The sequence below is a fragment of the Rosa chinensis genome, chromosome 6 (genome assembly GCF_002994745.2).
Source record: "Rosa chinensis cultivar Old Blush chromosome 6, RchiOBHm-V2, whole genome shotgun sequence".
Taxonomy (NCBI): domain Eukaryota; kingdom Viridiplantae; phylum Streptophyta; class Magnoliopsida; order Rosales; family Rosaceae; genus Rosa; species Rosa chinensis.
The window spans coordinates 12,444,358-12,512,891 of record NC_037093.1 but is presented as its reverse complement, the minus strand read 5'-3'; the positions used below and the strand labels follow the sequence as shown (position 1 = coordinate 12,512,891).

General features: G+C 39.0%; 2 protein-coding genes, 1 long non-coding RNA gene and 1 pseudogene across 3 annotated transcripts in view; 3 read left to right on the top strand and 1 right to left on the bottom strand.

The window, feature by feature from the left end:
* The window catches only part of LOC121050135, a 1,914-nt gene extending 943 nt beyond the window's left edge, over positions 1-971 (top strand). The window contains exon 2 of the long non-coding RNA XR_005802059.1: positions 785-971. This is a non-coding gene — a long non-coding RNA (uncharacterized LOC121050135). The remainder of the gene's footprint in view (positions 1-784) is intronic.
* Positions 972-11,084: 10,113 nt separating this feature from the next.
* Positions 11,085-27,048, bottom strand: LOC112170832 (receptor-like protein 33). Its single transcript, XM_024308121.2, has 3 exons — positions 26,714-27,048; positions 14,989-15,163; positions 11,085-14,561 (listed from the first exon to the last, which is right to left on the bottom strand). The coding sequence occupies exons 1-3, from the start codon at positions 27,046-27,048 to the stop codon at positions 12,186-12,188; spliced, it is 2,886 nt and encodes a 961-aa protein (XP_024163889.1). The 3' UTR covers positions 11,085-12,185.
* Positions 27,049-28,128: 1,080 nt separating this feature from the next.
* Positions 28,129-41,671, top strand: LOC112170831 (annotated as a pseudogene).
* Positions 41,672-60,875: 19,204 nt separating this feature from the next.
* LOC112168758 (ethylene-responsive transcription factor ERF109) lies at positions 60,876-61,951 on the top strand. The gene has a single exon (XM_024305668.2). The coding sequence runs from the start codon at positions 60,963-60,965 to the stop codon at positions 61,767-61,769; it is 807 nt and encodes a 268-aa protein (XP_024161436.1). The 5' UTR covers positions 60,876-60,962; the 3' UTR covers positions 61,770-61,951.
* Positions 61,952-68,534: the final 6,583 nt, after the last annotated feature.

Genomic DNA, 68,534 nt, shown 5'->3' with positions numbered 1-68,534 from the left:
GTTTTGTTATGTTGATCTTATGACTGTCCCAGTGGTTTTGTGTGGTCATGGGCTAAGATCCGACCGTTGGATCTTCGTATAATTGTAAAAAAAGTGGATTCGGAAGGCGATATGTGAGAATCCGACCGTCGGATTTTCTTATAAATTTGTGAAGATGTTAGTAAGGACGATTCAGGAAGATCCAACCGTTGGATCTTCGTAATCATTTTTAGAGGATGATCCTAAAGGCGATCCGTGAGGATCCGACCATTGGATCATCATTTAATTTCGATCCAACCGTTGGATTGTCGTTTGAGTATGTTTTTGAGTTATTGGCTAAGTTAAGGTCATGTTTGATTAGGTGATTAACGGTCTTCCTTGGGTGAGTAGTTTCGGTGTGTATTGTGTTAAATTGAAGACGCAGCGGGAATTTAGAGGTGAGTAAACCGCACGTGGTTCATATTACGAACCGAGTACATTTAATTACTTTATTTTGTCGTAATTGTGTGAAAATATTTATGGAATAAATATTTGTTTTAAATCATATGGACTTGATCAACTACGGTCCATAGGTAAGTAAAATGATTTTAATTATACAAAATGAATTTCACGATTTTATGCTTGTTGTTTCCCGTAAGTTGGTTGACGTTTGCATTGTGGTTGTTGAGATTGTTGATTGTTACTTGAGTTAAAGGAATTGAAATTTAATAAATCAACAGTTCATTCTTGTTTAATCATACGAGCTGTCAAAAGCTTACCGGGTTTGGTGTTGTTGCAATCCCGGTACACTATTCAAATTGTGTAGTGGGTAATCCTGCAGGTCAGGAGAATCAGGGCGGTGATCGTGCGGGTTAGAGTATTTGTTATAGATTTACAGAAATTGTAATAGTGAGGTGAGTTAAGCTCATTTGAGCCTTACAATTTGATTGGTGAGAGTGTGCTGTAATAAATAACTTGAGGATTTGGTTTATTGTATTATTGAGAGGTGTGAAGTGCGGTTGTTTGTGAGAAAAGATTTCAGGACGTTATTTGTAATTGTTATTATTCATGTTTCGGACTTGAATTGATTATTCAAAATTCGGGGCGTGACACCAAACTAATTCCAAAGTAAGTGCTTTTATAAAGCCCTAGTGTGTATACATGTTCACTTTTTTTTTTCCTTCCCCATTATAGAAGCTCACAGTATACCAAAAAAAAAGAAAAAAAAATTGGCCACCTAGAATTTGCTCTGGGCACCAGATGGGTGATTGGCGCGACCGGGACTTGTGGTCGGCAGAGACAAAGAAGGAGAGTGCCGGAAATCCGACTTGAAATCTAACTATTCAAACGGTCTTGTGACTCGGCATCTGGCAGTCCGGCTGGAGAGAGAGAGAGAGAGAGAGAGAGAGCAAAAACAGTATAGATCGGAGAGAGAATTCTGATTCCTCACCGTGCCAGAATCGAGAATGACATTGAGTAGGGGCTGGAGGTGGAGATTGATAGCAGGGCTGATCAAGGTTTGCGTTGGCGTCGAGCATCTGTCAGATCGTGCTAGAGTGGAGCAAAAACATATTTTCCGATGGTCTGGGTTGTAGTCTGGTGAGCTGGAGGCGTCGATTTCTGGTCTGGAGTCTGATTTCCGTTGTAATTCCAGCGACGGTGGAGAGGGCGTTGATTTCTGGTCTGGAGTCGGATTAGAGAGAGAGAAAGATTGAGGGGAATGAGGGCAATATTGTCAATAGATGTTAGATTTGGTAAATGGGAGTAAAAACTCTTAGTGGAGTAAGTGGGCAATTTTTAGACTAAAATTGGGTAAGTGGTCACGGCCCCTTATGATAAAGCCTGTATAATACTAGGTAAGATTATGGTATGTTAATATTATCATACATCTGTTGGCTCAAAAATTGTCTCGGTCACGTGTCACTAGGCCTAGGTCTTCTTGGTTGCACGCGTCCTTCTAGCTTGGTAGTAGTTATGGCCGTCAGCGGTTCCGCCTCTATCTACTTACTGTTGTAGTCAATGGCGACGATGATGTACTTGAACTGGCCCTTAGCGGTTGGGAATTTCCCAAGCAAGTCCAGGCCCCACGTGGAGTGGATCCATGGGCCAATGATGATCGATAGGCACTTCGCCGGGGCATGGGGAAGGTCAGCATATTGTTGACACTTGTGGCAAGACCTGGAGACCTTCATGGCATCATCGCCGAGCGTGGGCCAAAAGTAGACCTGTCGCATTGTGCGATTGGCCAGAGACCTGGCACCGGGGTGGTTTCCATATTCCCTGGCGTGTATCATTGGAAGAACGACCTTTCCCTCCTCTGGGGTCAGACATCGGAGGTTTGGATGGGAGAATCCCTGGCGGTAGAGTTTACCATTCTGGATATTATAGCGGGTTGCCCTCTGCTTAAGTTGCCTTGCTTCGATCTTGTCATCGGGTAGGGTTCCATTGCGCTTGTACTCTATGATTTCATCCATCCAGCTGGGATTGACCTCAATGTTGAAGATCTCCGCCAGGGTTTTGGTCATGCTTGGCTTGTCAAGGCATTCCACCCTTATGTCCGCTGGACTTTGGTGTGGTTGGGCGGTTGCTAGTCTTGCCAGTGAGTCTTTTCCTTAGGGATTTGGGCATTCCACCCTTGAGCGTTCTTTTCCCTAGGGATTTGGGTGATAGTGTGAAATTTGAATTTTTTGAGGAGTGCCCTGACATACCCCAAGTAGGCCGCTAACTGCTGGTCCTTGGCCTGGAAGCTATCGTTGACCTGGTTAATGACTAGCTGGGAATCGCTAAATATGTGGACACTGTCAGGCCCTAAGTCGATGGTGAGGAGTAAGCCGGCAATGAGCGCTTCATACTCCATCATGTTGTTTGAGGCTTTGAAATTGAACTTTAACGCGTATTCCACGTTTAGTCCCCCTGGTCCTGTCAAGATAACTCCGGCGCCACAGGCCTTGGCGCAAGCGGAGCCGTCGATGTGGAGGTTCCAGTCTAACTGTTGTTGGGGGGCTGGTTCCTAAGCGATTATCATTTCTGTGTTGGCCTCTTATGCCGCTTGGTTGGGTTCATCCCGACGCTCGGTGAGCTCAGAGATGAAATCTGCCACCGCCTGGCCTTTCATGGCGGTCCGTGGCTTGTAATCAATATCGAGCTCACCCACTTGCTGAGGTGCCCAAAGTGCTCAAGGTTTTGCATTACCTGCTTCAGTGGTTGGTTTGTCAAGACATGGATGGTGTGAGCCTGGAAGTACTGGCTGAGGCGTCTAGTGGAGACAATGAGTGCAAGAGCAAGCTGCTCTAGGGGGGATATCTTGTCTCTGCCCCATTCATACCTCTGCTTGCGTAGAATACTAGGAGTTCCTCCTGGCCCTCTCACCGTACAATAGCGCAGCTTACCGCTGATGGTGATACCGCCAAGTAGACGTACAGTATCTCCCCTTGCACGGGAATGGAAAGAAATGGGACTGCCGCCAAGTACTCTTTCAAGCTTTGGAAAGCCGCCTCACAGTCTAGGGTCCAGTCAATTTCCTTCTTGTGGGTCCTCTTTAGAACCTTGAAAAATGGGAGGCACCTGTCGGTGGGTCTGGAAATGAACCAAGAGAGAGCAGGTAGATTACCTTGGAGGCTTTGAACATGCACCTTCCATTCCGGAGCCTTCATGTTGACGATGGCTTGCACTTTGTCAGGATTGGCCTCTATGCCCCATTCACTGACGATGTAGCCCAGAAATTTGCTAGCGGTGACGCCAAAGAAACATTTTTCTGGGTTGAAGCGCATACCATAAGCCAAGAGAATGCCGAATATGATTATGAGGTTTGCCACTTGTCCTCTGGCCTTGATGCTTTTGACTAACATGTCATCCACGTATACCTCTATGATTTTGCCGAGATGCTCAGCGAACATGGCGTTCATCAACCGCTAATAGGTTGCACAGGCATTCTTTAAACCGAAAGGGCATGACATTGTAACAGCATAGGCCTTTGTCGGTGGTGAAGGTGGTGCATTCCTGGTCGCCGGGGAGCATCCTGATCTGATTCTAGCCGGAGAAGGCGTCCATCATGCTGAGCAACTCGTGTCCAACAGTTACGTTGACCAGTTGATCAATGCGAGGTAGCAGAAAGCTATCCTTGGGACATGCCTTGTTAAGACCCTTGAAGTGGACACACATCCGCCATTTTCCGCTAGGCTTCTTGACCATGACCAAGTTGGAAATTGTAGATATCTCTACTAGCAAGCTAGTTTGCTATATCACCAAGCATAAGTAACACCCTCTTTGGGGCCCACAAGCCATGGTGGGACCCAACTGCGACTTGCATCTTGTAGCCTGATGTTCAAGCTACGCCACGGTAGTCGGAAGCGGCCAATACCTCACCGGGAAGCCACATTCCCGGTCTTGCCAAGTTGCCTCCATAATAGGCCTTTCTACACTAGAATAGTGGGTTTGCATCCCACATTGAAGAACATGTAAGTGAGAGGGGTTCCCTTACCTATAAAAGGGACCCCTCCTCACACTTAGAAGCCATCCCATTACATCTCATGTAATCCTCTTGGGCCGTATGGCCCAACACACATAGTTAAGATTTCAAGTGGATCTTAGCGGGAGACGAACCACTATACTCTTTATGTGTGTGTGTGTGTGTGTCTCTCTCTCTCTATCTCTTTATTTATCGTTGATTAGACCTCTCGGTCACATACATTAACATTGGCGCCGTCTGTGGGAAGCCAACACAAAGGCTTCGTCACCTACCACAAAATTTCACCAGTGAGCGTCTAGTCAACGGTCGGTCAACATCAAATCAGGGCTGGTCAACGCCCATTGAGGCCTATTAACGCCGGTCAAGGCTAGTCAACGCCCATAGTAGTGGTCAACGCTGCACTTACCAAAAAAAAAATATTCTTGTGTCAATTTACTTTGGACACCCAGAGTATTATTGTGGACACTCAGAGTTTCATAGTCTGCCTTCTTCCATAGAGTCAAAGTCCAGCAAGGTTGTTGTCGCGTCAAGGCCAATCCTAACCAATGCTTCTGCTAAGCTTCATCAGTGGCTACTCATCACCCACCGCTAGCGAGGCTAGCGAACAGCGCCAGCAAGCACCCCTCCTAGCAAGCCCAATGACAGCGGGCACGAGCGCCAGAAATAGCCAGGGCGCTAGTAAGGCTAGCAGCCCACGACTAACAGCACCAGCGCTAGTGCTAGCGATAGCCAGCGGCCAACCCCGCCGCTAGCAAGGCTAACCCAGCTCTAGCGTTAAGCAGCAAGCCAAGCAGGACCACCGCGCAAGCTTATGCTGCTAGGCTAACTACATCAGCGGTATCACCGAAAAGAGCTACCGCTGACCAAGACCAATGGCTAAACCTCCGCAAATCATACTAGACAAACCTGGCACCCCCGCAAAGCGGCACTATCGCCAACCGCTAGGTAGCGCTCCACCACCGCTAGCCTGCATCAGCTGGACAATCTCCGCAGGACAACCGCTAGCCTGCATCAGCTGGACAATCTCCGCAGGACAACCGCTAGCCTGCATCCGCCGGCCAAAAAGCATCAAAATTGTAATTGATCCCGAATCGGCGATCACCTTTTTTATCAACATCAGTTCCCCAGCGGAGCTTCAATCCCTAGACGAGCTTCAATTTCAAGACGGAACATCAGTCTACCAGTCACCCAGAAATATACTATGGACACCCAAACTTAGCGGTAACCTCACTCTGGATGCTCAGCGCTGTGATACTCAATTCACTCACTGCCGCCACCATACACATCAAGCTAACCCACTGCAAGAGAATACCTCAACAGCCCGATCACTCACTCTGCACACCGGATTCAAATTCTTAGTATGTATGTATGTGTGTGTGTGTGTGTATACCCAAGAGCTCCAAATCGTGCGCGTACCCATGATTCTCTTCATTGAGTCTCCACTGCTGTGCTGGCATACAAGACTCTTTCGCAATTCTACTTCTGTGCTCAACCGGCAAGAATAATCAACGGGTGGTCGACCAACCCAAAGTCTAGTACCAGTCATCTCTGAAATGGTGCAGCACCTTCAAAGTTGACTTCAACACTAAATGCCATTGGGCAGCACAAAGATAAGCTCCTTTATTTATGTCGTTATTCTCCAGATGCTACTAAACTACACATGCCGCGAATTATGTCCATTACACATGCCTACAACCTGCATATATGGCCACATGATTTGTTATAACATGCTCTGCCATATGGCCCATATCTCATTTTCTATGCTTAACGAACAAGTGCCACGCACTAACAGCATGAACACTTGTCTACCTATACATGTACAACGTACATCTACCCAGTTTCTTGTCACATGCATCTTAATTTTTATTCAAATCATGTTTATGCTAAACACTCATTTATTTGTCTTCATTGGAGGATCAGTTAGCATTTACCGCTGCTTGTCAATGATGCTAAACACTCCTAACATAAGAATATATCCCATCATACATGTTTGTTGATTAGCCACATGTAGTCAACATTATCATGCATGCTAATTATGCTAAGCACTTCCAATATAAGAATGTATCCTGCCAATCATCATTGCATTATACAGTGGGTCATGTGCCAATTATCATATATAAGACAATTATAACGACATGATATATTGGTGGTCCTGGAACATATTTGCTATTTATGTTTTCAGTATGCACACAAGAACCGACAAAGGGCTCATGCTTCTGACATGGTTTATGGGCAGGAACTCATACAAATATATAGGCTATTGCATGTATACATCAAAGTGATTTTCTCACTTGTGCCATATGACTAATGCATTCACATATAAATGATGCCGTCAAGGCTATGTTCAATCATTACACATAAGGAATTCCGTTCCTCACAAATTTAACACTCAAAATGGATATATATATATATATATATATATAATGCAACTTATTTGTCATCAACTACTACATTTGCTTATACAGTTTGCTTACAATTTTATCAAAGTTCATGCAATTAGCAATATTTACATATACACTATATGCAAATATGATTATCTACCTTTCGGGCACCATACTTTGCCAAAACTCTCCCCACGGAAAGGAGACATAAACGGGTCTTGACTCCACGAGTCTATGGTCTATGACCAACCGCCAAGTGGTAAGGCAACGCCTCATAATGACAATGACTGCTATGCGGCATTGCAGCCAAGCTTTGCTCCTTTAAGAAAGAGTAAAGGGACCGGTTAACGTAGCCTACGGCAGCCATTGATCCGGCAGTTAACTCTCGACGCTTTGGTATCAAAGATTCGGTTCGCTACCTAACGCCCACTGCTCATAAGCAGCTCCCCTCATCAACCAATTTTCCGACCATATAGAGGTCTATATCCAGGAGTAGGGGACTCCTTGGAGGGTCTAGCAGGGGCCCACCCGAAAGGGCATAAGCGTTTGCTCTGACCAATTCTAGATGAACGACACACTTGCACTAATTATACTCGCAATACGGCACAAAGCCACACTTTGGTATCAACCCCGCTGAAAACCCTCCTTGATCAGGGACTTGTACATACAACCCAGCATAACTAGCAATGGTTACACTCATGCCTCAGGGCATCACCTTCGAGCTACCCGTTAATGCCTCATGGCAACACCCCGAGCTTCCGCTCATGAGCTCTAACGCTCACGCCTTCCCGGCAACCACGAGCTTCTGCTCAAGCCTTCCCGGCACCCATCGAGCATCCCGCTCATGCCTTCCAGGCAACCACGAGCTTCCGCTCTCGCCTTCGCGGCAACCCCTAGCTTCCCGCTCACGAGCTTCCACTCATGCCTCAGTGGTAACCCCCGAGCTTCCCTCTCATGCCTCCGCGGCACTACGGAGCTCCACGCTCATGAGCTTTCCGCTCATGCCTTCCCGGCAACCAAGAGTTTCCACTCGCCTTCCCGGCACCCATCGAGCATCCCGCTCATGCCTTCCTAGCAACCACGAGCTTCCGCTCACGACTTTGAGGCAACCCCGAGCTTCCGCTCATGCCTTAGCGGCAACCCCCGAGCTTCTCACTCACAAGCTTCCGCTCACGCCTCCGAGGCATCACCGAGCTCCGCACTCACGAGCTTTCTGCTCATGCCTTCCCGGCAACCACAAGCTTTCGCTCACACCTTCCCGCACCCATCGAGCATCCCGCTCATGCCTTCCCGACAACCACGAGCTTCTGCTTATGCATTCGCGGCAACCCCGAGCTTCTCGTTCACGAGCTTCCGCTCACGCCTTCGCAGTACCCCCGAGCTTCCCACTCACGAGTTTCAGCACAAGCCTTCCCGGCACCCCTGAGCTTTCCTCTCACGCCTTCCCAGGCACCCCCGAGCTTCCCGCTCACGCCTTCCAGGCACCCCCGAGCTTTCACACTCACGCCTTTACAGCACCCCAAGCTTTCACACTCACGCCTTCATGGCACCCCTGAGCTTCCCGCTCGCGCCTTCCCGGCATTCTCGAGCTTTACACCCATATCCCCTCGAAATAGTACACGTTAATGGAATATTGAATTCTTCTACCATTTGTCGTTTGCCTTCACGGCACTCATGCAACTTACACCGAGCGTAACCTTGTCTACTCTACCTCGTTCGTTTTCTTGCAAGCACCATGCGCATTCATATGCAATTCATATGCTTATTCGTGATATGTTCATGCAACCATGCGCGTTCTCGAGTTTATACACCATAATCGATCGTACATAGCGCCATTCACATATATACATCAATATGTATCATGCACCTCATACATTAATATATGCCAATGCATATCAATGCAACTCACATACGTTGCTCAATACAACAAGTATTCTCCATATTCATGTTTTTGTCTTTGTTGTGCAGGTTAACGAGTCTCTTCTTGCTTAAGGAGTTTGGGGACTTGAAAGGACTCCGTGCCGCCTGGTTGCTTATGCTTGATGACTTCATGATTATAACTCCCCAACCAAGAAGCTCCTCTTACTTGGGGACTTAGTGGACTTGTAGATACCTCTACTAGCAAATTAGTTTGCTATATCACCAAGCATAAGTAACACCCTCTTTGGGGGCCCACAAGCCATGGTGGGACCCAACCACGACTTGCATCTTGTAGCCCGATGTTCAGGCTACGCCACGGTAGTCGGAAGCGGCCAATACCTCGCCGGGAAGCCACTTTCTCGGCCTTGCCAAGTTGCCTCCATAATAGGCCTTTCTACACTAGAATAGTAGGTTTGCATCCCACATTGAAGAACATGTAAGTGAGAGGGAACCTTACCTATAAAAGGGACCCCTCCTCACACTTAGAAGCCATCCCATTACATCTTATGTAATCCTCTTGGGCCGCAAGGCCCAACACACATAGTTAAGCTTTCAAGTGGATGTAGTCTCCCGCTAAGGCGGGAGACGAACCACTATACTCCTTGTGTGTGTGTGTGTGTGTGTCTCTCTCTCTATCTCTTTATTTATCGTTGATTAGACCCCTCGGTCACAAACATTAACAGAAATCCACTGAGAGTAGTTGACTTGGCGGATGAACCCAATGCTCTGAAGCTTGGCAACTTCTTTCCCTATTGCACGATATTTCTCTTCGTCGAATGCTCTTCTCCGCTGTTTGACCGGATAGAAGGATGGTTTTATGCTCAACTTGTGCGTGATGATTTCAGAGGAGATGCCTGGCATATCAGCATAGGACCATGCAAAGACGGCGGCGTTGTCACGTAGGAACTGAGTGAGTTCAACCACTACCTCTGGGGCTAGATGAGCGCCTATGCGGACTGTCTGCTCAGGGTGATCGTCGGAAATGCTTATAACCTTCAATGATGTTTCTGGGTTGACAGGCTCCTTTTTTACATATTTTTTCTCCTCATCCCTAGGGTCCTCAAAAATGTTTTGTGGCGGTGCATGGTTTCCTACTGTTAGGATTTCATGGTGGCGCGTCAACCGTGCCACCATTGTTGAATAACATTCCCATGCCTAATTTTGGTTAACGCAGGTCCGATAGGCGGACCGCTACTTGCAATGTTCTCAAAGCTTCCACTATCTGTCAAATAAAATACAAAGTGGCGTCAAAGGGAGACCGCGCTTGGCGGTCTTCTCTTCTCCGATGCTTAAGTCAGTCAATGTATTTGTGTTGATAGAATAACAGTAGGTAAGTAGTAAATATGTAATTAATGAGGAGAGAGGAGAGAACCTTTTATAGGTGGGGAAGAGGCTGATCTCTTACATGTTTTCGATGTGGGACTGATATGCTTCAGTTCCTAGCTTCTAGAGCTTCTAATGCCATCTTGACGTGACGGGTCGGAGGTGATCTGAGGGTGAGCCGGGGCTCAGGCGGTAGCCTGCTTGGCTGTGCTTCCGTGGGTCACTCCTCTAGTGGGAGTTGGTACCGCTGGCTAGCATGAGCGTGGCTTATTATAGCTAATTATGTTTGGCAAATGCTCATGTAAGTACAATACCAGTAAGTAAAATGACCTGAGAGATATTGTAAATTGATAGAGTGCAGAGATACGATTAGAGAATTTGAGAATGTTGAAATTGTATTCAGCTGTTTTGTTTTTGGTCGTGGATCTCTAACAATGATGTCTACAGCCCCTTTTATAGTACATAATAAAGATAATAAAACAAATACAATCTCAGCTTTAATTGTTAAGACTAGATTGATTACAAATTAAATTCTAAGAATAAAATTCTTTTGATGTGCATAACTGGAGATCAACCATCATGACTCTTCAATGCTTATTTTTGTAATGGCCACAATTAGTGCTATAACGTCTCTGAACCTAGAATTTGGCATTTAGTAGCTTTTATCTTCTCATAATGTCCTACCATCAGCGTCCCTGACCAATTGAAACGAGCATTGGATAGGACATTCTCAGCCACAAGTAAACGATACCTCGACTCAAGTGAGTCGGGCCTCGGCTGAGGTGAAGTGAGCTGGGCCTCGGCTGAGGTGAAGTGAACCAGGCCTTGGTTGAGGTGAAGTGAGTCGGACCTTGGTTGAAGCGAAGTGAGTCTGAGCCAGGCCTCGGCTGAGGTGAAGTGAGCAGGCCTCAGCTGAAGTGAAGTGAGCCAGACCTCGGCTAAATACTTATTATATCACCGCCCATCATGACCCAGTCCTACCTCTTGTGGGCCCTAGCTTAATTTTCTGCTATGTGGGCCTTGCCAAATTTAGGTTCAAACAACATCAACTATGTGTATCACTTTGAGGACTCATTTTACCACTTTAAGGTAATTATATGCATGTCATACATTTAACACATTGTAGAATTTTCCTAAAATACTAAGTTACACATTTGAGGAAACTATGCACCAAAATACTCAAAAGTTTCTCCTCTAATAACTTTATTACAGTTTTGATTCTTAAATTAGGAAATAGAATAAGTACAAAAATAATTTACACAGACGAAGATTTTGACCATGAAAAGTGAGAATTGGAAGAAATAGAGGAAATGATTGATATTGGATAAACATAAGAAGATTGCTGCTGTAAATGGAATTAGTTGTTTGATAAGAACAGAGAAAACAGAGCAATAAGACCAAACACTTTTCTTGTTTTTTACTGTGGTTTTTCCTCTCCCATCCTCGAACATTCAGCACACATAAGAAAAAAATTATTGAATACAAGTTACCACAGGAAACAGTACTCAAGTGTAAGAAAGAAAACTGTAAGAAACAAAAATGCGGAAAATATAATCACAAAGTAGATGATGTTTATCAGTTCTCGAGGTTCCCGGTTAGAAATGCTAATGTTGAATTTCTGGGTCACAGGTAAAACTCGATCTAAAGCTTAAGTATAATAGCCCTTGCAAGCGATGTTGCTAAATTACCAATAATTAACACCACCTTATCCCCCATCACAACTTGTTAGTTGCAATTTTGTTCATTGTCTTATGGGACTCTTTAATGCAGATTTGAAATGATTATTCAAAGTTTGGAGTTCGGTACATTTCAGTACGACCACAAAAATACGAAGGAAATTAGCTGCAATTACCACCCTTAATAGTATTACAAAAATGTTACCATGGCAATTGATGAGAACAAACGTGACAACTAGAACACATTTCTTCACATATCAAATTCACATGCACATATATAGAAAGCCAGCCCAACATATTGCACATAATTTCTTCCCTAGAACACATTTCTGCACACATTACAAGTTGAACAAGCCAGCCCAACATACATGAAAGATACAGATCACAAAGCACAAAAAAGCACATACCTTATTCCTTATAAGCAAGCCAGAGTCAGGTGCATTGTTTTTCACGACCATTTCATCGCCTCCAGTACCTTTGACTTAAGCAAACATGTCTTCTGTGATCACCAAATCTTTCTTCCAGCTGTGGAAATATCTTTAGAAGGATATTATACATAGCTCTGTAATACCATTTCCTCCATTTCTTGCAAAACAAAAGTGAGCCAATGGCAATTCCGAACCCACATGTGAATCCAACCTCAACTGTAATCAGATTCCAATCAATCTCATCTCTATGGCTTTTTATCGATGCTGGTGGTGAAAACCGTGTTGTGTTATCTTCAGTCAAAGGAGGTCCGAATAAATCTTTGTTACCTTCAAAGGAAGATTTTGGAAATGTTGAAAATTGATTGCTGCTTGGAATCCTGCCGACCATTTGATTGTATGAGAGATTCAAGAATGAAAGGAAAGTGAGTTTTGTAAGCTGTGGTGGAATTTGACCGCTCAGGGTGTTTTGTGAGAGGTCTAAAGACTCTAGCTCACTCAAGTTACTCATTGATGGTGGAATTGCACCTGTGAAAGCATTATTTGACAAGTTGAGGACTAGTAGTGATTTGAGTTCTCCAATTTCCTCAGGTATTGATCCGGTAAACTTGTTGCATGAGAAGTCAATCGAGGTGAAGACTGTTAAAATCTTTACCAGCTCCATCTCTATACCTTTGTTGGTAACTGTAATTGTATCCTGATAATAAATGCCACCAGTTCCATTGTCCTGAAATTGAAGGTGATTGAGCTCTGATGAGGCAACATCTTCATTAGTCATCATTCCCTGCCAAGTTGTCAAATCTCTCCCTGGTACATTTCCACTAAAATTGTTGTGAGCTAGGTCTATAATTTGAAGCATCGGCCAAGTGCCTTTAATCTTGGGACATCCAATGCCTCCATAGAGTTTGTTGGATCGCAAGACAAGGACACGCAGGGTAGATGTGTTCTTCAAAAAGCATGGAAATGGACCTGTTATTTGATTCTTTCCAAGGTTCAAAACCTCTAATTGAGGGCAGTTTACGAGTGATTTTGGAAGCTGACCTTGTATATGATTTTCACTGATGTCTAGAGTTCGCAAACTGCAATTGTGAGACAACCTGTCTACATTTGTAAGATTGTTTCTTCTTAAATTAAGTACTGAAAGAGTGCTCAATGTAGTCAAGCAGTGAGGAACCGTGCCACTCAAGGAATTATTGGACAGATCAAGAACCTCAAGGTTATGTGAATTGCATATTGATCCTGGAATGATCCCCTGAAGGTTGTTGCTTGAAATAGAGAAGAATCGAGTGTTAGGCAGCAGATCAGCAATGGAAGTCGGTATGGTAGAGCTGAAGTTATTCCTAGAGTAATCTAGATAATACATGTTAGGTGATGATGAAATTGGGATTTTCCCATGAAGCTGGTTAGAATGAAGGTCAAGGAATGCCATAGAAGTGAGATTGATTGTAGGACCTTCTAGAGTTTCTAGAGAGTTGCATGAAAGGTTTAGGTCAAACAGATTATTGAACCTCCAAATCCAATTGGGTATCTTGCCCTGTATCTGGTTATCTGAAAGATACAAAACCTCTAATTTGAATTGATTTCTCAAGAAATCAGGGAATGTTCTCAACTTTCCCGAAGCCAACCTCAAGTCTTGAAATTGAGGAAAGGAAGAATATGAGTAATTGGTAGCACCATGGCTAAGAAACAAGCTATTGTGTGAAAGATCAAGAAAATAAAGATTTCTCAGATGTTGAAGACTATCCAGAGAAAATGAGCCACTGAAATTGTTTGAAGAAAGATCAAGAGTTCTAAGACCTTGTAAATTAAAGATAGACATAGGTATTGGCCCTTCCAGATTGTTTATACTCAAATCAAGATCTTTGATGAAGTAGGATGAAAGATTAGAAGTTTCAGGAAATTGACCAAAGAACTGGTTCCAGGAAAGATCTAGATTTCTCAGCAACGGAAGAGAAAGCAAAGACGATGGAATATTCCCATTGAGCATATTGTCTCCCAAGGCAATATAGCTGAGTTTAGTAAGGTTTCCCCAGTAGGTGCAATTAATATTACCTGTTAGACCATTTGAAGAGAGATCTATTCCTTCTAGATTCTTGGCCCCACTGAATGACGGAATTGAACCTTCAAAGTTGTTTACATACATCTCCAAAAAACGCAAATGCGTAAGGTTTGTCATTGAAATGGGGATTGATCCAGTAAAATTGTTGTCATGGATGTATATGGTTGACAACATTTTGAGGTTGCCAATAGAGTCTGGTAATGATCCTGAAAAACTTGTCACACTTAAATCCAAGTTCTGAAGAGATCCATTGTTTGGAAATTCTGGCAAGGAACCATGAAGTCCTTCATTATGCGAAAGATCAATACTTTGAAGAGAAGATAGCTGAAAGACCTCTTTAGGAAATGTTCCCTGCAAATTACAATCTTTGAGAATCAAGGATGTCAAGTTTGAAAAGTTGGCAAAGAATCTTGGAACTGGCGCAGAGATATTGTTGAAACTCAATTGAATCACTAATAAAGACTGAAGCTTAGCAAGGGATTCGTGAAAAAGGCCTGAAAGATTACAATGGGACAAGCTCAACACCCTGAGGTTGGGAAGGGAAGATGATATGGCTTGGCACCACTCACTTCCATGTGCTGATATTTGGACATCATCAAGATATAACTTTGTAAGCTGTGTGAGGTTCTCTACCAGCATGTGTAAATTTGGGATCTCAAGTTTTAACTGAGCGTCCAAAAAAAATCTTCCAGAAATATCAAGAACTACCAACCTCGTCAAACGTGAAATCTCAATTGGAATTTTCCCTGAATAAGCATTTTCAGATAAATTTAGATACCTCAAATTCATGAGCTGCCCCGACTGCAGATGGAATTGATAAGCCGTTGCCAAGTTCGTTGTCCGCCAAATTGAGGCTTTGTAGATGCTGAAGATGGAAGAGACTGCTGGAATTGTCAATCCCACCTGAGATTGATTCGCTGCTGATGTCAAGACCCAGAACACTGCCATTGGTGCTGCAAGTAACGCCGACCCAAGAACAGCAATCGGTACTTGAATTCCAGGTAATAAGCTTGGAAGAAAGAGAGGATTTGAATAAAAGGCTGCTCTTGAAATGAAGCAATGATAGTTGCTGTTCTGGATTACACTTGCTATGAACTAGTGGGATGATGATGCTACTAACACAGAGTGTGACTAAGGAAAGGAAGAAACGTAGCCAAGTTTTCACTTTGGATTAGCCTTTCGGAGACGTCTTGGTTAAGTCAAGAACTAGCTCTTAATGGTTTTGATGGCTATTGTAAGGTGGAATCGGAAAACTCCACGAGATTACTAACCACAGAAAAACAAAATTTTATATGTATGATTGAATGCAAAAGACTTTGGCCCGACAATGACCATGAGAGTCGCAGTCACACTACTGGACTGTAGGTTCAATTATTAATGTTGAATTTCTGGGTTGGAAGTTTTTTTTTTTTTTTTTTTTTTTCCCTTAAAGGCTGTTGGTGTGGCTACCCTCAAGCCTTGTTTAATGAACCTCCAGAATATAAAAAGGGGGGACATAGAGTCTGAACCCCAAATTCTATGTAGTCTAACATGCCCAATTAGCAAAGAGTGCTCAACTGGCTACTCCATTGGGTTTGACATAATTGTGACATACTGGAAATATAACTCTATCACGAAGAAACATCATTTAAATAGCTCATCTTTTCTGGGTTGGAAGGTGTTGAAAATTCTAATATTTAGATAGCTAGTTCATGGAACTAAGTTAGACCCTACATATATTTTGATGGTTGAAATTGCTTCTTTTTCTAGTAATTTTTTTTTTGGCAAGGTAGATGCATTAGAATGAGCTGAGATAAGTTATGGGGTTAGTAAAACTGTCAGATATCATTTGATTTCTGATGGTCTGTAATTTGAGTTACGTCATCCTTTTAAAAAAGATGAGGTGATTTTTGGATACCCCTTCTTATACGCTAATAGAGGTGATGGTATTATGGTAACGGACATGGTGGCTTCAGTGGTACCGTGGAATAAGGGTTCCATGAGATCTGTACAGGCCCGTCCCTAGCCCAGGGCAGGCAGGGTGATGGCCCAGGGCCCAATGTAGATGGATAAAAAAAAAATGTTGTTTGAGAGGCTACAGTACATCAAAAATGCAAAAGTTGTCCAAAAAAGGCCCAACACTATGAGAGACAAAGTCATGAGAGAGAGAGAGAGAGGGATGTGTCATCATGGGCCCAATTTTTTCATTAATATGAAATATTTTTGAATTTTTTTTTATATAAAGGGCCCAATATTATTCTTCGCCCCAGGCCTTGAATTTCCCAAGGCCGGGCCTGGATCTGTAGTTGCTTGACTATCAAGTCTTCTCCATTTGTAAAGGTTATTTTATTCAATGTCGGTTTCCTAGTACTTTACTCAATTGATGTAAGTGTTGATATGGAATATCAAAATACTTCATCAAACCTCCAAGACATTTGTGTGAAATACAGGAGAAATTTTTAGGTGCTACCGTCAAACCAGCTGGGATTGCCAGCTGATCTGACGCCCCACTAATATTTTGACACGTGGTCTCAATAAATATTTAATTAACTTATAATATTTGTAGAAAGACAGTTTTAGACTCTCCCTCTCTGCTTTGTTCATCGTCATCTTCCAACTTCCAGATCTTTATTCCCTTTTCAACATCAGGTCGCAATCAATATTTAGTTCTCCTCAAAATCATCTTGAAACAGTCATACATTTAGCAATGGTTGTTGTGACCAACAGCACCAAAATCTATTCTTTACGGGATTTGTACCAATACATCGCTTGAGATCAACGATAAATTGTCAAATATATATAACTCCAGAAGTTGGTCCAATATAGAAATTAACAATAGGGATATACGAGTAGTGTTGATTGTTATTTGATAAACAAACAATAATCCAATCAATAAGAATTAAATTCATTCACCTGTAGATGTAGAGTTTCACCAAATCCAGTTTCATTATATTGTTTAAAGCCTTAACTGCAAAGCTGTGCCTCCAATTCCAATTGGTCAAAGAACCAGATTCCAATTGCTTCCACCAAATTTGCAAAAGAAACCTCAATTAATGGATAAGCAAGATGAGGATATGCATCACAGTAGCCATTGACAAAAAACCCAGATCGATGATAACAAAGACCCAAAAGGGTCCTTTCACAAAAGAACTGAAAAACTGACTTTTATTTGTGTTATGCAAAAATCCACGTGTCAAAACATTACTCAGCGTCAAACCAACTAGCAATCCCAGCTGGTTTGACAGTAGCACCTAAAAATTTCTCGAAATACAGAACAAAAATAAATAGATTAAACCATACCTTCTACTAATGACACGATTGACACCAGTTATAACAATATGTTTAAACTTGGAAGTTCAACCCCAAAAAATCGACCTCATACACATCTTGAATCACAACACCTAAAAAGCCTTCCCGAGATTCTATTTCAATCGCAATAATTAGTTGCAGCTAACACACTTCATGCTGAGGGTTTCTCTGTGTAGTGCAAAAGAAAAAAAAATCATGCAATTTCCTTCTTCAGTTTGCATATTAACCAAAGAAACTCTAATTAAGTTGCATGTGCAAGGGGCTTAGTTTTTGAGTCAGAGTCAAATAGTAGTTGTAACTCGAATAAAGTAATATCTCTTTCATTAAAACATATAACTATAGAATTACTTCATGATTAATCAGGGAACTTTTGCATTCAGTATGCCTCTTTAGAAAGGCTAAGGAATTCTGAGATTCTAGTGATAGATATCGTGGAAAAAGCCTCCATGAGATTGCTCGACTTTCAAGTCTTTTCCAATCTGTCCATAACCAACTAGTGGGAAAGAGACTAATGTGCATAAATTAAGAGAAGACTGGAGAGAGCGTGAAATTTCAGTGGCCATTCAGTAATGGAATTAAGAGCCAAGTAGATCGAGAACACCGGAGGGAACATGAATTTCGGCTTACAAACGATGATGACAACGATGAGTCACACTCACAACACCTTGCTCTATGGATTTCCATGAATAAAGGTTCACTCGTATTATAGACTTTTTGGATCATTTTGCATGTATGTTTTAATCAAGGGTTAAAGTATTGGTTTTTACATATCTAACGGAACTCTGAAAAAAGGAGATATTGAAAATATCGGGGATATATCAGATAGAGATACTCTGAAAAATATATTTGTTTTGAAATAGTCTAAATAGTCAATATATTGAATTTACATATAAATAGATATGTCAACTTCATCTACATCCAAAAAGAGACTCTAAGTGGTTCCACCAAGTTTTTGAACTACAATGAGTTACTTTTTGAAACATGGCTCCATCAAGTTTGTTTTCTTTTGCTGAAATTGCTCCGTCATGAATTCTCCTCACTTAGATTCTTCTTAAGGGAATTTCTCCTCACCTAGATTTCACTCCTCACTCGAACTTCCTCGAAGGGAATTCTCCTCACCTAAATTTGCTTTGAGGAGATTTCTCCTCACCTATATTTTCCTTAACGAGATATCTCCTCAAAGATTTACATTTAGGTAATTATCTCTCACCTAGATTCTCCTTAAGAGGGTTTCTCCTCATCCAGATTCGCCTTGTGGGAAGTTCTCTTCACCCAAACTTGCATTCAGAGGTTTCACTTTGAGGTATTTTTCCCAAATAGTTTAATTTGCCTCTTTATTAGGCCATATCATGAATCCTCATGACTAGAAACCGTGGTTAAAATGACCTCCATATTCCATAATGCATGTTTACTGTGAATAACTGAGTTTTTTTTTTTTTTTCCCAATCAGATTTTATAGATATTTCATCATTTTATCGGGATATATTCTAAATATCTTATAGCACTAAATTCAGTTTGCCCCCTCAAACTTTAGGGCAAACATTAATTTAGTCATTGATATTTTTTTTAGTCTGATCATCCCTGCACTTCCAAATTACTTCACCCGAGTCCAAATCTCAAAAATATCTCCATTTGTGACGTCATACCGCTAACAATTGGCACCGACATGAGAGCCAATTTTTCAGATTTTGACCCTTAATTTAGACGAGTGTCCAAACTACCCCTCAAAACCCTCTCTCCTTAAGCCTCTCTCTCCCTTCGGCGAATACGACTTTCCCATTTTCTTTCTTCCAGTTCTCCACCACCAAATTCTCTTCGATTCCACCATAAATCCATCCTCAATTCCAAAATGGTTTGAAACAAATGGGCATGAGATTTGGTGGCCGGATCTGATCGATGGGGCAGAAGTCCGCAACAGATTTAGGGATGGAATTGGGGTTGTATTTCAGGCTCTGATTGACTGGGTATGTGCGTGCTCCGGAGTAGGTGTACAGTGGCTGGAGCTATGTCTGGCGGGCTTAGGCTTGGCGCAGGCTAGGGACAAGGGATACAGGCAAGGGCGCATTGGTGATTGTCAATGCAGCAGCGAAGGGCTGACTCGACTGGTAGCCGCTGCCCACGATCCAGTCACCACCCTGCTGGCGCCGTTCCACCTCAGGAATCACTGCCAGGAGAATCTTTTCTCCAATAGTGCTGGTCGATAATGTCTATTGAGTGGAGGAGAACAAGATAAAGCTGGACCCGGCGATTGGACTGAGATGCGCTGCCGAGCCGGAGAAGTTGATGGCGACAGAGTTAAGGGTTTTGAGGAGGGTGAGAGAGCAATTTGTGGTTTATGGTGATGAGAGGGTTTGGGAATGTGAGGGATGTGTATGAATGAAAATGGCTGAAATTGGAGGTGGATGAGATTGAGTGCGATAGTCTTGATCCTGATGGAGCTAAGGAGAATATTGAGGAGTTCTTAAAGGAAAATGGGGTGAAGTATTTGTACTCCGAAGTGACGAAGTTTGCGATTGTTTAAGCTGGATGTTGCCTTCTTCATTCAATGTGGTGAATTTTCTGATATTGGATTGAGGAGGAGAAGCTGGGCTAGGATCTCGGCTTCCATCTGAAACCACATAGAGAGAGAGAGAGAGAGAGAGAGGTCTTGGAAGAGAGAAGGTTTTAAGGGTAGTTTGGACATTTCATCTAAATTTAGGGTCAAAATCTGAAAAGTAAGCCCACATGTCGGTGCCAAGTCAGCATGTGACATCACAAATGGAGATATTTTTGAGTTTTAGACTTGAGAGATGTAATTTGAAAGTGTAAGGATGATCGTGATTAAAAAAAATATCATGGTCCAAACTATTGTTTACCCTAAAGTTTGAGGGCAAACTGAATTTAGTCATATCTTAGATATCGAGGATATTTGATGATATCGGAGAAATCTCGCAGAAATGGTGGACGATAAGATATTTTCCCCCTATGATTTATCAATCCCTTCAAAAAGGGAGATATCGAGAGACATAGCGCAATATTTCAATCCTTAGTTTTAATCTTATGGATATAGCTTTATCAAGGCCACTACTAATCTTGACAAAGTATCATACAAGTTGACATTTGTGACCACCAGAACAAGTTAAGGACATATAATGATGGGATTTTGCCTGCCGAAACATTACTGGACAAGTTGAGGACATATAGTGATTTAATTTGCCTGACATACCTTCTACTAATGACCCAAGTAATAGCAATATGTTTAAACTTGAAGTTCAACCCGAGAAAATCGACCTCATACGCATCTCGAATCACAACACCTGAAAAGCCTTCCGTGGGATTCTATTTTGATCGCTATGATTAGTTGCAGCTAGCACACTTCATGCTGAGGGTTTCTCTGTGTAGTGCAAAAGGAAAAAAAAAATCATGCAATTTCCTTCTTTATTTTGCATATTGACCAAAGAAACTCTAATTAAGTTGCATGTACAAGAGCCTCAGTTTTTGAGTCATGTTAGAAAGAGCATAATTCCTTCAGCTCATTAGAGTCAAATAGTTGTTGTAACAAGTGCCTGCCTAATTGGGAGATAAGAAAAGAGATGAGCAATTTTGGGTTTGAATCTTCTTCGATCTGGTTCGACCTCCAAACTCTAAAGTCAGTCTGCAATTTGCAAACCAGTGATATTATAGACCTTGAGGACTTTTTGTCTAGTTCTCTGTCGCTTATTAGTCTCTCATCTTCAATCACACGCATATGTCAATGTTGTGTGGTCCTTAAGGCCTTCATCCACAGGCATCTCTATCACCTTTTTGGGCAAAACGTCCTTTCATTCTCAAACATATATATGATCACTTAGAACAAAAATATGTGAATGCTCGTAGGCCCTGAGTTGATGATGGCAGATACATTGAACACCATATAATTAAGGGTTAATAAGCTTTGCCTTTTTGGTTGATGAAAAGAGATAAAGGGTTCGATAACCCTTTCATTAAGACATATAATTACTGTGGAATTACTTCAGGATTAATCTAACAACTTTTGCGTTAATTCAGTATGCCCATTTACAGACCCTAAGGAATTCTTAGATTCTAGTGATAGATATCGTGGGAAAAGCCTCCATGAGATTGCTTGACTTTCAAGTCTTTCCCGATCTATCCATAACCAACTGGAAGGAAAGAGACTAATGTGCAGAAGTGAAGAGAAGACTGGAGAGAGCGTGAAATTTTAGTGGCCATTCAGTAGTGGAATTAAGAGCCAAGTAGAGAAAACTAGAGAGAACATGAATTTCGACTTACAAACAATGACGGCAACAATGAGTCACACTCTTCTTCTTTTTTTTTTTGGTCTAAGATGAATCACACTCACAACACCGTGCTCTACAGGTTTCCATGAATAAATGTTCACTCATATTCAAGAATTTTTGAATCATTTTGCATGTATGTCTTAATTAAGAATTAAAATATTGGTTTTACATATCTATCAGAACTTTGTAAAAATGAGATATCAGAAATATCAGGGATATTCTGAATAATATATCTTTTCTGAAAGAGTCAATTTATTGAATTTACATATAAATGGATATGAATGTCAACTTCATTTACATCCAAAAAGAGACTCTAAGTGGTTCTACCAAGTTTTTGAACTACAGTGAGTTACTTTTTGAAACATGGCTCCATCAAGTTTGTTTTCTTTTGTTGAAATTGCTCCATCATGAATTCTCCTCACTTAGATTCGTCTTGAGCGAATTTCTCCTCACTTGGATTCCACTCCTCACTCAGATTTTCCTCGAAGAAAATACTCCTCACCCAAATTTGCTTTGAGGAGATTTATCCTCACTCATACTTGCCTTAACGAGATCTCTCCTTACATAAATTTGCATTTAGGGAATTACTTCACCTAGATTCGCTTGAGAGGATTTCTCCTCATCCTGATTCACCTTGTGGGGAGTTCTCTTCACCCAAATCTACATTCAGAGGTTTCACTTCGAGATACTTTTCCCAAATAGTTTAATTTGCCTCTTTATTAGGCAATATCTTGAGTCCTAGATCATGACTAGAAACAATGGTTAAAAGGACCTCCATATTCCATAATGTATGTTTACTGTGAATAACAAAATTTCTTAAAATAAATTATAACCTAAAGCCCCTACTATAACCAGAACTAAACTGATCAAAATTAAAAGCAGACAAAGCTGAGAATGGCAACTTTTTGGACCAAGTGATAGCAGATAAAGAAACTGTTATTGAAAGGTAATGAGTAAAAAAATTTAATTAATATTTCTCTTGGCATCATGCAGTGTGCTTTATATATTACTCCCAAACCAGGCTTTTCGTGGGAGAAACCTCCATGAGATTTGGGCATATATGGCTGGCTTGACTTGCAAGTCTTTCCCATCTATATTTATGTAAAGGCTATTTTTATTCAAGTTTGTTACCTGAACTTATCATCTATTTTATCGATGGTACATGAACTTCAATTTTGATCACAACCAATACCTGAACTTTTCCATTTTATTTCAAATTGTACTTATCACTAATTTTCGTTAATGTTCCGTTAAAAACTGACATGTGTCAAACATGTGACTCATTTTTCAAGGATAAATTTGTAAAATTACCTTCTTTTTTTCTTTGTGATATCACTTATTTTCACTTATATTGTGGCTATAAAAAATGAGACTATCAAAAGGAAAAACTTTCAACTTCAATAAAAATATGAATGATAGAAAAAAAAAAAAAATTATGAAAGCTTTTATAAGTTTTTTGCTTTAAATGTTTTATAGTTTGTCCAAAAAAAAAAGTTTTATAGTTTTATTTGAAATATTTTGTCTATATCTATAAAACAATTTTATTTTTGTTGAGATCTTGTTTTTAAATTTTATTTTCATAAGAGGGTAGAGATGCATTTTTAATTGAACTTCTATTTTTATTAACTTATTAATTAATCAAAATATCTAGTAAACAAAATTATTTAAATGGGTATTTTCGTCAAACTACTCTTGAATATAGGTCATGCGTTTTGCACATATTAGTTTTTAACAGAACATTAACAGAAATTAGTGATAGGTACTATTTGAAATGAAATTGAAAGGTTTAGGTACTGGTTGTGATCAAAATTGAAGTTCAGGTACTATCGATAAGATAGAGGATAAGTTCAGGTACCATTTATGATAATAACCCTAGCCTTTTATTCAATGTCGCTTTCCTAATACTTTCATTCAGTTGATGTAAGTGTTGATATGGAAGATCAAAATACTTCATCAAACCTCCAAGATATTTGTGGCAAATACAGAACAAAAAAATTAAATTAAACCATACCATGACACCAGTTATAACAATATGTCTAAACTTGAAGTTCAACCCAGAAAATCGACCTCATACGCATCTCGAATCACAACACCTAAAAAAGCCTCCACTAGGTTTCTATTTCAATCGCTATGATTAGTTGCAGCTAACACACTTCATGCTGAGAGTTTCTCTGTGTAGTGCAAAAGAAAAAAAGAAAAAAAAAATCATGCAATTTCCTTCTTTATTTTGCATATTGACCAAAGAAACACCAATTAAGTCATGCAGTCTCAGTTTTTGAGTCATGTTAGAAAGAGCATAATTCCCTCAGCTCATCGGAGTCAAATAGTAGTTGTAACTCATATAAAGCAATATCAAACCCACTGATTAAGACATATAACTGTGAAATTGCTTCAGGATTAATCAGAGAACTTTTGCATTCAATATGCCCCTTTAGAGACGCTAAGGAATTCTTAGATTTTAGCGATAGATATCGTGGGAAAAAGCCTCTATTAGATTACTTGATTTTCAAGTCTTTCCCGATCTATCCATAACCAATTGAAGGAGACTAATGTGCAGAAATTAAAAAAAGACGAGACAGAGCGTGAAATTCAGTGCCCATTCAGTAGTGGAATTAACAGCCAAGTAGAGAAGACCGGAGAGAACATGAATTTCGACATAAAAAAGATGATGACAACGATGAGTCACACTCACAACACAGTGCTCTACGGGTTTCCAAGAATAAATGTTCACTCCTCTAGACTTTTTGGATCATTTTGCATGTATGTTTTAATGGAAATTATTCTATGCATTGACGGTGCAAATGACCCAACACTTCTAAGATGATCTCAACCCTTGATATTTATAATTAATATTTTTATTAATTACCTAAGAGTGTATTTAATATAATCTAACCATCCATTTATGTCGGTGCAAGTGCACGTCGGTGCAAGTGCATGTCGGTGCACTGAATCCTCCCCCATGTTTTGGAGGATTCAGTGCATCGAAGTGCACTTGCACCGACATAAATGGATGGTTAGATTATAGCTTTATCAAGGCCACTACTAATCTTGACAGAGTGCCGTACAAGTTGACATTTGTGACCACCAGAACAAGTTAAGGACATATTGTAATGGGATTTTGCCTGCCAAAACATTACTAGACAAGTTGAGGACATATACTGATTTAGGTAACAACAGTCCATGACAAATTCGGTATATTAAAAAAAAAAAAATCAAAACGGTACATGACTTTCAAAACCTGACCTGCTTTTTATATATGGCGTCAATAACACTGTTAACCTTATGCAATTATTCAATTTTCAAAGAGTAATTTAATATTCTCATCTCTCATCTCTCTCTCTCTCTCTCTCTCTCTCTCTCTCTCTCTCTCTCTCTCTCTCTCTCTCTCTCTCTCTCTCTCTCTCTCTCTCTCTCTCGGACACCCAAATCTGGGTACCCTTTCTCCTTCTTCTTCTTCTTTTTCTTCTTCTTCTTCTTCTTCTCCTCCTCCCTCTTCCTTCTTCCTCCCTCCTTACCCGATATCAAGGTTTGATTTGGACACCTAAATCTAATTTTCTTCTCCTCCTCCTCCTTATTCTCTTTCCTTCTTCTTCTCCTTCTTCTTCTTCATCTTCTTCCTCCTCCCTCCCTCCCTAATATCAAGGTTTGATTTGGACACTCAAATCTAATTTTCTTCTCATCCTCCTTCTTTCTCCCTCCCTCCCTCCCTCCTCCTCAATATCAAGGTTTTATTAGGATACCCAAATCTGATGTTCTTCTCCTCCTTCTTCTTCGTTCTCTTTCTTCTTCTTCTCCTTCTTCTTCTTCTTCTTCTTCTCCTTCTTCTTCTTCTTCTTCTTCTTCTTCTTTTTTGTGTTTTTTTCATCAATAATAGACAGATTTGCCCTTCTAAATTTGACCAAAATCACATTGACTAATGGTGGATGTAAAGACATGTACATATTTTTGGTTGAGATTACAAGTTCATGTATTGTGTTAATTTTTTTGAAAGATAATGTAGAACTTCAGAGTGGCTCATTGCTGGAGTAGTCAAATAAGAATGCAATTATGATCAGCTATGAATGCGGTCTTCATTACGACTATAAATATGACGATCATTACAGCAGTAAGTACGAAGTTTATGGGGGCTTTAAGGGCAGTGGCGGTTACGCAATTAGTACAGCAATAATCATCGTCATAAGTATGTACGTAAATGCAGCCATTAAACTCAGAATAATGACGGCTTGTCCTCTAAGTATGTTGTCACCTATATAAAAAAAGGTTTGACGTTCAGGTAAACCATCTTATTCCGACTCTTCTTACTACACTACTAAGAAACGTAATGACATAGGCATCAGAGGGTTTTTTGCAGGTACCTCCTCTCCTCCTCGAGCCGACTGTCAGACTTCGAGTCAACGCTCAATGGAAGCCTCTCGATCGATCTCCGTCAGCTCCCGCTTCAGCCCGCATCCATTAGCGAGTCAAAATCCTCAACTGAATTTTTCGTCACCAAACCACACTAGCTTGTTATCACTCTTATTGGAAAAATCCTTTACAATTATGAGGCAAAAATGTTATCCTTTAATAGTTCAGCACGCAGTACAATAATGACTTTGTTAGAAAAAGTCATTACTTAGAGCACACTACTCTAAAATACTCCTCCCACAGGTATGCTACAACTAGCATACTCTTAGTACACCCATCTTTTATAACTACGCGAAAAACAAAAAAAATAAGCCCTCTGAAAATTGGGGGGGGAGTGTACATCATCTTGTCATAAAAAATAATGGAGACCCAAAACTGAAATAAAAAATAACAGTATAAAAATCTATAAGCCCAAGACGTCCAAGCCCACAACAACACCCAATAGGCCCAACTTGAAGTCCTAGCAGACCAGAACCCGGCCCAACAAGCCCAACTAGGACAAATCTTAATTGGGTAAAAATCAGGCTCAGTCACAGCACTGCCACCTCCACCGCCGCTGTAACATCCTTCGGCGTGTCCCTGTAATAGCCTCCTTGGCATCCAACTGTGACATGATTTGACCAAGTCGCTGCAAAGTGTCGATTGCAGTTCATATAGACACCAAAGTCATCGTCACTGCGCAAAGGAGAGTGCAAACCATCTCGCCCGATCGAACCACCAGAAACACCTAGCACCGTCTTCGAGCCACAATCGCTACTGCCCACCACCGCAGTATGTCTCCGAGCCGGCATTGACCAAGTCAAATCCAAATCACACCATTCAAAACACGGCTCCGCGAACATGGCCAAACCACCTGCGCGTTCCTCCATCTGAGGTAACAAACCCCCAATCAGCCTCACCAAATCCAAACCCGACCGCCTAGCCCGCCTAGGCTACCCTTAGGCGCTGGGCGGCACCTCTCCGCCTCAAGTAATGCATAATAGGAGCCTCTGGGCACTGGGATTTTAGGCGGGAGGCCTGGGCAGACTGGGCGGTTGGCTGGGCATTTTCTAGAATCACTAATCCGATCTTCTATAATCTTTCCTGTAACAAACGCCAGAGCCCAGAGATAACCCCACCGAACCTGAAAGCAAAGCAAAGCAAACAAAACTAGATATAGTTGCTTACACGATCTCTGAAAGCAAAGAAGAATCTCACAACACCCAAAAAGGAGTGGCCTTTATTCTCATGTCTTCATTCACATCATCTTCGGTTTCTTTTCTTGTTCGCTTTCTGGTTAAGCAGAGCCTATATTCAATGAGATCATACTGTACTCGAGTGGATCAGGATGAGATCCACTTTCAAATTTCTAACTCAGAGAGTGAAATTGTGAGATAGATAGATAGAGAGAGAGAGAGAGAGAGAGAGAGAGAGAGAGAGAGATTCAATGATTTCGATCCAGCTGTTGGAGAATGGAGATAGAGAGGGAAAGAGGAGGAGAGCAGTACTGCAGGAGGTGGTGAGGAACAGAGATAACCTTTTTTAGTTTTCTCTTTTTGACAGAATCACTCAGTGGTCTTCCACCCTTCCCTATGTTCCCCTTTTTAATTCATTAGTTATGTTTGAATCACCTGGGCACTAGAATCTTGGAATAAAATATAGTTTTATAGGATATCTTAGTATTCTTTTTTATAAGTTATAATAAGTCTTCAGTTCTTCATATATTCATTTAAAGGCTATATACTTACTCTCATATATATATATATGATATAAAATTAAATAAAAATTAAAAAATACAAAACCTCCTAGGCGCCTGGGCGCTCCTCCCCAGCCCACAGCCCGACTAGCGCCTAGCGATTTTTCGAACCTTAACCGTAACATGTTCCATTTTTTTCCAACTAACAAAAAGACGAAGACTCTCACCAAAGAAGAAGACTTGCACCAAAACTTGACTTGGAAAAATGAGCGTAATGGTCAGGATGGAAAATGTATCCTTGGAAATTAGAGGTGCCTGCATGATTGACGAAATTGGAAGCTGATTTTCCAGTACTCGAATCTCTGATGTTGATTAATTAGTTGGCAGACAGTGATGAAAACGGAACCCTATATAGAATAAGCTCAACACTAAAGGTTTGCTTCATCCCAAAGCAGAGAGACATGAATTCACTAGAAGTTTCCCTCCTCTGTTTCCTGCTCTATTATTTTCATACCCAACTTCACTGCTTCCCAAATCTTCTTTCAGGTACTGATCAAAGAAGCACATCTCTCTCTCTCTCTCAACCTTTTTATTTTATTTTTTGGTTGGTGATATCAGGGGTTCAATTGGGAATATCAGCAAAGAAGGGAGGATGGTACAACATCTTGAAGCAATCTGCAGCTGATCGAACTAGATTCTTCAGGAATTACACATGTTTGGCTTCCACCACCTTCTCATGCTTGTTCAGATGAAGTTTTATATATTTTGTTACTTTCCCAAAACTCTTTTGTACTTGATTTGTTACCATTCTGTGATCCACCGCGCCTTCAAGATGTTGTACCATCCTCCCTTCTCAATTGCTGATTTTATGATGATGTCACTTTAATTTGTGAGAAGATGAAAAAGACCTACTATTGATGGAATCTCTGGATGAGCAGCCACATTAAGTGAGATGCAGGTGATATACTAAAAAGATGGTTCACCTAGCATTATTCCACCATATATAGTTTATATGATGTTTCTTTAAAATTGGTAATTAGTATATACATCAATTAGTAGGGACAACTACATATTTGATACCTGTATTTTGAATTCGCCATTTTAATTTAGTCATTCATGTGTCTTAACACCCTATTTCATTTAGCAATTATAAGAATCTCCGTGTCAAAGTCACAAAAAAAAGTTTAACATATGAAATTCATAGCAGTGAGTCAGTGACTAACGTTGCAATCGGAAAATATTTTTTGCAGTTTTTGCATTCGAATCGTTAACCAAACTGGTTTGCTATTTTTCCTTTAAGTGGACTTGTAAATATCTCCTTGGTGTTTTGGGTATTTGTTGGTACAATTAGCTGAACTCAACTTTTTTTGAAGGATACCTGCCTGGTAGGCTCAATGATCTCACGCCAAAATATGGAAGCCAGGATGAATTAAAGGCACTGGTAAAAACCTAACATGACAATGGGATACAGAGCATAGCAGATATTGTTATAGACCACAGATGTGCAGAGAAGAAAGATGAGAGACGAATATTGTGCATTTTTGAAGGAGGAACACCCGATGATCGCCTTGATTGGGGCCCGTCTCTTGTTTGCAGCGACGACACAGAGTTTTCTGATGGCAAGGGGAACCCTGATACTGGAAATAGCTGGGGTGGGGTACCTGACATTGATCACAAAAACACAAGGGTCCAGAATGAGCTCTCGGATTGGATGAATTGGTTAAAGACCGAAATTGGGTTCAGCGGATGGCGATTTGATTTTGTTCTGGGATATGCTCCAGAGTTCACCAAGTTGTATGTGGCAAACACAGAGCCTAATTTCTCAGTAGGAGAGTTTTGGAATCCCCTTGCTAAGGGAAGTGATGTGAAACCCGAGTACAACCAGGACAACCAATCGCAATGAGCTTGCTGGATCAAGCTTTTAAAAAATGTTAGGCCCTAGTCTGGCGGTGACCCGGAGCCTAGGAGGAAACTAAGGAGGTTTTTTATTTTTTTTAATTATTTTTATCACTTTATGACATATATTTAATATTTAAAGTCAAACAATTCATTGTAAATAATTATCAAAGTAGAGAAAACATAACCTGGACCTCTCATCTATAATTAGGCCTTAAATCCCAATTAGCCCCCTGCTAATCAAAATCTCCTATCTCCCCACCCTATTGAGCAAAAAAAACCAAAACCAACAAGCCATCTCTCTTAAGTCTCAACTACCTAACCATCTATTCTCCGTGGAAAGCTCAAACTTTTGCATTGCCCTCTTTCATTTTTCAATCCCCAACGCCATCCTCATAGCCTACCCAGAACCCCTTATCACAAACAAAGAAAAACACAATCCTTATTCTCTTTCCCCCATCGTAAAGTTTCAATCTTAGCAGTGCTCTATTTGAAATTCAAACACCCAGAAACCTAAATCAAAATGCAATTCGTATTTCTTCATTTCTGTGTTGCCCAATTCACCAAGTTTTGATTTTGCTATCCAGGTGTTTCTGGAAATCTCTCCACTCTAATCATCATTTCATTTGCAGTGAAAACCCCAAACCCATCAGAAACCGATGACTCCAATTCGCATTCGATCTCAGAACCATCATTGATTCCGATTTCTTCAAGAGAATAGGAATTCAATTCAGAGCAGACGCTATCGCAATCAGAACTGCTGTCGATCGTCGAGGAGACTAGGAGAGAGGTCGCGCTGTCAAGGGGACTGAGAGAACTTTCAGTTTCAGACTCAGAGTTTCAGTGTTTCAGTTGAGAGAATGGGGTCTTGTTTTGTCTTTCTTCGCCGTTTTGATTTTCAACTATAGAAAAACACGAGAATTATTTTAGCGCCCAGCTCCAGGCGACTCCGCCTAGAGAGCCTTGGTGGACGCCTAGTAGCCCAGCGCTTAAGGCAAACACCTTGGCCAAAATCTGAACGGCTCTTTGACGCCTAGTGCCTAGGTGGCCGCCTAGGCCGTTTTTAGAACCTTGTGCTGGATGGATAAAGAATGCAAGAGGAGAGGTTACTGCATTTTATATTACAACTAAAGGGATACTAACACTGCTGTCCTAGGTGAACTGGGGAGGTTGAAGAACTCGAAGGGAGGGCCTCCTGGATTGATTGGAATATCGCCATGCAATAGTGTGACTTTCATAGACAATCATGATACTGGTTCCACACAAAGTGAGTGTCCATTTCCAGCAGATAAAAGTCATTCAAGGATATGCTTACATTCTTACTCATCCAGGGATCCCATCAATTGTAAGTCTTTTTTGTTGAAGAATGTTGACTTTAGTGTGTCTTGCCAAACTAGGATTAATTTTATAGTTGTAATAGGAGAGATTTCCAACTCCGAGTTAGAATAAGAATCCTTGTACTTCAAGATTATGTACTTTATAATTCCTATATATAGTGCTCCTATTATCAATGAATATACACAACTATTCTCCCAATTCCCTCATCAATCTCTCTTAAATCTCATATCCTAAAATACGTTATCAGCAAAAGCCCTAGCCGCCTTTTCAAGAAGCCAAAGTCCCCATTTGCTGCGTACCTACCTCCGTCAAATACAACGCCCCTGCACCATTTACTTTTACCTACCTGCCCAGCACCTGCATGCCTAGTGTACAAGGCCGCCTGCACACATCTAGGATTTAAGCTCGACTGTAATCCTGCCCTCGGATCAAAAGTGCACCAGAAATCCTACACGTCTGCAATCCTACTAGGCAATCGGGATGGCGAAGCAGCCTACAATCCTACTTCAGGATTGATAGCAAGTGGCAATCCTAAAAGCCTACATGCCTGCATCAACATGCGCGTGTATTGAGAATTTCAAGCTCTGAAATTCATAAGTTTTCACAAGTTTTCCCCATTTTTGAAATTTAAATTTTTTTTATTTTCTTCGGGCTCACATAATCCCTTCTCCTACATCCCACCTTTCTTATAACGTGGGTTAGATTCACAAAAGCGGAACCATGGAGAGTTCACGCTAAATTACAAACTAAGAGCGTTCGTAAGCATCAAAACATTACAGACTAAGAGCATTCGTGAGCATCAAAATTTGACCATATAAACGTCATTGTTTTCAATCCAAATCCAAATTTTGAAAATTATCAACAAAGATAGTGGTTATAACACTTTCTCATTAGGCTCATCCAAATTAATTGTGATGTCTAGAAAAGGTTTGAATTGAGGGAACAGTTTTACAAGTGAGCATAACTCCACCAAAATCTTGCCTTACTCTAACTAGTCACAACCAAATTGGAGTTACCGAAAGGATTGATTAACTACTACTTGTCTAAGCTTGATTATCATTTTTAGATTAAATTTTGATTTAGAAACTGTTGTTACGTTTTAATATTTTATTTATTATTGAAATTAAATTTGGGTGAATTTATTTTGTGTTTAAAATTTGAATTTATTTGTGTGTTTAAATTCAGATTTTATTTTGTAACTCATGGTGTTTTTATTTTGATTTATTTTGGGTTTTAATTCTTGTAACCTATGGCTTTTGGTTACTACCCTATTAATAGTAGGGAGTGTCCTAAGAGCCTATAAATAGCACCATTTGTTGCATGCTCAAACACATCATTGCTTTTACGTAATATTGTTACGAAACACTACTATTCGCCCATCAATTTTCTTTCCAAAAATCTCCCAAAGTGTCTTGTGTGTTTTTTGGCCAAAGAAAGGTGTTCTTTGGTGGAGCTTTGGGTTCCTCCAATTTGTGCAGATTGGTGTGAGCCACACAACTTGTTGTTGGGCTGTTGTATCCTGGAGGGGACAAGTCAAGAGATTTCTGGTGCACCGGCATTGTTCCGCAGAGGGCTTGAATCTCCTTAAAGAGAGCGAGATACCTGCGCCTCAGCCTTTTGTCAACGAGTTTCTCATATAGAAATTATAATTTTATTGTAATTTCACCCAACAATTTTAAGGAGATTCAAAGAAGATGGAGCGTACTTAAGAGAACCCGCTTGACAATGTGGGAGATCTCAACAAGCCTTTCCGCTTCAAAGGTGCACATTTCAAGAGATGGAAGGGAAAAGTTCTCTTCTACCTTAATCTTCTCAAAGTTGCCTATGTGCTAACGGAGAAGAATCCATCAAAGAAGAGTACCGAAGGCATGAAGGATGATGAACTCCTTGCTCATGAAGAAAAAGTTGAAAATTTTCAAAAAGATGAGTATAATTGTCGGTACTATCTCTTGAACTGTCTTGCTGATCATTTTTATGATTATTATGATACAACATACTCTTCTATCAAGAAAATTTGGAAAGCATTACAGAGCAAATATGACACCGAGGAAGCTGGTGCGAAAAAATATGCTACAAGCCGTTTTTTCCGCTATCAAATGGTGGATGGCAAGTCGGTTGCGGAGCAAGTCCAAGACTTCCAAATGATTGTAGCTGAAGTTACATCTGAAGGTGTCAAAATTGGTAAAAATCTAGTGGTGGCTGGTATCATTGATAAACTTCCACCTTCATGGAAAGAGTTTCAAAAATCCATGCGTCATAAATAAAAGGAGATTTCCTTGGAGATCTTGACGACTCGCATCCGAGTTGAGGAGGAAGCAAGAGGTCAAGATATTCTTATGCAAGATACAAACAATGATACCTCCAAGGTAAATTTAGTATCTTCCAATAATAATATGTCCAATGGTCATTTTCATAAAAATTCTCTTATGCAGCCAAAGAAGAAAAATATGAAAAAAGTTGGTAAACCTCACCAACAGAATAAAGGCAAACCAAGCTATGTGAATAAGAACCAATATCCTCCTTCAGAAAATAAGCAACAATATACTTGTTATTATGTTTGTGGCAAAAGTGGGCATATTGCTCGAAATTGCAATTATCGAAAACGTGAGGCTGTTCCTCAAGCTCACGTCACTGAAGAACCATATGTGGCAATGATAACTGATGTAAATATGGTTCAAAGTGTTGAAGGATGGTGGGCAGATTGTGGTGCTAATAGGCATATCTGCTATGATAAAGATTGGTTCAAGAAATACACTCCTTTTAAGGAGCCCAAAACAGTTATGCTTGGAGATTCACATATTACTCATGTACTTGGAACTGGTGAGGTGGAACTCAAATTTACTTCTGGTAGGGTGCTAACTTTGAAAGATGTGTTGCATACACCCTCCATGAGAAAAAATTTAATGTCTAGTTATCTTCTTAATAAGGCTGGTTTTAAACAAACTATGGAATCTGACCAATATGTGATCACCAAAAAAGGTGTATTTGTGGGCAAAGGTTATGCTTGTGATGGCATGTTCAAATTGAATGTTGAGAACAATAATAAAGCATCTACTTCAGTTTATATGCTTTCTTCTTTGAATTTTTGGCATGCACGTTTATGTCATATAAATAGTAGATATGTGGGAATCATGAGTAGTTTGGGTTTAATTCCTTCAGTGCAAAAAGATTTTGAAAAATGTGAGACTTGCAGTAAAGCAAAAATTACTAGAAGGCCTCACAAAATTATTGAAAGGAATACCGAGTTATTGGAATTAATTCATACAGACTTGTGTGAATTTGAGGGAATTTTAACTCGTGGAGGTAACCGGTACTTTATCACTTTTATTGATGATTGTTCTAAATATGCTTATATCTATTTGTTGAAAAATAAAAGTGATGATTTTGCCAAATTTAAAGAGTTCCTCCTTGAGGTTGAAAATCAATTCAGTAGAAAAATTAAAAGACTCCGAAGTGATAGAGGGAGAGAATATGATTTTTCTGAATTCAATTCTTTTGTTCAATCTTTAGGAGTGATTCATGAAGTTACTCCACCTTATTCACCTGCATCTAATGGTGTGGCAGAAAGAAAAAATAGAACTTTGATTGAGTTAACAAATGCCATGTTAATTGATTCAGGTGCTCCCTCTAATCTTTGGGGTGAAGCAGTTTTAACTGCTTGTTATGTGTTGAATAGAGTGCCACATAAAAATACAAAAATTACACCATTTGAGGTGTGGAAGGGGCATAAACCAAATTTGGGTTATCTTAGAGTTTGGGGTTGTCTAGCTTTTGTGAGGTTAACTGACCCTAAAAGACTAAAATTAGGTGCTAGAGCTACTAGTGTTTTCATTGGATATGCTTTAAATAGTACAACCTATAGATTTCTTGATGTTGAAAATCATGTTGTGATTGAATCTGGTGATGCAATTTTTCATGAAGAAAAATTTCCTTTTAAATCAAAAAATAGTGGGGGTCAAGAATCTAGAGAAAATATTTTTTCACAACCTAGTTCTTCTTCTTCTAATTTGCATATACAAGAAACTAATGAAAATGAACCTAGAAGAAGTAAGAAAGCTAGAGTTGAAAAAGATTTTGGCCCTGACTATTATGTTTATAATGTTGAGGAAAATCCTATTTCTTTACATGAAGCTTTATCATCACCAGATGCAATTTTTTGGAAAGAGGCTGTAAATGATGAAATAGAGTCTCTAATTTCTAATAATACTTGGAAATTAGTAGATTTACCAACAGGTTTTAAAACCATTGGGTGTAAATGGGTCCTTAGAAAAAAGCTCAAACCGGATGGAAGTGTAGACAAATATAAAGCTAGACTTGTTGCTAAAGGCTTTAAGCAAAAACATGATCTAGACTTTTTTGATACTTTTTCTCCGGTTACAAGGATTACATCCATTAGATTATTGATTGCTATTGCTGCAATTCATGATTTGATTATTCATCAAATGGATGTGAAAACAGCTTTTCTAAATGGTGATTTAGATGAAGAGATCTATATGGACCAACCAGAAGGTTTTATAGAACCTGGTCAAGAGCACAAGGTATGTAAGTTATCTAAATCCCTTTATGGTTTAAAGCAGGCTCCTAAACAGTGGCATGAAAAATTTGATTCTTGCATGATTGAAAATGGCTGTAAATCAAATGAATGTGACAAGTGCATATATTATAAATCTTGGAAAAATTCACATGTTATTATAAGCCTCTATGTGGATGATCTCTTAATTTTTGGCTCAAATTTGCATGTAATTGATGAGACAAAAACTATGCTTAAGAGCAATTTTGATATGAAAGATCTTGGTGAGGCTAATGTTATTTTGGGCAAGAAAATAACAAAAACATGTGATGGTATTTTTCTTGATCAGTCACATTATATTGAGAAAATGTTGAAAAAATATGATTATGTTGGCCGCAAGCATGTGTCTACTTCTTTTGATTCTAGTGTTCACTTATTTCCTGTTGAAAGTGAAAATGATGTGATTAATCAAAAGGAATATTCTAGCATAATTGGCAGTTTGCGCTATGCAACTGACTGCACTAGACCTGACATTGCATATGCAGTTGGAGTACTTAGCAGGTTCACAAGTAAACCAGGTAAAGAACATTGGCATGCAATTGAGCGTGTTGTGAAATATTTGTTTGGTACTAAAAATTATGGATTATTTTATAAAAAAATATCCTGCTGTACTTGAAGGCTTTTGTGATGCCGATTGGAATACTCTGTCAGGTGATTCTCTCTCTACCACTGGTTATATTTTTTCATTAGGTGGATGTGCTATTTGTTGGAAATCAAAGAAGCAAACAATAATTTCTAATTCAACCATGGAAGCTGAACTTATTGCTCTAGCTTCAGCAAGTGAAGAAGCAAATTGGTTGAGAGATTTATCGCATGAAATTCCCTTGTGGGAAAAACCTATACCACCTATATTGATTCATTGTGATAGCACTGCAGCACTTGGTAGAGTAAATAACCGTTATTATAACGGTAAATCCAGACCTATAAGAAGAAAACACAGTACTGTGAGATCATATTTGAGTGATGGAATTATTAATGTGAATTATGTTAAATCATGTGATAATCTTGCAGATCCTTTAACTAAGGGCTTGGCAAGAGAAAAGGTCTGGAATACATCGAGGGGGATGGGATTGAAGCTCATATCATCATGAGCCATATATGAGGACACCCAACCCGGTGATTAAAGATCCTAAAAACTGGGTTCAATGGGAAAAACGAATCATAAGGTGGCCGTAAGAAAAATGCACTATATTTTCTTACTCATCCCTATGATGTAAGTGCATTAATCTTGTAACGTATATGAAGGTTGAGTTCACTTAAAACTCTTAATAAAATATGTAGCTCATATGAGTGGGATGTCATAGTTACAAGAGCATCCTTGACGAATTTTGCCTATATGAGTGTGAGAGTGGGGCCGCTCTCTATAAGAATTGGGCTTATTCTTGAAATATACTCATGAAAACCGGGATAAGCACAAGGCCGTAACGTGCTGGCTAATAAAGCTCATATTAACACCTTAATTATTATGTGTGAGCAGTAGTTCTTATTTTCCCTTAAGCAGTTGTAGTTCAAGTCTGAGACCACTATCAACTCTGAAGTAGGGATTGCTGTTTCACTAAGTGAAGGTTCAATGCAGAGCACACCTTCATGACGCATAATGGTTTGTCTTTGGCCGGTAACTTTGGTTGATATTTGTTTTTAAAATATTAAAATGAGTGGGGGAATGTTGTTACATTTTAATATTTTATTTATTATTGAAATTAAATTTGGGTGAATTTATTTTGTGTTTAAAATATGAATTTATTTGTGTGTTTAAATTCAGAATTTATTTTGAATTTTATTTTGTAACTCATGGTGTTTTTATTTTGATTTATTTTGGGTTTTAATTCTTGTAACCTATGGGTTTTGGTTACTACCCTATTAATGGTAGGGAGTGTCCTAAGAGCCTATAAATAGCACCATTTGTTGCATGCTCAAACACATCATTGCTTTTACGTAATATTGTTACGAAACACTACTATTCGCCCATCAATTTTCTTTCCAAAAATCTCTCAAAGTGTCTTGTGTGTTTTTTGGCCAAAGAAAGGTGTTCTTTTAGTGGAGCTTTGGGTTCCTCCAATTTGTGCAGATTGGTGTGAGCCACGCAACTTGTTGTTGGGCTGTTGTATCCTGGAGGGGACAAGTCAAGAGATTTCTGGTGCACCGGCATTGTTCCGCAGAGGGCTTGAATCTCCTTAAAGAGAGCGAGATACCTGCGCCTCAGCCTTTTGTCAACGAGTTTCTCATATAGAAATTATAATTTTATTGTAATTTCACCAAACAAAAATTTTGACGTAATCATTGGCTTTCATTGAAATAAAGTGTCGATTTTGATTAGAACTTTATTAATTCAAGTATGTTTTCTGGAGAGCTAAAATACCTCGTGGCTAGTGCTACTACACACACCATACTTCGAAATAGGCAGTTATTTTTTGCGATGACACCTTCTCAATCTTCAGTGACTACGATGGCAGGGTCATCTAAATTAATTCATGGTCGAGGACCAACTCAATTCTTGTTGCCAAATGGCACAATCATTCATGTCACTGAACCTCTCTACCCTCCTAGGGCCGGAAGAACCCTTTTGAGCTTCAAAGATATACGAGCCAATGGTTCATGTGGAAACACATTGTGAGAATGCACAAGAGTTCCTTTGCATCACCTCTAATGACTACAGACATAAACGAGTATTAGAGAAACTTATGTGTCGCTCTAGTGAGTTGTATGAAACTACTCTTTGTATTCAAATCATTGAGTCCAACCATGTCATGAGAGATGACACATATAGGCTTTGGCATGACCATCTGGGACACCCAGGTCGTGACATGATGATCTGTATATTAAAGACTTCACACAGACATCCATGCATTCTTCAGAACGAAGAAAAGTAAGAACCAAAAATGGGTTCGAGGAGTTCCATCTGCGCCTCACGGCGCCATAACTGTGCAAAACTGACCACACATGGTCGGCGCCGCCTACCCCTCGTGGCCACTATATAGCATTGACGCCATACCCCCCAATTTGCCTCCTCTTGTTACTTCTAAAGTCACTTGTGACTTCATGGCTCAACCAAAATCCTCATTGGTTGTTTCTAAAGCCCATCTTTCATTCTGCAAAGCCTGCTCTTCGACAAAATTAAGATCGAGAGCATCCTATGCAAAGGACACTAAAGAAAATATTTCATTCTTAAAAAGAATCCAAGGTGATATTTGTGGACCTATTCAACCACCCTGCGGACCATTTCAATACTTTATAGTGTTTGTTGATGCATTGACACGCTGGTCACATGTCATACTTTTGTACACAAGGAACGCTGCATTTGCTAAACTCCTAGCACAAATTATTAAGTTAAGGGCTCACCACCCTGATCAACCTATTAAGTCAATATGTCTTGACAATGCTGGGGAGTTTACATCAAAAACTTTTGATGATTATTGCATGTCCATTGGGATTGAAGTTGAACATCCAATTCTTCATGTTCACACCCAAAATGATTGCAGAGGTTGCCATTAAATGACTAGAAATGGTTGCTAGAGCATTAGTAATGCACACCAATCTCCCTATTTCTGCTTAGGGCTATGCAATATTGGATGCAGCTATGCTTATTCATTTGAGACCCACTACCACTTAACCCTTTTCTGCATCCCAGATGGTTACTAGGTATGAGCTTGATGTCTCACACTTACGCATATTTGGGTATGCAGTTTATGTGCCAATTGTGCCACCACAGTGCACCAAAATGGGTCCTCAAAGACGATTAGGCATTTATGTTGAATATTATCCGCTACTTAGAACCCTTGACAGGCGATCTCTTTATGAAAAACTTGACATGCAGCTTATGGATGTGGTTACGCACAAATTATTAAGGTCTACAATTTGGTAGTTTCTGAAAAACTTGACATGCAGCTTATGGATGTGGTTACAGCATGTCTCTATGGGGATCTAGATTCGGAGATATATATGAAGGTTCCAGATGGACCTCAATTATCTAAATCAAGTGGCTCTAAACCACGGAGCGTGTTTTCTATAAGGTTAAAACGCTCACTATATAGATTAAAACAATCCGGACGGATGTGGTATAACCGTCTAAGTGACTACTTGATTGTGAAGGGATATATTAACAATGAAATATGCCCATGCGTGTTCATTAAAAGGACAAGTTCTGAATATGCAATTGTAGCAGTTTATGTTGATGACATGAACCTAATTGGAACTCTAGATGAGTTAAAGGAAACTGCTAAGTACTTGAAATCCGAATTTGAGGTTAAAGATCTTGGGAAAACACAGTTTTGTCTCTGACTAGAACTCGAGCACCGTAGTGATGGGATTTTGATCCATCAGTCAGCATATACTCAGAAATTACTAAGGTGCTTTAACGAAGATAAAGTAAAGCCTGTGAGTACTCCCATGATTGGCCATAGTCTTGAGCCTGGAAAAAATCTATTTCGTCCAAAGGATGAGGACGAAGAATTATTGGAGGCCGAAGTGCCCCATCTAAGTGCAATAGGCGCAATATTTTACTTAGCTCAATGCACAAGACCGAACATCTCATTCACAGTAAACTTGTTAGCTAGACATAGCTCTGTGCCAACACGCCGCTATTGGATTTGTGTAAAGACAATCTTTCGACACTTAAAATGTACGATTGATATAGGCTTGTTTTATTCCTACAAAGAGAAGATGATCGATGGAAGAATGAGATCAGACCTCATTAGCCAAAGTATGGCCGCCGGCCATGTCGCGGCCGGCGTCCTCCTCCTCCCATCTATCAGAATGATGATGATGTTTTGATGGGTTTCACTAATATATATATATGGTACCTCTCTGACCCTCACAAAGGTCGGTCCCAAACGGGTTATATCTTCATCATGGGAGACATCGCAATATCTTGGAGGTCTACAAAACAGAACCTTGTTGCTACTTCCTTAAATCATGCAGAGATTATTGTTCTACATGAAGTTGTGCGTGAATGTATATGGCTAAGGTCTACAATTAGACATTCGTGGAACTTGTGGTTTGAACTCTACCACATATGAACCTACATGCATTTATGAGGATAATGCAGCTTGTATTGAACAAATGAAGTTAGGTTTCATCAAAGGCGACAACACCAAACATATATCGCCACAATCAGTAACAACAATCACTGCTAAAGATTTAAGTGAATCAAATCCAATCAGAGGATAATGTAGCGAACTTATTTATTAAGTCGTTTCCCAAATCCACCTTCAAGAAACATGTGAAGAGCATTGGATTGAGAAAGTTATCCGAACTTCATTGATTGTAATAATCAAGGGGAGATGTTAACATCAGGGGGATGTTTGATGTCTACATGTTTGATCTTGAAGAGTGAAGGACGTGTTGTACTCTTCTTCTCCTCCTCAAGGTTGTTTTTGTCCCACATGATTTTTATTACTCGAGCAAGGTTTTTAACGAGCCAACGATCAAAGCGTCATCACCAAATTTGAGCGGCACAAGGGGTAGTGTTGAAGAATGTTAACTTCAGTGTGCCTTGTCAAACTACGATTAGTTCTATAGTTGTAATATGAGAGATTTCCTTTCTCTGAGTTAGAATAGGAATTCTTGTAATCTAAGATTATGTATTTTGTAATCCCTATATATAGGGTTCCTATTATCAATGAATACACACAACTATTCTCCCAATTCTCTCATCAATCTCTCCTAAATCTCATATCCTAAAACATTTTTCATCTTCTCACAAACTAAAGTGATATCATCATAGTTTTATCACTTGTGGTGTTTATAGTTTTTGTATATCTTGTAACAGTTCTACGACCACTTTTTTGACTGGGACCGGGGCTTGAGAGTGGAGATCTCGAAACTCATTGCGATTAGGTCTAGGAATGGGATCAAACCCGACAGTGTGGTGCGTATCCTAGTAGTTGATCCAGATCTCTATGTAGCTTCCATAGATGACAAAATCATAATGAAGATTGGTCCAAGATATGAGGTTGGGGACCTTGTACCTCCAACATTCAAAATTGCAACTTTTGGATTGGATTACTATGTTTGAGGGAGAAAACAGCATGAAGGTCCTATTTGTTAGCAATGAATATTATAAAATAAATACTAGTAATTGATGTATATTGCAAGTGCGTATCAACAAGTAATGCAAAGGTTTTTTACCATAAATTTTTTAATTTGTCTTCAATATCTTGTACTTCCTGAAATGCCCTTAAGTCGGATTTAGTGTTTTATTTTTCTTTTTTTGCTCTCCTTGAAGGCAGCTTCTTCGTCCAAAAGATGGATATCAGCCTGCTCTAGACATTGTGGAATATCTATTGTGGTCTCTTTAACAGAATTTCCACAACTCCACAATCGCAAACAACACAAGCGATGTGTGCGGATGTTGATATATTTCAAGTTTCTGCAGTTGAATATATTAATATCATGGCAACTGCAATTAGTAATATACAACGATTTAAGACTCGAACTCGAAACTTCAAGTTGCAACATCTCTGAGCCATTGAAATTAGAACATGCAGATAGTGACAGATACCCAATGGAAGGGCATCCGGAAATGAAACTGGACAAAGTCTTGGAAGTCAGTTGCACACTCTCGAGGGACATAGTTTTCAAAGACGGAAAGATCTCAAGGTCATCACTAGTATTGCAATCCACCTTTACTTTCAAAAACTCCAAATTTAAGGTAGTTAAAGATTTTGCAACACTAGAAACTTCAAGTTGCAATATCATCGAGCCATGGAAACTAGAATATGAGCATAGTGACAAATACTCAATCGAAGGGCAACCCGAAACTAAAAAGAAACAAAGCCTCTGAAATCAGTTGTACACTCTTGAGTGACAAACTTTTCAAAGACGGAAGGGTTTCAAGGTAATAACTAGTATTGTCATCCACCTTTATTCTCACAAACTCCAAACTTAAGGTCGTTAAAGATTTTGCATCAAGAAGGGTCTGAAGTGATAAACAGCAAAGGAACGGCCTATGCTTAGGTCTTAGGCTGATGTCTAATACTTTGAGGCTTCTCCCAACTGCAAAACTCAAAACACTTATTTACCACAGCAGAGTCTCTTACTATACTGAACGTAGTCATGCGAAGCCTGAACTTTTCTAAGAGCTTCTTGTTTTTTGCATTCCGGAAATACCTATCCAAGATGTTGATGAAGTTTGTATGTTGAAGTTTCTCAAGCTTATTGTCACCATCATGCGCCGGATCGCCTTCATCCAAATCTAATACAGAGAGGGAAAACCATACAGCTTGCCATAGCTTTGAAAGAGAGCTCATTCGGATGGCAGATTTGGTGGGAAGGAGAGGGAGAATTTGATGGATAACATCATCCACGGCCATGGGGTTCTGAACATGATGATCTTTCTTTCGCTGGCTTTGCTTTCTGATCTTTTTAGTTGAGTTAGGTGTAAGATCAAATATGGACATAACACATATCATCATAAAGTAATTGATGATTAGCTTAATATCAATCCTAGTTTAACATGGATACAAACAGTAAATCAATACTAGTGACTTAATGAATAGTGTATCAATTCATTAAGGATAGTAATCCATTGCTTAGTCTACAAGGAAGGCTACAAGTTGTGATACATTAAGAATCTAACTAGGAAACCTAATCCGATGAGTAATGCTTTAATGGGAAGCTTCTTGAGGGTTAAGTCACCTATATATATACAGATGAATTGGTCCCTGATTACTACCACGACTATTGCATAAGTTCTGTCCATTGAGAAGCAAGTTGGTAAGTAACAGAAGGCCATATTCAGTGTTCGTGTTTGCAGCTGCATAAGATGGAATCTATGCCAGTGATTGCTGAAGGTAAGCCTTAATCCCTTTTATGATTGTGTGCATATATTGTGAGCATGTAATTATGGTTTTACAATTGGTATCAGAGCATAGGCTCACAAGTATCAAAATCGTTTTAGGGTTTTGCAAAACAAACACAAAAAAAAAAAAAAAAAAAAAAAAAAAAAAGGGGTTTTTGCTTTACGGACCAAGTCACTGATCAGGTAACTGACCATGTAACTGGTCATGTAACTGATCAAGGTAAGTTACTTAAGTCAATTGCTGCATCTGGTTAAATATCAAGTTCACGCTTCCGCTGTGATTTTTAGCAGCAAATTGGGGAAAAAGCAAAAACAGGTTTTTCTGTGAAATTGATTTCGATTCATAGCATGATAATTGAATTTTGATTGTGCTCAAGAACACTAGTTGCATTCCCGGCGTGCGTTAGGTTAGAGTAGATGGTGACCGGATGAAATTTACAATTTCTTGATTGTTCTGTGGTTTATTGGAATCGAAACAATTTTGATTGTGCTTGAATATGCATGATGAATTGATTGATGATATGGTATTGTATCTGTGATTGTGTAAAAATTGCATGAAGAACAAAAATCTCCCAGATTTTGTTTACACATTATTAAAATTGACAGATACGAGAGCTTAATTTTCTTACAAGGATGAATCTGGGTAGAATATAAAGTTAAAAGCTCATGGGTTTTGTGGTTTTCTGTTGGCATAAGTGATTATGATGCACAAAGCATTCTTCATTGATGTTGGCAGAAAACGATGATCGGGTCACTGACCATGTAACTGGCCAGGTCACTGACCATGTAACTGGCCAGGTCACTGACCATGTAACTGGCCAGGTCACTGACCATGTAACTGGCCAGGTCACTGACCAAGTAACTGGTCAGGTAACTAATCAAGTAACTGATCGAATAACAAAACTGAAATTGTGTTTTGTGTTTTAAAACTATGCCTCAGTTTTATCTTCCAAAGAAGTGGTCAAGTATGGTTTTAGAATACAAAACAGCAATATGCGTGCTTGATGAAAATAAATACGGATACTTAGAAATTTTTCTTCTGTCTAAAGATGTGGATAAATTTCTTTGGATAACTTGTTTTCATTGAACATGGTATATTGATAAAGAACTCCAGGATGTTATGCTTCTGCTCAAAAGTGTTGCTTAACATTATTTTTGGTTATGGACTGATATGAATGCAAGTATGGATTGTTTAGGTTTTCTGTATGTTCTTGTTTTGGTTGCTTAAAGCTAAATAAAACACAGAAAACTTAAAGTTATTTTCTTTACAAATTGAGAACTCACACGAATTTTTGTTTTGCTCCTTAGGTAACTCTTACATGAACTTGAACAGTGTCTTGATGCTAACTGGAACCAACTATAGAGCTTGGCTAGATTCTGTAGAAAACTATATGGGAATGCATGAGAATATAGACTATTGCTTTACTGAGGATAAGCCTATAGAGTTGAATGAAAAGAGCACCAAGAAAGAAACTGACCTTTACAAGAAGTGGCATAGATCCAATAGAATGGCTAAGAATCTCATTCGTACCTCTATGTCCAAGACTGTCAGGGGAAGTATAGAAGAACCTGAGCTAGCATCAGATTTTCTGGAACTCATAGGTGCTAAGTTTAAAGAAAGTGAAAAGGCAGAAGCTGCTAGGCTAACCAAGGAGTTTCATGATTTGAAGTACATGGGTTCAGGGGGAGTTAGAGAGCATATTATGAAGATGATCAATATAAATGGCAGACTCAGGGAGCTCTTGATGGGGGTTAGGGATGAGCAGGTAGTGCATTATGCACTACATTCCTTGCCTAACAGTTTTAGTCATCTTAGGACCAGTTACAACTCTCAAAAGGGAAACTGGACTCTAGATGAACTTATATCCATCTGTGTGGATGAAGAATCTAGGATCAAGGAAGAAAAGGAACCTGCTACAACCATTAACCTTATTGAGAAGCCTAAAAGGAAAAAGCCCCAAAATAAGCTCAAGCCTATCAAAGCCATAACTAAGAGTTCAACAGCTGCAGTGGCCAAGGAAAATAGGCCATTTAGGTTCAAGTGCTACTTTTGCAAAAGAGTAGGACACATGAAAAAGGACTGCACTGGCTATAAAAATTGGTTAGCCAAAAAGGGTAAGATTTTTTCTAATACAGTTTTTTCTTTAGAAATTAATCTTATAAATGTTGAACCACAGTCTTGGTGGATAGATTCAGGCTCACCTATTCATATTACTAATTCTTTGCAGGGATTCATAAGGAGGAGAATCCCAAAAAGTGATGAAGTGAACCTGTGTGTAGGCAATGGCATGAGAGTGGCAGTCAAGGCTATTGGAACCTTAAAGCTCGATTTAGGATTAGGAAAATTGTTAGTTTTGGACAATGTTTTTTATGTACCTTCCATGAGAAGGAATTTGGTTTCGGTTTCTCTTTTAGTAAAATCTGGTTGTAGACTTGTTATGGATAGTAATGGAATTCTTATTTCTAAAAATTCTGTTCAAATTGGTTCTGGTGTTATTATGAATGATTATTTACAGTTAAATTGTTCAATGGCTCAACAAGAAATTTTACTTGTTGAAAATAACACAAACAGTACTAACACTTTAATAGGTGTTAAAAGAACCAAACTAAATGAAAAGTCTGCATTTTTATGGCATAGAAGACTCGGCCATGTTTCAAAAGAGAGACTGAAAATTTTGGTGAAAAACAACATCCTAAATGAACTTGATTTTTCTGATCTAACAGACTGTGTTGAATGCTTTAAGGGAAAAATAACTAATACTAGAAAGAAGACTGCATATAGAAGCCAAAATTTATTAGAACTCATACACACTGATATATGTGGACCATTTAGGCATCAAACTATCTGTGGGAATGTGTATTTTATCACATTCATTGATGACTTTTCTAGATACAGTTATATTTATCTACTTTCAGAAAAGGCACAAGCATTGAAAGCCTTTCAAATCTTTAAGTCTGAGGTAGAAAATCAACTAGAAAAGAAAATCAAAACAGTAAGGTCAGATAGAGGGGGAGAGTTCTATGGAAAGTACACTGAATCCGGCCAACAAAAGGGTCCATTTGCCTTGTTTTTGCAAGACAATGGAATTAAAGCTCAATACACAACACCCTATAATCCACAACAGAATGGTGTTGCAGAGAGAAAGAATAGGACTCTTTTGAACATGGTTAGATGCATGATGTGTACAACTGGTTTGCCTAAATTTCTGTGGGGTGAGGCTTTAAAAACTGCAAATTATATTTGCAACAGAACACCTAGCAAAGCCATAGAAAATACTGCTTTTGAGCTTTGGTGTGGCAGGAAACCTAGTCTTCATCACTGTCATGTTTGGGGATGTCATGCAGAAGCTAGGATTTATAATCCAAGCTTGAATAAACTTGACCCCAAAACTGTTAGTTGCTATTTTGTAGGTTATCCAGATAAATCTAAAGGCTATAAGTTATATTCTGCTCATCATTCACCTAGAATTTTTGAAACACATCAAGTAAAGTTTCTAAGTGAAAAAGTTCACAATACAAACCTTGAGGATTTAACCTCAGTTTTTGAGGAAATTGTGTCAGATGAGAATTTAAGTGTAGCATTGCCTTTAGAACAAGATGTAACTGATCATGTCACTGGTCACGTAACTGACTATGTCACTGACCAAGTAACTGTCCCTGGTCGAGTAACTGGTCAAGTGACTGACCATGTCACTGACCAAGTAACTGTCCCTGGTCGAGTAACTGACCAAGTCACTGACCATGTAACTGTACCTGATCAAGTCACTGCCCATGTCACTGCCCATGTCACTGACCATGTAACTACCCAAGTAACTGTACCTGGTCAAGTCACTGCCCATGTCACTGACCATGTCACTGCCCATGTAACTGCCCATGTCACTGACCAAGTAACTGACCACGTAACTGGTCAAGTAACTGAACCTCAAAATCATCCAGTGGCTCAACCTAGAAGATCACAGAGAGCAAGAAAACCAATTTATGGGGGGGAAGAGAGTGACTACATTGTTTATCTACAAGAAGCAGAAATTGAAATGGACTGTGCAGAGGACAATGATCCAACTACATTTAATCAGGCCATTGGGAGTAGTGAATCACATCAGTGGCAGCTAGCAATGGAAGCAGAAATTGATTCCATGAGCCAAAATGCAGTTTGGGAATTAGTTGAACCTGACCCCAACCAGAAGCCTATAGGTTGTAAATGGGTTTTCAAAACCAAAAGAGATGCAAATGGCAATGTAGAGAGACATAAAGCAAGATTAGTTGCCAAAGGTTTTACACAGAAGGAGGGCATTGATTTTACTGAGACTTTTTCTCCAGTTTCTACAAAAGACTCGTTTAGGATAATCATGGCTTTGGTGGCTCATTTTGATATGGAGCTGCACCAGATGGATGTTAAAACAGCTTTCTTGAATGGTGAACTAGATGAAGTGATTTATATGAGGCAGCCAGAAGGGTTTGTACAAGCTGGAAGTGAAAACTTAGTGTGTAAGTTAAGAAAATCAATTTATGGCCTAAAACAAGCTTCTAGACAGTGGTACAAGAAATTTGATTCTGTGATTTCTACTTTTGGATTTACAGAAAATCTTGTTGATGAGTGTGTTTATTTGAAGACTGTTGGGAACAATTTTATTTTTCTGGTACTCTATGTGGATGATATACTTTTGGCTAGCAGTAACATTAAATTGCTTAAAGATACCAAGAGTTTTCTGTCAAGGAATTTTGACATGAAAGACTTAGGAGAAGCATCCTATGTACTAGGTATTGAGATTAAAAGAGATAGGGCACAGAGACTACTTGGTTTGTCTCAACAGAATTATGTTACCAAAATTTTAAAGAGATTTGGTATGGAGAAGTGTGCAGCTGGAGAAGTTCCCATGTCCAAAGGAGATAAGTTAACCAAGAAGCAAAGTCCCAATAGTGATGTTGAGAAAGAAAATATGGAGTCAAAGCCTTATGCCAGACTTGTAGGAAGTCTTATGTATGCACAAGTCTGCACTAGGCCGGATTTGTCTTTTGCAGTAGGGATTTTGTCAAGATTCCAATCTAATCCAGGCCATGAACATTGGGTAGCTGGGAAGAAAGTGTTGAGATACCTGCAGAGAACTAAAAGTCACATGCTAGTTTATAGGCAAGTGGAGGATCTGAAACTCATTGGATTCTCAGACTCGGATTTTGCAGGGAATTATCCAGACTCCAAGAAGTCCACTTGTGGATATGTGTTCTTGCTTGCAGGAGGTGCTATTGCTTGGAAAACCATGAAACAAACACTTGTTTCAACTTCTACTATGCAAGCTGAATTTATTGCAGTATATGAAACTGTGTGTGAAGGACTTTGGATTAGGAATTTTCTCATGCAGACCAAAGTATTGAGTCACATTGTGGCTGGAACACTTGTAATTTATTGTGACAATGAGGCTGCAGTTTTCTTTAGCAAGAACAGTAAAAGGTCAAATAATTCCAAGCATATTGATCTAAAGTATTACAGTGTTAGAGAAAGAGTAAAGCATGGTGAAATAGCTGTTTTGAGTATTGACACAAATTCACAGCTAGCAGATCCTTTCACCAAGGCATTGTCAGTAGCAGCATTCCAGAAACATACAGCAAGCATTGGAATTTTAGCTAATTTAGATGCTTAGGTTCAGTAGAGAGTTAGTCCAGTTGGAGCATTTAAAATTCTAAGGTTTTCTGAGTTCTTGTATTTTAGTTGTGATCTTTTATTTTTTGTTTATCACAACTTCTTTGTAATGACAGTTTTTATTATCAATAAAATTTTGAGGTATTTCCAGTTATGATTTTTCTACAGCTTTATTGTTTTGTTTTGGAAATTATCATCTTGTTTTGAATATCATACTTGCTATCAGATGGCTTAAATCATGTATAGCATGATGTTGAGGTTCAAGCAATAATTTTAAGCCATCAGTGTTCAGTAAATTTGCTTGAGTTTCTGGTTTTGGAAACATAAAGAAGGACCTAATATATGTTTACTTGTTGATACACATTAACATATATTGTATCACTTCTGGTTTGACATATGTGGATTGCAGGAGCTTATGTTTGTGGTTTTGAAACTCTGCATTTTTGTTAAAATGTATACTGTTTCTTGCTCTGCATAAGTAACTGTGATCTGACCATGTTGGAATGGATTTTCGATTTGAGTTTGTTATCTGGCGCGCACTTCAGTAAGTTAAGTAGGTTTTGATGTTCTCTGGTGCAAATCATCGAGCATGATATGTGTGAGTCCAAGGGGGAGATTGTAAGATCAAATATGGACATAACACATATCATCATAAAGTAATTGATGATTAGCTTAATATCAATCCTAGTTTAACATGGATACAAACAGTAAATCAATACTAGTGACTTAATGAATAGTGTATCAATTCATTAAGGATAGTAATCCATTGCTTAGTCTACAAGGAAGGCTACAAGTTGTGATACATTAAGAATCTAACTAGGAAACCTAATCCGATGAGTAATGCTTTAATTGGAAGCTTCTTGAGGGTTAAGTCACCTATATATATACAGATGAATTGGTCCCTGATTACTACCACGACTATTGCATAAGTTCTGTCCATTGAGAAGCAAGTTGGTAAGTAACAGAAGGCCATATTCAGTGTTCGTGTTTGCAGCTGCATAAGATGGAATCTATGCCAGTGATTGCTGAAGGTAAGCCTTAATCCCTTTTATGATTGTGTGCATATATTGTGAGCATGTAATTATGGTTTTACATTAGGGTCCTTTGGCATGTTGCTGCGTCTTTTTGCTTTGGTAGCCATAATAGATCGAGGCAGCGGCCAAACGCCACAAAACACTTGTGGCTTACGAGATGTATATAATTGCAATTGGATTATATCTCAATCACGAAACTACGAAGAAATCAATATGTACAAAAGAGATAAACATTTTCAAGTGATAAGGAATTTGAATTGTGTGAGAACTGATGAAATAATTCCAGATAAGGATACACATGTTTCAGAGAGGAGGCCACGCGTGCTAGGGCTTTACCCGGCTGGGCCTTTTGGGCCTTGAACTTGGGTTGGGCTCTGTAAGACACAGAGCTTGTTTTGGGTTTTGTTATATGATTTCGTTTATTTATTTATTGTTCAAGTAAACCTAAATTTGTGTTTGACCCAAACTCTATGTTACTTGACCTAGTAGCAATAGGGTTAAATTAGAAGGATCTAGGTTCCTATTCAATGTACGATTACTTTCCTTATATGATTGAGATTCTATACATTGTAATCCTCTATGTAAAGAGACCCCTATTATCAATGAGAATATACAGCGAATTTCTCTCAATTTCTGATTCCCTAAAACAAGTTATCAGCACGAAGCTCTAACCCTGAAATCCAAAAACTAAAAACCAAAAACCCAAAAAAATCTCAACCTTTCCACCAATGCTCCTAGCCCGTGCTAGTCTTACTACCACCGTTGCACGAGCACCAACAGCCTCCTGCGACTGCCCAACGCCTCCACTGCACCCATCAATTAGCCGGTTAGCCTCTGCTAGCGAAACAAAACAGAAAAAACCAGAAATCAGAAGGAGGAAGAAGAATACGCATAGAAGAAGAAAGGAAAGAGAAGAAAAAGGAGGAGAAATAGAGAGTGGGCCTAGAAGAAAAAGAAAAGAATGAAAAAAAAAAAAAAAAGGAGTGGGCCCAAGAAGAAGAAAACACAGAAGAATAAGAAAGAGAAGACAAAAGGAGAGAGGCGGGCCCAGCAAAGAAAAAAAGAAAAAAACAAAGGGGGCAACAGGCCCCAGCCCATATCTTAAGAAAGAAAGAAAAAAGCAAGCCCAAGCCCGTGAAGCAGCCCAAAAGCAGGCCCACTGCCACGTCAGCAGATCTGGTCAACAGCCACGTCAGCAACCCGGTCAACGCTGGTCAACGCTGGTCAACGACTTTTCTTGCCACTTTCCGGCGACTTTTTCCGGTCAAATTTTCCAGCGACCTATTTCAAGGTATTTTTTACTAAACATTCCCCTTTTTTTAGAGTTTTTAAACTCAATTTCTCTTCTTTTTCGGGGACTTGTAACCTCCATTCTTCTACCTCCTTTCTTTATCATAGGGGAGACTAAATTAAGCCGAACTGTGGGGGTTCGTGCTCACTCCAAGCTTGGAGCTTGTAGAGTTCTCCAAACTTAGAGTTTGTTGAGATAAAACGATCGACCGCAAACATCATTGTTTCGATCTAATCCAACCCCTCTTGGAATCGAATTTCTTGGAAGCAACTACGCTCGGAAATTCCTAATTTCTTGGAAACGACTACGCTCAGAAATTTTATTTGTTTTCGTGGTAGCCTTTTTCGCTCCGAAACTAATCCTAATTTCTTGTCCTCTTTCAGGATGAGTAACCTGAACAAATTGGACTTTACTCCATTAGGAACAACTGGCTCTGAATATCATAGGTGGGTTCGTGATATCCGCCAGCATCTCAAGGCCGATGGAATCTTGGATACGATTCTCGAGCCTAGCCAGGACGTGCTAACTGTTGAGCAAGCTCAAGCTTTGGAAGCAAATAGAGCAGCCTTAGAGGCAAATAAGGCGAAAGCCATCATCCTAATGACTCGTCATATGGATGATTCGTTCTAGTACGAGTGTATGAATGAAGAAGACCCCAGAAGGCTGTGAGTCTCACTCGAAGATAGATTTGGCAACGTTCGTGACTCCTTACTTCCTGACCTAGAAGTGAGATGGCATAGCCTCCACTTCTGTGATTTCAAGTCAGTTCTTGACTACAACTCGGAAGCACTTCGCATTAAATCCTTAATGAAATTATGTGGTAAAGACATCACAAATGCGATGTTGATTGAGAAGACTCTCTCTATTTTCCCCGTCTCTACATTGATGGTTGCTAAGAACTATCAAATCGATGTTACTGCAAGACGAATCACAAGGTTTCATGAGCTCATTGAAGTTATGAATGTCGCTGAAAAGCATGACAACATCCTTGTGAAGAACTATAATTCGAGATCCATGGAAATAGAGCATATTCCGGAATCCAATTATAGTCGCGCCCCTAAGAGAAGGCGCCAAGAGAGAAACCCTAATCTTAGGGATACTTCTGGACGTTCTGGTCCATATAATCGCTCTACTTGGGAAGGTAACCACCAAAATAGGAGAACACGGAACCGGAAGAGGTAAACGTGGAAAATAAGAGGGAGGCAACGCCTCTAGCCATGTTAGTGGTGCCACCAACACTAAGAACCATCTAAATGATGCTTTCAAAGCGCCTCAATCAATGGAGTTTGAGCAAAGAGATGTATGTTCTCGATGTGGAGTGTCTGATCATTGGGCACACATTTGTAGAGCTCGTGAAGAACTAGTCATTGCCTACAAAGCATATTGTGAAGCAAGAGAAGCTCACTATGTGGAACAAGAAGATCAAGAAGATGATCTAGAGTGAAAGGTTGAAGAATACAAATCTGGTTGAGATCAATTGAAGTAAGTTTACAATATTTGAGTGACTCGATTGCAAATAAACTGCTTCACAAATATCAGAGAGAAATCTTGATCCATCTAAGGTTTGCTGGGTTGCTCGTCCGGCCGCATCCTCGTGCCTACGGGGGCCTTTGGCTTTGGCGGGGCAGGGTGGCTGCTGCCGCTGTTCTCCAATGCATTATGGTAGGTGTAGGTAAGGAAATAGCGATCAGTTTTTCTTCTTTTTGGATTATAGCGGTGGCAAATCTGATTAGGACAAGAACCATGGGACGGATCGTGGTGGCATTCAATCGGGCTTGGAGTTCTCTAGGTGGCCGTGTAGGTGGTTTGAGGCATCCCTGATAGATCTTGGGTGGTGATTGGGTGGCGGTTTGCAGGTAAAATGGGTTGGTGGTAGAGGTGGTTTAGGGTGCCCGATTTGGGTTGGTGGTTTAAGACTCAAGTTCGAGAGTCTTTGGGCGATTGGCAAGGATGGGATTACTGGGTGAGTGGTGCGTTGGCGGTGTACGCCAGAACAGATGGAAGAGATGCTGCAGTTGCATGCATATGTCTAGCGACAAGAATTTCTGGGTTGCTATTGTTGGATTCAATGGGAAGGAAACTTGATTGCATTAGTTTCTTTTTGGTTCTTTTAAGGATGTTCTTTGTTGGTTTTTTAGGTGTAGTAATAAGCCCCTACTCATTTGAGATAGGGTTTGGGATCTTGTTCTTACTATGCCATTTCTATGGTCTTCTTCCCGGGGACTATTAATTAAATTGTCGGTGCTTTCTAGTTATCAACGTGATGGTCAATTGCCCTTGCACGTGATCTGGTTATTTTGGGGACTCAATGTTGAAGAGGGTGAATCGGTTCGTCTTGATGTTGGTGGCGAGGTCGTATCGTAATTCTCGGGATCGGTTAAGTTTTATTGTAGCCCGTAGTTATGGGCATAAAACTTGGTTAGGGGTTGGGCTCTTTCAACTCATAGATGTCTCTTATAGGGACGGACCCGTACTTAGTGTTCATGGTGGAAATATGTGTTGTGGTGTTAACCGTGTTATACCCCAACCGGTTATTCCAATTCGTTGTAATCTTTTTGTTTATTATATTAATGATATTATCTTATTCTAAAAATTAAAAAAATGTTAATGTGTCCTTGACTTCCATCACGGATTATATGAGTAAAATAATATTGCAAGAGTGCCTCACAGTTTAAAGGATGCACCTGATTAATGTTGCAATCAGCTACAGCTGGTTAATATAATCTAGTAAAACCAAAATTGCATGATTGCGAAGGATAATTTAGTAGCCAAGATTGTACCAAATGTTGCAATCAATTAGTTAAAATGTACATATAAACAAAGAATCATTATTCACAGACTCCAAAATCAATAAGTTTATATACTGGTTTTACTTGTTCAATCTATTTGTTTAAGGATAAGAGAAATTGGGAGAATAGTTGGATACTTTCATTAATAATAGCGTCTCTATATGTAGAGAATTACATGTACAATATCTTAGAGTACAAGAAATCCTAATCAAACATTGATTAAGACATTTAGAATATTCTACCCTATTACAACTAAAACAAGTAATCTTGTTTGGTTCAGGCACACATAATTCGGGTTTCCTTCAACATTATCTTAATTTTCATATAAATTGTTGATGAGATCAACAAACATACAATATTTCTCTCTACCATAAAATTTCGCTGACAGCATAGGGCAAAATAACTCCTCAAATGAGATCAACAAACATACAAAAACTCCTCTCGACCATCAAATTTCTCCGACAACATAGGGCAAAGTAACTCCTTAAACTCTTTTGCTTGAAAGCTTGAGATAAGTGATCACTTTTTTTTCAATCTAAAATTTAACATTTTATTGAAAGGGGGAAGGGAACATGAAAGCCAAAAAAGCCCTCTTAAAAAAAAAAAAGGATTAATTTCAGTTTACCCCCCTGAGGTTTGGGGGTGTCATCATTTCACCCCCTGTACTTTCAATTTTGAATTTTTACCCCTTAAACTTTCCAATTTCAATCAGCCGTGTCCAATTTCTACTATTCCGTCCAAATTGGACCTTAAGTTTGACTTTTGAGGGCTAAAACGGTCATTTCAACATTAAAAAAATTTTAAAAATAAAAAAATTTATTTTTTTCGGTTTCTTCGCTTTTTTTTTTTATGTTTCTTTTTTTTTTTTTTTTTTTCTGTTTCTTCATTTTTTTTATTTATTTTTTTATTTTGTCTTCAACCTATACACCACAAGTTATAATAGGTTTATGAAAACAAAAAAATACTCTAGGTAGTTGAAAGCCGCTCGCTGGTCTACGATATTTGTGACATATCTCCGATAAAGTGAAGAATTTAGGATATATCCCCAATAAAGTGAAGAAATATATGTAAAAAATAATTTTACACTTCATCTGTAAATAAATATCTGTAAAAAATGATTTTACACATATATTTCTTCACTTTATTGGGGATATACAAATATTTATAGATAAAGTGTAAAATCATTTTTTACAGATATTTCTTCACTTTATTGGGGATATATCATAAAATTCTTCAATTTATTGGAGATATATCACAAATATCGTAGACCAAAAATAATTTTACACAGATATTTCTTCACTTTATTGGGGATATACAGATATTTATTTACAGATAAAGTGTAAAATTATTTTTTACAAATATTTCTTCACTTTATTGGGGATATATCCTAAAATTCTTCATTTTATCAGAGATATATCACAAATATCATAGACCAACGAGCGGCTTTCAACCACTAGAGTATTTTTTTGTTTTTATAAACCTATTATAACTTGTGGTGTATAGGTTGAAGACAAAATAAATAAAAAATTAAAATTTTAAAAAAAATGAAGAAACAGAAAAAAAAAATTTTAAAAAATTAAAAAAAATAATAAAAAATTATTTTTTTAATTTTTAATTTTATTTTAATTTTTTATGTTGAAATGACCATTTTAGCCCTCAAAAGTCAAACTTAACGTCCAATTTGGACGGAATAGTAGAAATTGGACACGGTTGATTGAAATTGAAAAGTTTAGGGGGTAAAAATTCAAAATTGAAAGTACAGGGGGTGAAATGATGACACCCCCAAACCTCAGGGGGGTAAACTGAAATTAATCAAAAAAAAAATTATGACAGAGCAATAATCCTTATTAAGGATAATATGCGCAATATATTTGTATTTAGGGAAAATGAGTTTTTATCATAGGTAGAGCCTAAACTTTCTCGGATCGGACAAAATTGTACCTGAACTTTTAAAGTGATCAAATAAGTGCCTAGACTTCCAAAACCACATCATTGAGGTGTTTCCGTCTATATTCTGTTATTCTTCCATTAAGTGCAGGGGTAAATAAGACATTTCACTCACATCAGTCACTAAAATGACTGTCATAACCTCATCTGACATGGACAAACACATTTCCTTCCTTTCTATCTTACTTTTCCTCTAAACTCTTCCCCCCCTTCCCAAACACTATTCATGCGAAATTTTTCATCAAATTTTACCTCCAATTATTATGTCCCGATAAATAATAACAATATCCAACATTCTAACATCATGTTTTCTTGAATAATTTTTATTGTTCTTCAAAAATTAGCCCAGAATTTGCAATTAATTTTTACAAAGTAAAATTAAGAGAGAAAAAAGTGATTATACAACAAAATATAGCATAACAATAAAAATGAATTGCAACACTGCGGTGGCCTTTGTTTGTTAACACGAGGGTTCGTGCGTTTGCAGTGCAGTGATTAGTCTGGCAACGCTGGGATACACTGCATAGGGGTGTGTGCGTGGTTACTATTGACGTCTTGCCCCTCAAAAAGAAAAAGAAAAATTAATTGCAATTTTGATTTTAGTGGTCAATATGAGTGAAATGTCTAATTTGCCCATGCACTTACTAGAAGAATAATGGAATATAAACGGAAGCACCATCACTGTTTTGGAAGTCCATGTACCTATTTGATCACTTTGAAAGTCTATGTACAATTATGTCCGGTCTGAAAAAGTTCAAACCCTACATGATACTGTAGGGGTCTTCCCATACTAAGTTAATGAGATTTAGCTGTTTAATTGACCTTCCCTATCAGTACTCCAACTCACAAGGACAAGTCGAAAACAAATCATATGAAATTAAATGCACAGGAACAGTTTTTAGACCTAAATATTCTCTTTGGTCTTTCACCGTCGATAAATTTTGCCGTCTTCATGGCTAATACAAGCCTGTTTAGGAAGTACTACACTTGGACACCAAAGACCATTGTGCGCTAAAGGACAGGTGCAGATTTTCCAACTGCAGGTAGTTAGTTCTGGAAGAATGAGAAGCTTCTTAAAATGTGATAGTGCGAAAGACACTGTCATGGATCCAAATGAGCCAAGCATCAGAATTTGATGTGAAACGAGTACGGTGCTCTCTCTACCGCAACCATTCGTACCAAGATGTCTACTTCATAGTTGAAAAGCCAACCCCATCAGAATATAGATGTTCATGATTGATCTCCTTTTTAGTGCGGTCCAGAGTCATTTTACTTGTTTGGCTTTATTTTCTTATTTTTTTTACATGTGAGATATACTTGGAACAACCAAAACGTGCGTTATTTCAAATTTCAATACACTGTTTTTCTGTCATTTTGATACCATGGTGGCACTCAAAACCAGTATTGCTATGATTCCCTATTTTGTGTTTTGTTTTATGATATTTATAGTAAGCAGAAGTGTAAAAATTATCTGTAATGAAAAGAAAAGGAAAAAACGCTATTGTTATATTTGGAACCACACCGTCATGTTTTTATTACAAGTTTGCATCCATTATGTTGTGAAAATTTTATCAGATTCCAAATATATGTTATAATTTCTTCTTAAAAAAAAAAAGCTATAATTTGAGTTTTTCACTCGTTTGATTTGATGAAAATAATGAAATAATAAGTTCAATGACAAAACTTTCAAAATATATTAATACTTTTTGTAGGTATGAAATATCAAAGTCCGATGATAATGATAGCGAAAAGAGTAAAACATAACTCTTATAGTCTTATAGCAATAATCGATTCATTAACAGTCGATGTTGAATGAGAGAGATATCCCCTATATTAACTTGGACGGAGAACATCTTTTTCGTTTTGATGTGCTAAGCAGCTGAGGTTGAAGCTTCCCCGTTGAGATGGCCAGTAGGGTACTTGGAAACAAGGATGTACCTATATAAAAATGTTTGACAATTTTTGAGGGTCAACGATCTCCACAAATGTTCGTAGCCTTTCACACCTCGGTTGGAGTCCAGATTGGCCTTTTCTGGGAAGCTTTTGTGGCCCAGCTTTTGTTTGGTGCTTATCCGCAGTCCGTACTGCGTACAGACCGTGTGGGCAACAATGTTGATTATGACTAATGACATTATCAGTGTTTTTTATATATTGGAAAAGGTCCTAGCTGCCAAGTAAAAGGGGTCCATCATATGTCATATATACTACTGCTGTTAAATAAGTAATAACCGACCAAATTTATCAATAACTTCAGTAACTTCTTTTTTCTTTTTTTTTAATTCAAAACAGGATCAAAGGATTTCACTCCTATTCTCCTACCCCATGGTGACTCGAACTCATGACTTCGTACATAGGTAATGGGTGCTTTACAGTAACTTGTATATGGCCCGAATCGATTAGTTATTAATCTAATGTTTTTTTTTTACAATTTCATTAAAATCTAAACGAGATAGAGCGTACACAAAACTTAGGAACTTACAAAATTCATCCGCTCTTGGTTCTACCTTCTATAAGCGAAATATGTTATATGTGAATGATAATCAATTATTGGTTTATTTATACTTAAGAGGTTTCAAAAAAAAAAAATTGCAAAAGACATTATTCGGCATGCTCTGTTTCACTCTTCGTGTCCAGTATTTTACCTTTATTATATTTACATCACTACATGCTGAAACTTTTTTTTTCATTTTTTTTCTTCAGACAACCTAGAAACTATTCATTATGTAAGCTATTAAACAGTATTGATCTTGATTTTCAACTCAATTAGAAATCATTGTGTTAAACAAAAAGCATTCCTAATAAAACAACTTTCAATAAAAATGGGGTCTCAACTCCTCCTAAACCCTACCTGTCTTGACTTCGAGTCCTACTTTGAGATGATCGAAGGTGTTTTGGCCGATCTCTGACGGGTGATGCATCAATTGGAATCACGACCTCTAAGGCTTGCGAACAATGAAGCGGCTTGATGGATCTAAGGATGGCGGAGAGAAGTGCGACTTTGGTTAGTCTATGGATAGACGCTGAGTGCGGCGAAGATACGCTGTTAGCGATGGTTTGGTGCCTTGTTTTGGGCATGAGTTTTTTATCAGAAATGAAGGCAGAGGCATGTGGCTCGGGGTTCAATTCCATGGTGGCGGCGTCAAGAGACTTCGTGCTCCTTGTAGATCGTGTGGTGAAGGAGCATGTCATAGTGGTGAACGTCGGTGATGCAAGAGGGAGGGTGCACCCGTTTCTGGTAGAGTGCCCAAATCACTTTGCTGGCCCAAAACAATTTGGGTGTTTTCTTGTATTTGGGGCCGTTTGTGGACCAAATAGAGGGACTCTAATTCTCTAGGGCTTCGTATTTGGGATCTAGGAGGATTGACTCAACTAATCACATCTTATGTTTTTTATATTTGAGATGAGTCTATGTACTATGTATATGTTCAATAGTTTAATAGGCTTTTTTGAAATAAGTGAGCGTCAAATGTTCTAATGAGTGACCTAATTCTGCGTATCAAATCTTCTTTGTTATTTATTAATGACAACGGGAGAGTATGTAATGACCATTTTGGTTTGATTAAAAAAAAACATTTATATTGAGACCCTAAGCCACAATTTTGGAAGAAGAAAAATATTACTTTAGGTTTAATTTAAAAGTTTGAGATTGAAATACTTAAAAGTCTTTTACTTCAACTTTGAATATTAAATTTAAAGATAACTGTAACTTTGACAGTTCTGTTTTCTCTAACTCGAGTGCGGCAGCAGGTTTTGTTTTCAAGGATTCCACTAGAGAACCTATCCTAGCTACTTCCAATTTTGTTGCAGCTCATGATGTTCTTCTTATGGAAGCCTTGGCCTTGCGTGCAAGCCTCCATGCAGCGTGGCTACATGGTTTTTCTAACATTGAAGTGGAAGGTGATTCTAAATTATTGCTCGATAGTATTAATGGGTTGATCTAGATTTTTTGGCGCCTCATTCAGATTCTAAAAAACATCACATCTCTTGCTCAACTCACTCAGGTAGTTTTGTTCCAACACATTAAGGGAGGGGCCAATTTCCTAACTGTTGTCATTGCCAAATTTGGACACTACAAACAAGCTCAGAGCTGGACTAGAGCACTTTCACTTTCAGCTTCCTCAGCTTTTCTTTTGGATAATTTGAGCATTGGTTGTAGTCGTAGGTTTTGATTGTAATATTTTTTTTTCTTTTAAAATTCTTTTAAAATTTAGGCGTTGGTTGTAGTCACAAAATCTTTAGTCACCGTATAATCAACACTCTTTGTAATTATTTAAAGATTATTAAAAAGCTTAATCAGAAGGTAGGGGTAAATTAGAAGAAATCAATCTAGATTCTAGAAGGTAGTACGGCTGAATGATTGCTTCATGATAAGCGGTTGTCTCATCAACGATCTATGCAGGACCATGACGCAAGCACTCCCGTAATCAAGTGTAAAACCGGCATTACGTCACTCACTCCCTCTGTTTTAACAACAGGAAACTTCAGGTGCCCCATCCATAGCGCAACATCTCCCGTTCCCAAAGCGCCACGTATGATAACCTTTAGGAGTCCTCCAAACCACCGCGTGAGCCTCACTCGCCCCTCCCTAAATCGAAGAGCCAGTCTGACTGACACTCCCTGGCCCCCACTCAAAACCCAACAAAAAATAGCCATGTGCGGATGCTTACTGCGTGTTTGATCTGTGTGACAGCTGTACTCCCAAAGCATATATATACGCCCCCAAAACCGCTCTGACTCCCAAACACTTCCAATTCAAAGCTTTTCCCACCACAACAACAAGAAGCCTTCAACAGCAGAGCTTCTCCACAGCATGCAAAACTCCTTCAATCGATCCAAACTCGACACCGCCGGAGATCCACAACAGTTGACCCAAAACCCAGTTCCTCCTCCGCCGCCTCGCCGCCTCACCCAAGAGCAAGAACTCGCCGTAATCGTCTCCGCTCTGCGAAACGTCGTCGCCGGCACCACTACCACCATGGACTTCAACTCTCTCTTCCCTTCCTACCATTACCCGGCCGCCGCTTCCTCCTCCTCCTCTCCCGCCCTATTCGAAGCGTCTGATGCCGAGACGTGTCCGGTTTGTAAAATTCAAGGCTGCCTTGGATGCAATTTTTTCCCGCCAGCACAGGAGGAGAACAGCAACAACAAGAAGAAGGCACCCAAGAAGAGGCTGAAGAAGAATTACAGGGGAGTGAGGCAGCGGCCTTGGGGCAAATGGGCCGCCGAAATCCGAGACCCGAGGAGGGCCACTCGGGTCTGGCTCGGCACGTTCCACACTGCCGAGGAGGCGGCCCGTGCATATGACAAGGCTGCCATTGAGTTTCGCGGTCCCAGAGCGAAACTCAATTTCCCGTTTCCGGATAACTCATTGTCGATGAACCAAGAAACTTCGACGCCGCCCACACAGCCCATTCAAGAACCCCAGAAGCAGCAGACGGTTGTTACAGATACTAAGCAAGAGAACAAGAGCAAGGATTCAAATGAGATGGAATGCGAGTTCTGGGAAAGGATCGGGGAAGACGAGCTGTTTCAACAGTGGATGATGACGATGGACTACGCACCTGATCATTCGTCGGATTCTGGGAATGGGTCTGCCGGAAATGCTCACAGTTATTGATTATACTGAATTAGATTCAATTGTAGGCAGAAAAAATAATCAGCTCGTTAATTTGTTCGGTTTTTTTTTTTATTAACATTGATGTGAAATTTCTGTTTTTGAGGGGAAAATCACATTGTGTTACTATTTGGCCAAAGATTGCGATGTAAATTTGACAAAATATTAAGAGATTATCTTATCAATGGCTGCCAATTTTGAATTACGCACGCTATAAAATTGTGTTTAAGGCTTCAAGCACTTTTTACCGAGTTAATCCGTGAGTAGGTCCCACGCGGACCACTTATTGACTGGCCGGTTGACTTGAATTTTTAGAAGGGAACAATATCCTGTAATACAGCACGTGCGCTTATAGAGAGGGCCATCGTTTTCATATCGCTGTAAGCATCGAGTGTGAAACGACGTGTGCGCTTTAATTTTATTTTCTAGTGGTTAATCAATTGCTTTCATGTTTCCCACGTTTTTAATTTTAACGTGTGAGCTGAAACTGAACTAAAGTAATGGGTTATCCATAATCGAGTTCATTTAATTAATCCAACATACAACTGGATAATCATTGAAATTAATAAATCATTCTAATAAGAAAACTTGCATACCGCTTTAGGAGTTGGTTCAAGTAGTGCGCAAGGTTTTAAATATCGGTATTTTCATATCTATCGGTACTTTGAAAAAGGGAGATATCGGATATATCGGGGATACAGTGTACGAAAATATCGTTTTTGAAAAAAGTCAATTTATTAGAAATTTAGAACTACATATAAATACATATGAATGTAAACTTCATCTACATCCAAAAAGAGACTCTAGGCGGTTGAAAAGCCGCTCGCTGGTCTACGAAAATGCAATAATCAGACCAAGACATATGACCCATATAGTGCGAATTGTAATGATGAGCATGATAGTTATAGATCTCTTTAGAGCTGCCGACTGTTTCCCTTATAAGGGTATAAGGATGAACCCAACTAGATGACTGATCATATACTTCTCTATATTGATTATATCCATAAGCATCATAACCAAATTAATTGTTGCCTTCATGAGATTCATTTGAGATCCCACTGCGCTCTGTGCCTAAACTGATAGAGTCAAAACTTAAGGCAATTGAAGAAACATCAGATGTGGTACTTTGATTATCAGCTGCACCTCTAGTCCTCCTCCCATATCGGGTCTTCTCTTGAGCACCATGACCAGCTGTTCTCACTCCGTGGTCTTCATCTTGGGTGGCATGATCAAAATTACCTTCACAGGTAAATTGGATGAATTACATAGTTTTATCAAAATTGTATAGTTTTATAAACATTGCACTTAATAAAATAAAATCAATAAAAAAGATGAATTACATTTAACTATTTAACCGTCTGTAGTTTGCTTCATATCATTTATCACTTTCTATTTTTAATTATGTTGATCCACTAAAACAAGAGACAACTTCCAAAAAAAAAATTCAGGTTTAAGACACAGACTACACAGTAGCTTCGTTATTCCTCACTTTTTCAAGATGCATAGCCAAAATTTAATACTCCGTACTCTGCACTCTCTTCTCATCATGTCATCCATATATGGTTCCTTGACTTCCTTCTGCAATGTCATTTGGCCTCATGCCCTCATTTGAATAATTGAACCTTTATGGCTTTATCTACTTTCTATTATTCAACTACAAAGTTACAAACTACATACAGAGTTACAAAAATAGTCACAGACTACACAGTACCAAATCTCTCCTCACACAGATTTGCATTTAGACTTTTAGAGAATTACTTCTCACCCAAAATCGCCTTGAGGGTATTTATCCAATTCTCCTCACCTAGATTCGCCTTGAGGGGATTTTTTTCCTCACCTAGATTCGCCTTGAGGGGATTTTCTACTCACCTAGATTCACCTTGAGGGGATTTCTCCTCGCTCAAATTTGCCTTTAGGAAATCTCTCTTCACACAGATTTTCATTTAGAGAATTACTGAGTTTTTTTTTATTTTTACCTCAAATTTTATAGATATTTCTTCACTTTATCGGGATATATCGCAAATATATAATATATCGGGGATATTTGACAATGTCGGAGAAATTTCGCAGAAACGGTGACAGATAAGATATTTACGCCCCTAGATATATCGGTCCGTCGAAAAAAGGAGATATCGGGGATATATCGGAAATATCACAGAGATTTAGAACCTTGCGAACAGAGGGGGAGTTAAGAATTCCTGAACATGGAAGTTAAAAAAGGGAAAAAATTGAACTCATTTACAGTGTTATATTTTTTTTGGCAAAGACTATTTGGGAGGGGGGAGGTAGGTCTCCCCGGCCCAGGAACTTTATGAACAGTGTTATTCTATTTGAACACTCAACAATTAAATTGTATTCTAAGAGGTAGGTATAGCGGCGCTACCATATCGACTGGAATCCATCGTGCCTAGCGACACCTGCTATTGAGATCTCTTCTTCAGAGGATTGAGTCTTGAGCATAGTTTTCTAGTCTGCGTTTATTTGACAGATCTATCAGAGTCGGTGGCGGTTTGAGTTCTTGGGAACCAGCGGGGACTTGCCTCGCCTGAGGAGGTTTCAATGCGGATTAGTCGACCTCCAGACATTAGATTGAAGGTGGTGACAAGTGCAGGTTGTCTGCTCCCTTATCATTTGGGGGGATCGATTGCCGGAAGAATTCATCCTAGCGGTGTTGCCCTGGTCGATGGTAGTGTTGACTATGATGGTGGAGACTTGGGCTTGGAGTTGGAGTTGGGGGTTTGACTCTAAGTTTGGACTGGCTGGGCCTAAGTTATGGGCTCTCAAGGAGGGTGCATTGTCAATCTCATAGATTACTTGTGCTTTGGGCTGGGCTAGTCCGAGCGTTTGTCCTCCTTGGGCGGATTTTTGGGCATTTTTATGGGACCGGTCTTAATTTAAATAATGATTTCGATGGAGTTGGTAATTATCTCAAGTTTAACTAGTGTATTTCAAGCAGTTTATGGATAAGGAGTTGGCTCCTAAACAAGGATGCAAAAAATCACAAGGGTACGTGGTAGAACAAGTTGCGAGAGATCTTGAGGAGCATTCTCATATTTGTAGCAAGTAGAAGCAAAAGAGGAAATCTTGGTGTCCTATAGTCTTAGAGGAAGAGGAAGAGCTGTGAGAAGAAAATGTCCATAAGAAAATACAAGCTTAAAGCTTATCATGTCTAACATGTCTAACAGTAAAGGTTATCTAACCCAACTTTTGGTTAGAATTAAACAACATTAATTAGATTAAAGCAGAAATATCTAATCATATTTCCATAAGCAAAGAGTGTAAAGTAGGTGCATCAACACTCTCCTAGATGAAGTATGAATGTCACACCCTGATGCGGGAATCATTTTGATCCTCAAATTGAAGTGTGATTCACATCCCAATTATAGAGAATAAGAGGCTTCTACAATTAGAATGTGAGAAAAAGTAACGCAAAAATAAAATGTAACCAGAGTGACTATAAAGTGGAAGGAAAATCGAAATAGAAGCTTAAATTACAAAACCTTAACCTACAAACGAATGTATAGGTTACAACTATACACAAAGTCTCTTCGGCTTTTATGTAATGAAAGATTAAATAAAAATACAATGCTCTAACTAAAAAGTCAAATCTCAACCACCATCTCAAACTTCTAAGTAATCAGTTTGGTACCTGCAAAATAACCTATGGTGGGGTGAGCTCAACCAGCGTCTTAGTAGGGATAAGAATCTCTAATCATGGTTAATTGACTAAATCAAATTAAGTGAAATACAATTATGTTATCAAACAATGTTATATAAATAATTATGAAATTGATGCATGTTAAACGAGCTCCACTTAATTACCTGTTAGTCCATATATCAAAACAAGAGATCTTACACATCCCATACCATGTATTTTACCAACCGCAGGTGACTCTAGATGTTTTGAATATATATATGATCTAACACCCGCTACAATTCAATCCCACATACCCCTTTGTTAGTCATCTTGTTTATTCATGGTCTTCAAACCTGAAACTTGGACATATCCTAGAATCGTCGTTCCGAAACTCAAACTGATCATATATCTTGAATGTCCCATAATGTAAACTCAACTACACATAAGCTACTTCCCATAATTTCCATTGTTTCCATATCCATTCATATTATGCATAACATAATCAAGATCCATTTCAATCGCCATCTATCGATTCTTGAACATGTCATGATGAATAATGATAATATGTCAATACTCAAATGCATCAATAGTTGATGAATGACAATGTAATGAAGAATAGAGATAGATAACTAGGCATTTAGATATCACTACACCAATAACCTTATCAGACGACGGGAGAAAATTGTTGTGTAATTTGGAGTGCCACTGTTGTAGACCGAGTCGTTGTCTATTGAAAATTCAGACAACGGTGGAACACAGTTGTCTGAGAAACACACAGGCAATGCGTATGTGTTATAAGTGTTGTGTGATAGCTTGGCAGATGCCAGGCGTAGCTACGCAGCAATTGAGATGCTGCCTTCAGACAACACAGCTTGTTTTCAAGCTATTATATGTTAAGCTTGTCATACAACATACTTTTATTTTGTGTGTTGTCTGCTTGAACTTCAAACTTCAATTCTTGGACTATATCTGTTGTATGATTTACTTTTGGGATAACTGAGTTCAATTGCTTCTGTTGTATGATTTACTTTGGGACAACAGAGTTTAATTGCTTCTGTTGTATGATTAACTTTTAGGACAACTGAGTTCAATCACTTCTGTTGTGTGAGTATAAATTAGAAGACATTGATTTGTTAAAAACCGATGTGTGATATGAATGATTGTAACGTGTGTTTCTCCCATTTTTGGCCATTTAGACAACGGGCAGTCGTCATTATATCTATTCTATTGTCTGATAATTTGAACATCCCATTCCTGAATTAAATTGTGCATTCATTTGGTCCATTTACCAAATGAACAGTAGTTCATCAAATATAAACATTGCAAACCATCAAATGAGTAATCTAACCAATACTTTAAACTTCAAAAACAAAAAGGGTGCATTTCTCAATCATTGAAGCCAACATTTTAAACAAGAAAAACATTTTAGTGCATGCCCATCTACTTGGGACATCAAAAAGCTGACACACATATATCTATTGTCCCAAAACATGCCACACATGGTGCATGACAATGCACCAGCAGAGAAGCACAAAAAGGATGCTTTCTAGAAGGGTGAAATCAGACTTCAACTTGACTTCATCCACAGAAATTCAGAGGAGAATGTGGTGTGGCAGGAAATAGCCCTTTGTTTCTATAGAAATTTAGAGGAGACCTTGTTTCCTTGTCACTGAATCTGCCAATTCTTTTAATCCTACATAGAAACTCAATTAATAAGAAAGTACATATCTATTTCTAGCAATTCTTTATATATTTCATTATGGTAGATTTCAAACCAGGAAATGTAGAAAGCCATAATAATCATAATACTTCAATTTGAGCAACTGCACAATTACCTAACAAAGATAAAAGCAGGATTATCTCCTTATTTCATACTTGTTCACAAGTATAGAACAAAAGCACAAGATTTAAACTTCTAAACAGCATGCTTAGTTGTCTCATGAAATTCTATATAGTCATGTTCAAAATAGAACTTAGTACAATGAAACACATATGTTCATCAAGTTATCTCATTGATAAAAAAACCAGATAACTAGAATCAACTTTATCCTTTACCTAACTAGCACAATGATTTTGTAGACATGTTAAAAATTAACAGAAAATATGTAGAACAAATGCATAACCTATCATATTGACTCTAGCGTATTTTGCTAAACAATTGATAGAAATCATAATTTAAGTAATATTGTTGATACTTACACATAGTTGAGGAGATTCATGTCGGTAAGGTTTGGTATTGGGCCAACCAACTGATTTTTAGACAAGTACCTGAAAACAAATGATCAATAGGTTATATTACTAAATTGGATTCAAACAAGATATTTAAAACTTTTTTTGGCATTCCATGCGAACATTCAGTATAGCCATGTCTGACAGATTGTTAAGGAGATTCCCCTACCACGTGGCTTTAGGGGAACCCAATCAGAAGAAAGAATATTTTCTCACTTTTCCGAAACTGTCCCTACTTTTTAAAAGTGCAATACCCAAAATACCCCTTGTTGATTCCTGATTGGTCAGCCGCACTGCCACGTGGTGCGGCTGACATACGTAAAACTCTCTCTAAGGTCTGAAGGCACTGGCCCACTTAATGAATTCTAACCAAGGTGCCTCCTGTACCACAACAAAATATATTCGATGCAACTAAGTCTATAGAGGCATGGGCCTAAACTAATCTTTTTATAAATCTAGTTTAGGAGATAACAGAGATACTCACACTATCTCTAGAGTATATACAAGTCCGAGTGTGGAAGGGATCTCGCCAGTTAGATTATTTCTATCTAATAGCTTGCTGCACAAAAGTATTCAAGATCATAAACATAATCTGTTTTTAGAATTGGAGATTCTGAAATGAAATGGCTTCAATTACTTAATTACACATCAATAATATATCATCCAGTATTCCATACAAAAAGATGCAGACTAGGCAATACTTTTTGAAAAAGAAATGTGCACTAAGGAGTGACATATAGATATAAACCTCCCCATACAAATGAGCAAAGCGAACACCTTATAGCAACTAGGTGATTTAACAAAACTTACAAGTGCACCAGAGCCATCTTTGAGCTGAAAGGTTGAGTTGAATTCCGCTTGAGAGCATTGTTTCCTAAATGGCTGCATTTAAAGAAAACAAC

Bases quoted from the DNA above. Each gene is read 5' to 3' on its own strand.
- LOC112168758 (XM_024305668.2), top strand. From the start codon at position 60,963: ATGCAAAACTCCTTCAATCGATCCAAACTCGACACCGCCGGAGATCCA.
- LOC112170832 (XM_024308121.2), bottom strand. From the start codon at position 27,048: ATGGAGGAACGCGCAGGTGGTTTGGCCATGTTCGCGGAGCCGTGTTTT. The intron at 15,164-26,713 runs GTGACTGAGCCT...CGTTACTTGCAG, and splicing joins GCGGTGGAGGTGGCAGTGCT to CACCAATGGCAGTGTTCTGG. The intron at 14,562-14,988 runs GTATCTAAATTT...TGTAATTTGCAG, and splicing joins GGGCAGCTCATGAATTTGAG to GGAACATTTCCTAAAGAGGT.